At 42.6% G+C, this 71,289-nt stretch overlaps 1 protein-coding gene and 1 non-coding gene across 2 annotated transcripts; one reads left to right on the top strand and one right to left on the bottom strand.

The window, feature by feature from the left end:
- Positions 1-30,686: 30,686 nt before the first annotated feature.
- Positions 30,687-52,984, bottom strand: CMTM6 (CKLF like MARVEL transmembrane domain containing 6). Its single transcript, XM_043886139.1, has 4 exons — positions 52,772-52,984; positions 42,808-42,984; positions 35,670-35,768; positions 30,687-32,984 (listed from the first exon to the last, which is right to left on the bottom strand). Exons 1-4 carry the CDS (start codon positions 52,904-52,906, stop codon positions 32,847-32,849), a joined length of 549 nt encoding a protein of 182 aa, XP_043742074.1. The 5' UTR covers positions 52,907-52,984; the 3' UTR covers positions 30,687-32,846.
- Positions 52,985-59,390: 6,406 nt separating this feature from the next.
- LOC122683395 lies at positions 59,391-59,497 on the top strand. Its single transcript, XR_006337732.1, has one exon. It is a non-coding gene; the product is annotated as a U6 spliceosomal RNA (small nuclear RNA).
- Positions 59,498-71,289: the final 11,792 nt, after the last annotated feature.

Consider the following 71,289-nt stretch of genomic DNA (forward strand, 5'->3'; position numbering starts at 1 on the left):
TACTTAAATAGTACTCCATGATTTTGCAAATGTCCCATAGTAAATATTCAGGGAAGGGTTTAAGTAGAATTTCACCTTTGGGTACTGATGGTGAAGCTGGAGCTTCTTCCTTGAGTCTTAGGGAGGTGGTTGAGCTCCTTTTCTGGTGTAAACGACCAGGTAACAGATACACTACAAAGACTCTTCATAGAAGAAGATGATTTTCAATAATGCTATTTACTAGCATTAGCACTAGAATTAAAAAGTATAAAGTAAAAAAAAAAAGTATAAGACTCTTCATAGAAGATGATTTTCAATAATGCTATTTACTAGCATTAGCACTAGAATTAAAAAGTATAAAGTAAAAAAAAAAAGTATAAGACTCTTCATAGAAGAAGATGATTTTCAATAATGCTATTTACTAGCATTAGCACTAGAATTAAAAAGTATAAAGTAAAAAAAAAAGTATAAAGTAGATGCTAAGTGTCTGTTAGTGATGAAAGGGTGTTTGACTGGCTGTCCTCAAGTCACATTGTTAATTGATCTGCTACTAGGACTCAGAATAAAACTTGGCTGAGAGGTTGGAATGCCATGCTTCATGATTGTGAAGTGTTAAAATAAATGCTAGGATTAAACTTGAAAATATTAGAGTTATGCACCCCTTAATTTATTAGTAATTGATGGTAGAATTGCATATGTGAGTAAGAACTATCATCTGGCTTTATATGAGGTGGTATGTTGATGGGGCTGGCTGGAGTCTAGTTGTCTGCATCTCCTAGAGGTCAGGTGAAAATAATACAAATATTATCAAGATTAGAATTAATAGGCACCTAGGATATCTTTGATCATGTAGTAGGTATGGAATGAAATTTTATTGATGTCAGATGAGGCCCCCTGTAGGATTGTTTAAAGCCTGTTTCATGAAGGAATAGTAGGTGAATGGCTGCTAGTGCTGTGATGGTGAATGGGATGAAATAGAAGGCAAAGAATCATGTGAGACTTGCTTTGTCTACTGAAAATTCATCTCCTGCTCTTTCAGTAGGTTTGTGCCAGTGTATGGATTGCGGAAAGGAGATTAGTGATGACTGCTGCCCCTCGAATGATACAGTGTCTATCCTCAGGGTAGAACATAGCCTAGGAAGCTGTGGCTATTACTGTGAATAGTAGGATAATTCCAATATTTCATGTTTCTAGAATGGAATCAAATCTCTGGTGTAAGTCTCATGCTGCATGAATGAATAGGCAGAGAAAGAATGTAGAGACTCCATTTGCACATAGATATCAGATGATTGATCTGTATTTTATGTCCCAGCAGACGTGTTACTGATGAGAAAGCAGTTATTGAGTCTGATGGATAATGTGTTGCTAGAATAAGCCTGTCAAGATTTGTTGAACTAAAAATGCACAGAAATGGGCCACAGTTTCATCAAAATGAAATGGTTTATGTGGCCAGGAGATCAATGAATGTGTTGTTAATGATTATTAGTGGGTGTGACTTTGGATGCAAGTCATTAGTGTTCTTATACTTGAAATGCAACAATGGTTTTTTTATGTCATTGGTTATGGTTGGATTCCATGTATGAACTTTGATGACATACATGCTGTTTATGTTCAGTAGTATTTTTGTCATGAGATCTGAAGGTTTTTCTTCAAAACCTTCACCTGTTCATGGTGGGCTTGGGTTGTTTGTGAGTGGTGTTGGTTGTGGTCTAGTGTTGAATTTGTCTGGGTCCTTTTTAGGTTAAATAGTATTTTGATTTCTTTGGTTGGAGTGTTAGTGGTACTTGGTGACACAGCAGCTATGACTGCTGAGCAGTTTTGTGAGGGTTGAGTCTCTAATAAAACTGTTTCAGGCATATCTCTTTCAGGATGAATGATGGGGATTTCAACTTTTTAAAATTTTTTTCAAAGATTGGGAAATAGAGTTTGTGTTTAAATTTAGTGGATTAGGGGATTGAATCATTGATACAGGTGATTCTGGGTTTGATGGTGAGGAGGCTCTAGAAATGGTTGGTGTGCAGTAGTGGTACTTGATTAGTAGCTATTACTGGCTGATCACTGCTTGGTAGCTATTACTTGGTGTTGGAGTCATGATGAAGATTACTTGTGGTAACTAAATAGATGCTCAAAAGGAGGGTAATGAGGAATGAAAGGAAATAGAGTTTGATTAGGCCTTTTTGGTCCGATAATAGTGTGGAAGTTTTATTTGAATCAGCAAGGTAGATGTCAGTAAAACACGTTCTATACACACATACATACACACAATGGACTATTACTCAACCATTGGAAAGAATGAATGAAATAATACCATTTGCAGCTTTGGGTGATCAGAGGTAAAGGCCGTGGAGAAGTATTTTTACTCTGAAGGCTATTGCGCATGCTAGTCCTATGAAAATGTTAGATCAGGAGTCAGATGTTATTTGTGTTCAATATTGAATTAAATAACTTTAAAAAATTATTGAAGTATAGTTGATTTATGATGCTGTATTACCTTCTGCTCTACAGCAAAGTGATTTGGTTATCCACATACATATGTCCACTCTGTTTTAGATTATTTTCTTATGTAAGCATTGTAGAATATTGAGTGGAGTTCCCCATGTTACACAGTAGGTTCTCATTGGATATATATTTTATACATAGTAGTGTGTATGTATCAGTCGCAATCTCTCAATTTATCCCTCCTGCCCTTATTCCCCAGCCAAACCCTAGCTTTGTTTTCCATATCAGTAACTCTGCTTCTGTCTTGTAAATAAGTTCACTTGTATTGCCTTTTCAAAATTTCCACGTAGAAGTGATAATCGTATGATATTTGTCTTTATCTGACTTGCATCACTCAGTATGACAATCTCTAGGTCCGTCCATGCTGCTACTGATGGCATTATTTTGTTCTTTTTTATGTCTGAGAAATATTTCATTGTTACATACATTCTTTTCTTTATATTCTTTTCCATTGTGGTTTATCACAGGCCATTGAATAAGGTTCTCTGTGCTATACAATAGGACCTTGTTGATGAGCCTGTAGTGTTGTGGATATACCCTAGTGCTGCTGAGAGTGGGAGGCATCCTGCTAGTGTGTAGAATAAAAAGTAAACTTCTGCCTGGAGTTGTTCTGTTTGATTACTCCACTGGGGAATGATAGGAACAGTTGGAAATAGTGTTACTTCAAGTAAAATGTAAACTAGGATTTGTTCCATGGCAAGCAGTGTTACAATCAGAAATGTTTGTAATACTACTAGGATGGTGATGTTTGGGGGGAGATTAGGGGTTCTTTGAACAGGTGGGATTGGCTGGCTAGAGGTGTGAGTGGCAACATTAGTAATGGTGCTGATAGGGAGTCAAAGAAGAAAAACCTGTGAAAAGTTGGCTATTCATTAAGCTGGCTGAAAAGAAATGGGCTTATTCAGCTAATCAGTAAGCTTTGGGCTATAGGATTAACTCTGATTATATTGTTCTTTGATAATCTTGTTAATGGTATTAATATGATTGTAGGGATAATGGTAAGATGTTGTACTTAATTGGTGCCATACAAGTTTCATATTCTTGCTAATAGGGAGAGTTCAAGTGCAGCTTTGCAAAGTGCTGGTAGTAGCAGGACAGTGGAATCTGCCGGCTAGAGTGAAATGTATGTTTAGAATTATTAGGGTTGCCATCAAGAACAGTGGTATTGTTATTCCTTCTTGGCATAATAGTGAGGCTATTAGGTAAGACTGGTATTTTATGAGACGGCATGTATGCTGATCCTTTCTGGTCAAATCCACACTCAGAGACTTGTTTTTTCCCGTGTAAATATTTAATGGAGGGAGCCAGAGTGAGATACATACAAATAATGAGACTAGTGCTCTGTTTGTGATTAATGTCAGTATAAGATTTATTGTTCCTTTTTGGATTATGCCAGAACTGATTGGAAGTTAGTTGTACAATTTAATACTAAAAGAAGATCTTCATCAATGAATAGATTCCTAAGGGAATAGTCATACCCCCATCCACAGAATGTCAGTATCAGGCAGCAAAGCCCAAGTGGTGGTTGGATGTGAAGTGGAATTTTAATTTGACTAAGAAGCAGATGATTAGGAAAGTAAAACCAGTCATTGCATGTCGACCATGGAATCCTGTAGCCATGAAGAACATTGACCCATACACCCCATCTGAAATTGTAAGAGGGTTTTGTACTATTCTGAGGCATGTAGAACTGTGAAGTCAACTCCCAAGGCAATTCTCATAAAGAGGGTTTGGCCCGTATATATTTGAATGACTGTGGTGGGCGCAGGTGATGGGTACCCTGAAATCTAATAGGACCAGATGTTGAGGCATGGTCCCTCTAGTGGGTTTAGAGGGCAGATGTCTGGTGTGGTCAGCATCCGTCTAGTTCAGGTGTGGAGGTGAGGCTTGAGTGATGGAAGGCTCAGAAAAAGCCAGTAAGAAAGAGCACTTCTGAAAGCATGAAAAGAGTTAGTCCAGATTGAAGTCCTGTTTGAACAGTTGTGTAGAATGGCCTTGGCAGGGGCTTTCTCGGAGGATGTCTCATCATCGTCCACATGCTGTCAGAGCATTGGTGGACTTCGTCATAATTCTAGCATTGAATTGGAATCTCATGAGAGGCCAGGAGGTGTTAGGGCTGGAAGGGCTCCTGGGACGGATCAGGGACTAGGATTTACTCTGTGACGTGCAGGGCTTGGTGGGTCATTGTCTGTTGTCATGTGAGTAGAGACTTACAGAAAGTCCCCTACATAGGAACCTTCAAGTCGTGAAGTTTCAGAGGTGTGAGCGTGTGTTCGCTTGTCCAGTCATGGAAGTTGGCTCACACCTCACATGCATTGTCACATATGGGCATCCTCTCCAAGTGGCCATGCTTCCATGGACCTCACCGCACCGCGCTCTATGGTGTTCAGCAGTACAGCGTCTTTATTTCAAGCCCAGGAGGTCCCCAAGCAAGAGGGTAGATAGAAGTGACCCAGCAAGGAACCAAAACCCGTGCCATCATCATCAGACGTGAGTGAAGCTGCAGCCTGCCCTCCCTCTCCTGTTGCCGACGACCCTTCAGCTCCACCATCTCCCACCTCCTCTCCCTCCTCCGGTCAGTAACTCTTCCTGCCCGTTCACTAGATGCCAGACTCTATATGCCAGCCAGTGGTTGTATTGTACCGTAAGGTTAAAAATGTTTTATTTTTTTTTATTTGTTTTTTTATGTATTATTTGTGTGAAAAGTACTATAACCTATTACAGCACAGGACTATATAACCAATTGTGTTCGTTGGGGACCTAGGCTAACTTCGTTAGACTTAAGAACAAATTGGAAGAAAGAACACACTCTTGAAACAGAACTTATTACTATGAGGGGACTTACTGTAGTAGGGTGTCTGTGTAAGCTTGATTTAAGGCACCATCAAATTCGAGGAGGGTGAGTGTGATGAGAATCATGACTGTGATAAAGGCTGCCCTGGTCCTAACATGTATTAGTAGCAGCGCTGGAGCTGCCCCTCGGATTCAGTGAATTAATGAGTGCCCTGCTCTAATATTGGCGGTTAATCATATGGCTGAGGCTGTGGGTTGACTAAATAGGCTCACAGTTGTGATGAGGACTAGCACAGGGAAAAGATGAACTGGGGTCCCTTGTGGTACAAAATGAACCAGGGATGCTTTTGTTTTGTGGGGAAAACCAGGCATTACAGTTCCTGCTCATGGAGGGATTGCTAGACTTAAATGTCTTGAGAGTTACGTAGTGGGTGTATATGAGGGTGGTAGGATCCTAATAAACTTGTTGACCCATTAAATAGAGTGAGTGATCGAAGTTTTTGTGTTCAGATCTGTCCTCTGTGATGTGAACCTCTTTTTTGATGGGAGTTGTTCTCCTCACTGTTGAGTAGAAATGCTGCAGTGGTAGATGCATGGGGTAGGTGTGGGGAATACAATGCTTGAGACTAGAACAATGAAGATAACAAGAGAAGGTCCTGTTATTATTTGGGTGATGAGAGAGGTCAGTAAGTTTTGGTTCTTCTTGTTACTAAAGAAGTGGATTGTTTTTGTGTTTGAGTGAGTTTTAATTCTGGATTTAAGTGATAAACACGTTTTAACTTTTTTCTTTGGACCATAATAATGGGACTGGAATGATTGAGGAAATAATAATGAATCATGTTGATGTCTCTAGTTGTGGCATGTCAGTAAGGGGAGATTTAAACTCCTGTTTTTAAATAAAAAAGGTTCATGCCATTTAGCTTCTTAATGGATTTATGATATTGACACAGCTCCTTTCTCAATATTCTAGTGGAACTAATTTGAGGACGACAGGTGTGAAGGTATGATTTTTTCCACAGATTCCTGAGCACTGTCCCTGGTATAGACCTGGTTGTACTGACATGGGGGTTGTTTGGTTTAAGTGTTCTGGAAGAGCATCTCTGTTTTTAGACCCAATGAAGGGCTGGCTCATGAGTGTAGAGCATCTTCAGAGGAGGTTAATATTTGGATTGTCACTTCTATGGGTGGAACTCCTCGGTTGTCTCCTTCCAACAATCACAGTCCTCCTGGCTTTAGGTCTGATGTGGAGATCACAGAGGGTTCAGAGATTGGGGGACAGCTTTGGTGGGTCCTCCAGTTATCAGCGGGACTAAGCAGTTTCTGCAGCCTGCAGTTACAGCAGGTATAACTGTAAAGAAAAGGATTACAAATGCATGGGCTCTTACAACCTACACTGTAGATTTGGTCATCTCAGAGCCATGCTCTGGGTTCACCTAATGCAAAATGAACAAGTAGGCTTGAGACAGAGCCTATTGTTCCGGGCCAAGCTGCTGTTCTATTGCTAAATTGTGTCTGACTCTTTGCAACCCCATGGACAAGCACAAGATAATAAATATAAGGCACCAATATCTTGATGGGTTGAGAAGAGTCATAATTTGTGTATCTGAACTCTGGTCTCATTGGTGCCCTAGGGTGTTTAGGGTCAGAGAAGGATGATAGATTCATTTCTTCTGTCATGTAAATAATTGGTAAGGATGACATGGCAATTAAAATTAAGATGATGGCTGGTAAAATTGTTCTTTTTTTTTTTTTTTTTTTTTACTACTTGTGCATCTCTTCTGTTTGTATGTGTTAGTTTAGTTGTTAGTCTGAGTTAATAGGTTAGTTAGTATAAGTGAAATGATATAAAGAGCCAAAGAAGTCATGGAAAATGTGATGATTCACATGTGATCATGGAAGTGTAGGAGCTCTTCTGTGGTGGGTGATGTTGCGTCTTTAAAGCCAAGTTAAAAAGGATTGTTGTTGTTCAGTTGCTAAGTCGTGTCTGACTCTTTGCGACCTCATGAACGGCAGCACGCCAGGCTTCCCTGTCCTTCATTATCTCCTGGAGTTTGCTCAAACTCATGTTCATTGAGTTGGTGATGCCATCCAACCATCTCATCCTGTCGTGCCCTTCTCCTCCTGCCCTCAATCTTTGCCAGCATCAGGGTCTTTTCTAATGAGTCAACTCTTCACATCAGGTGGCCAAAGTATTGGAGCTTCAGCTTCAGCATTAGTCCTTCCAGTGAATATTCAGGGTTGGTTTCCTTTAGGATTGATTGGTTTAATCTCCTTGCTGTCCAAGGGAAAGGATATGCCATGGAAATAGAAAGGGTTTCCACCTATGATTTAACCTGCATAAGGTTACATAATTTTTACTATATCTCACTTGTCAAGAGAGATATAATGCTTGTGGTATTGGCTTGAAACCAGTAGAAGAGAGTTTGATTCCTTCCTTTCTTACTTATTTTATGCTAAGTCATTTCAGTCGTGTCCAACTTTTTGTGACTGCCAGGCTCCTCTGTCCATGGGATTCTCCAGGCAAGAATACTGGAGTGGGTCGCCATGCGATCTTCCTGACTCAGAGATCAAACCTGCGTCTCTTATGTCTCCTGCATTGGCAGGCTGGTTCTTTAACACTAGCACCACCTGCGAAATCCCTTACTTATTTTAGACTGACTTAAGGGGGTTCATCAAATGTGTGATGTGGTGGAGGGCATCCATGTCATCACTCTAAGTTTGAAGAGTTATTCTACTGTTGAGACCTCTCATCGTGTTGTAAATGCCTCTCAGATTATGAAAACTATTGATATGAGTGTTGTAAGTGAAATGAAGGAGCCTCTTGATGACATGGTATTTCATGTTGTGTGAGCATCAGGGTAGTGGAAATACCATGGTGAAATTCCAGATAAACCAAAGAAATGTTGTGAGGAAAAGGTTATATCTACTTTTTATTTTTTAAATTGAAGTATAGTATTTTTAATTCATTTTTAGTTGAAGGATAATTGCTTTACAATACTGTGCTGGTTTCTGCCATATATCAACATGAATCAGCCATAGGTATACATATGTCCCCTCCGTCTTGAACCTCCCTACCACCTCATCCCACCCCTCTAGGTTGTCACGGAGTCCTGGATGAGTTCCGAGTCATATAGCAAATTCCCACTGGCTATTTTGCATATGGTAGTGTATATATTTCCATGCTACTGTCTCCATTTGTCCCACCGTCTCCTTCCCTGCCGTGTCCATAAGTCTATTCTCTATGTCTGCATCTCCATTGCTGCCCTGCAAATAGGCACTTTCTTCCTAGATTCCATATATATGTGTTAATGTACGGTATTTGTTTCTCTCTTCCTGACTTACTTCACTCTGTTTAATACTCTAGGTTCATCCACCTCATTAGCACTGACTCATATGTATTCCTTTTTATGGCTGAGTAATATTCCATCACATATATGTACCACACTTTCTTTATCCATTCATCTGTCAGTAGACATCTAGGTTGCTTCCATGTCCTAGCTATTGTAAATATTGCTGCAGTGAAAACTGGGTTATATGTGTCTTTTTCAATCATGGTTTTCTCAGGAAATATGCCCAGTGGTAGGATTGCTGTGTCATATGGTAGTTTTATTCCTAGTTTTTTAAGGAATCTCCATACTGTCTTCAATAGTGGCTGCATCAGTTTACATTCCCACCAGTAGTACAAGAGGGTCCCCTTTTCTCCACACCCTCTCCAGCATTTGTTTTTTGTAGATTTTTTTTGATGGTGACCATTCTGACTGGTATGAGATCAGAATACCAGACTATCTCATTATAGTTTTGATTTGCATTTTTCTAATAATGAGCAATATTGAGCATCTTTTCATGTATTTATTAGCCATCTATTTATCTTTTTTGGAGAAATGTCTGTTTAGGCCTTTTGCCCACTTTTGATTGGATTGTTTCTTTTTCTGATATCAAGTTGCATGAGCTGCTTATATAGTTTGGAAATTAATCTATTGTCAGTTGTTCCATTTGCTATTATTTTCTCCAATTCTGAGGGTTGTCTTTTTACCTTGTTTATAGTTTCCTTTGCTGTACAAAAGCTTTTAAGTTTAACTAGGTCCCACTTGTTTATTTTTGTTTTTATTTCCATTATTCCAGGAGGTGGATCATAGGGGATCTTACTTTGATTTATGTCAGTGTTCTGCCTGTGTTTTCCTGTAAGAGTTTTGTAGTTTCTGGTCTTACATTTAGGTCTTTAATCCATTTTGAGTTTATATTTATGTATGGTGTTAGGAAGTGTTCTAATTTCATTCTTTTACATGTAGCTGTCCAGTTTTCCCAGCACTACTTATTGAAGAAGCTGTCTTTACTCCATTGTACATTCTTACCTCCATTGTCAAATATAAGGTGCCCATAAGTGCGTGAGTTTATCTCTGGGCTTTCTGTCTTGTTCCATTGGTCTATATTTCTGTTTTCATGCCAGTACTATACTGTCTTGATGACTGTAGCTTTGTAGTATATTCTGAAGTCAGGAACGTTGGTTTCTCCAGCTCCATCCTTCTTTCTAAAACATTGCTTTGGCTGATCAGGGTGTTTTGTATTTCCATAACAAATTGTAAAGCTGTGACCAACCTAAACAGCATATTAAAAAGCAGAGACATTACTTTGCCACAAAGGTTCAGTTCAGTCACTCAGTCATGTCCAACTCGTTGCGATTCAATGGACTGCAGTATGCCAGACTTCCCTGTCCATCACCAACTCCCGGAGCTTGCTCAATCTCATGTCCATTGAGTTGGTGATGCCATCCAACCATCTCTAACTTTGTCATCCCCTTCTTCTCCTGCCTTCAATCTTTCCCAGCATCAGGGTCTTTTCCAATGAGTCAGTGCTTCGCATCAGGTGGTCAAACACTGGAGTTTCAGCTTCAGCATCAGTCCTTCCAATGAATATTCAAGACTGAATTCCTTTAGGATTGACTGATTTGAGCTCCTTGCAGTCCAAGGGACTCTCAAGAGTCTTCTCCAACACCACAGTTCAGAAGCATCAATTCTTACGGGGCTCAGCTTTCTTTATAGTCCAACTCACATCCATACATGCTGCTGCTAAGTCGCTTCAGTCACATCCAACTCTGTGCGTCCCCATAGATGGCAGCCCACCAGGCTCCCCCGTCCCTGGGGTTCTCCAGGCAAGAATACTGGAGTGGGTTAGCATTTCCTTCTCCAATGCATGAAGTGAAAAGTGAAAGTGAAGTCACTCAGTCATGTCCGACTCTTCGCGACCCCATGGACTATAGCCCACCAGGCTCCTCCGTCCATGGGATTTGCCAGGCAAGAATACTGGAGTGGGTTGCCATTGCCTGCTCCACATCCATACATGACTATTGGAAAAACCAAATTGTTGACTAGATGGACCTTTGTTCGCAAAGTAATGTCTCTGCTTTTTAATATGCTGTCTAGGTTGGTCATGACTTTTCTTCCAAGGAGCAAGCACCTTTTAATTTCATGGTTGCAGTCACCATCTGCAGTGATTTTGGAGTCCCCAAAAATAAAGTCAGCCACTGTCTCCCTGTCTATTTCCCATGAAGTAATGGGACCAGATCTTACTTTTCTGAATGTTGAGTTTTAAGCCAACTTTTTCACTCTCCTCTTTCACTTTCATCAAGAGGCTCTTTAGTTCTTCTTCACTTTCTGCCATAAGGGTGGTATCATCTGCATATCTGAGGTTATTGATATTTCTCCCAGCAATCTTGATTCCAGCTTGTGCTTCATCCAGCCCAGCGTTTCTCATGATGTACTCTGCATATAAGTTAAATAAGCAGGGTGACAATATACAGCCTTGACGTGCTCCTTTCCTGATTTGGAACCAGTCTGTTGTTCCTTGTCCAGTTCTAACTGTTGCTTCCTTACCTGCATACAGATTTCTCAAGAGGCAGGTCAGGTGGTCTGGTATTCTCATCTCTTTAAGAATTTTCCAGAGTTTGTTGTGAGCTACACAGTCAAAGACTTTGGCATAGTCAGTAAAGCAGAAATAGATGTTTTTCTGGAACTCTCTTGCTTTTTCAATGATTCAGCGGATGTTGGCAACTTGATCTCTGGTTCCTCTGCATTTTATAAATCCAGCTTGAACATCTGGAAGTTCATGATTCACATACTGTTGAAGCCTGGCCTGGAGAATTTTGAGCATTACTTTGCTAGCATGTGAGATGAGTGCAATTGTGAGGTAGTTTGAGCATTCTTTGGCATTGCCTTTCTTTGGGATTGGAATGAAAACTGATCTTCTCCAGTCCTGTGGCCACTGCTGAGTTTTCCAAATTTGCTGGCATATTGAGTGCAGCACTTTCACAGCATCATCTTTTAGAATTTGAAATAGCACAACTGGAATTCCATCACCTCCACTAGCTTTGTTCGTAGTGATGCTTCCTTAGACCCACTTGACTTCACAGTCCAGGATGTCTGGCTCTACGTGAGTAATCACACCATCATGATTATCTGGGTCGTGAAGATCTTTTTTGTGTAGTTCTTCTGTGTATTCTTGCCACCTCTTCTTAATATCTTTTGCTTCTGTTAGGTTCATACCATTTCTGTCCTTTATTGTGCCCATCTTTGCATGAAATGTTCCCTTGGTATCTCTAATTTTCTTGAGGAGATCCCTAGTCTTTCCCATTCTGTTGTTTTCCTCTGTTTCTTTGCATTGGTCACTGAGGAAGGCTTTCTTATCTCTCCTTGCTATTCTTTGGAACTCTGCATTCAAATGGGCATATCTTTCCTTCTCCCCTTTGCCTTTCGCCTCTTTTCTTTTCACAGCTATTTGTAAGATAGAAGGTCTATCTAAGCAAAGCTATGATTTTTCCAGTAGTCATGTTTGGATGTGAGAATTGGACCATAAGGGAAACTGAATGCTGAAGAATTGATGCTTTTGAACTGTGCTGTTGAAGAAGACTCTTGAGAGTCTCTTGGACTGCAAGGAGATCCAATCAGTCCATCCTAAAGGAGATCAGTCCTGAATGTTCTTTGGAAGGACTGATGCTGAAGCTGAAACTCCCAATACTTTGGCCGCCTGATGTGAAGAAGCTGACTCATTGGAAAAGACCCTGATGCTGGGAAAGATTGAAGGCAGGAGGAGAAGGGGACAACAGAGGATGAGATGGTTGGATGGCATCACTGACTCGATGGACATGAGTTTGAGCAAGCTCCAGGAGTTGGTGATGGACAGGGAAACCTGGGGTACTGCAGTCCATGGGGTTGCAAAGAGTCGGCCATGACTGAGTGACTGAACTGAACAAATTGTGAAAAGTTTTGCTCTAGTTCTGTGAAGAATGCCGTTGGTAATTTGATAGGGATCACATTAAATCTGTAGATTGCATTTGGTGGTATAGTCATTTTCACAGTATTGATTCTTCCAACCCCAAAACATGGAATATCTCTCCATCTGTTTATGTCTTTGATTTCTTTCATCAGTGTCATAGTTTTCTGTAAACAGCTCTTTTGTTTCCTTAGGTAGGTTTATTCCTAGGTGTGTTATTTTTTTTGTTGCAGTGGTAAATGGGATTGATTGCTTATTTTCTCTTTCTGATTTTTTGTTGTTAGTATATAGGTATGCAAGTGATTTCTGTGTGTTGATTTTGTATCCTGCAACTTTACCCAATTCACTGATTGCTTTAGGAGTTTTCTGCTAGTATCTTTAGGGTTTTCTATGTATAGTATCACATCTGCAAACAGTGAGAGTTTTACTTCTTATTTTCCAATCTGGATTTATTTTATTTTTTTCTTCTCTGATTGCTATAGCTAGGACTTCCAAAACTGTGTTGAACAGTAGTGGCAAGAGTGGGCACCCTTCTCTTGTTTCTGATCTTAGAGGGAATGCTTTCAGTTTTTCACCATTGAGAATCATGTTTGCTGTGGGTTCATTATATATGGCCTTTATTATGTTGGGGTAGGTTGCTTCTGTGTCCATTTTTTGTAGAGTTTTTAATCATAAATGGGTGCTAAATTTTTTCAGGTTTTTCTGCATCTATTGAGATTAGCATATGGTTTTTAATCTTTCATTTTGTTAATATGGTATATCACATTGATTGATTTGCATATACTGAAGATAAACTTGGGATAAATCCTGGGATAAACTCAGCTTGGTCAAGCTATATGATCTTTTTAATGTGTTGTTGATTTCTGTTTGCTAGAATTTCATTGAAGATTTTTCCATCTATATTCATCAGTGATATTGGCCTATACTTTTCTTTTTTTGTGATGTTTTTGTCTCATTTTGGTATCAGGGCAATGTTTGCCTCATGGAATGAGTTTGAAAGTGTTTCTTCCCTTGAAATTTTTTGTAAGAGTTTCAGAAGGATAGGCATTAGCTCTTAAATTGAAGTCTACTTATTTTTAATAGAAATAAATGACAAATAATAAAAAGAATTTATAATGTTCTGTTTGTCTTATTTCTGATGAATGTTACTGTTTGTCAGGTAACATGAACTAGTAAAAGGGATGCAAGTGTGTTCTAAATTGACTCAACTATTATGGTGTGGTAGGTACTTGTATGTATCATGATGTGGGGAGAAGGAAGCAAGAGTGGGGTCTAAAAAAACAAAATAACTACCTCATCGGGTTGCTGGGCTTCCCAGGTGGCACTAGTGGTAAAGAACCTGCCTGTCAATGCAGGAGACCTAAGAGGTGCGGGTTCGATCCCTGGGTTGGGAAGATCCCCTAGAGGAGCGCATGGCAACCCATTCCAGGATTCTTACCTAGAGAATCCCATAGACAGAGGAGCCTAGTGGGCTACAGTCCATAGGGGTTGCAAAGAGTTGGACACAACTGAAGCGACATCACACACACACATATAGGACTGCTGTAAGAATTCAGTGAAATATTGTACAGAAACGTCTATTAACAGTATGCTAGACAGCAGGCAGGCACTCAATACAGTTTACTTATACATTTTCTTATTCATATCCCATGCCAAGATTTGAAGTCTGTTTGATTTCAACAAATGAAAGCAGTGAAAAAAGGATTATAAATATGTCAAAACTGTGTCCTGAATTTGATTGTGATCAAACATAATTATCTGCTCCTGTCACTTCTTTTTGCACTTTCTGGCTAACTCTAGGCAAAAACAGTGGGCTGAATATTTATATTGATTCACTGTGATCAGATAGATAGGACCTTCTAAGGGATAGAATTTTAAGATGAAAAGAGCCAAAGAAGAGGTCAGCGAACTGGGACAGTTATAATGTTACAATCCACAAAGCGCTTTATGCATCCCACTGCTCCTTCACCTCCTTTGATGCTTACACGGATGAGCCAAGCATGGATGATACCAGCCTCATTAATGGGCACGATGGAAACTGAGGCCCAGAGAGGTGAAGTGACTTGCCGACAGTCACATTCTGAGCAAAGCCAGGTCTTACACCCAGGCAGTTTTTATTCCTGTTATTCTGCCAAGATCAGTGGCCTATTCAAGAGTTGAAAATGCAGAGGGAAAATCTTTTTAGAGACAGGACAGCCTATTTTTCCCACAATAGAATGTAAGTACTCCAAACGATCAGTGTATGTGTTATACATATTATATATTTTGGTTTAATATTATTCAGTTAAGCAGTGAATAAAGTGGAGAAGAAAATGGCACCCCACTCCAGTACTCTTGCCTGGAAGATCCCATGGACGGAGGAGCCTGGTAGACTATAGTTGATGGAGTGGCAAAGAGTTGGACACGACTGAGCGGCTTCACTTTCACTTTTCACTTTCACACATTGGAGAAGAAAATGGCAGCCCTACTCCAGTGTTCTTGCCTGGAGAATCCCAGGGATGGGGGAGCCTGGTGGGCTGCCGTCTATGGGGTCGCACAGAGTCGGACACGACTGAAGCGACTTAGCAACAGCAACAGTGAATAAAAATCTTAAGTCTGAAAGTAGTCCAACATCATTTTGGTAAATCTATTGGAGGGTGAGGAGTTATGCTTTGGTGTTAGCCTTTGTTCATTGTGAGTGAGGATTTGTTGAAGAAAATTGTGTTGATTTAATAAACCATGTATCAGCCTCTTAGTGGCACAATCAGCCTACTAAACTTTGGGCTGTTTGCTGTTTATTCAGCAAAGAACAATCAATAAAGCTTACTTGGAGGGCACTTGGGGACAACAGAGGCAAGCACGTGAAGGGCCATGTGCATGTGACTTTCATGGAAAATACTCTTTGGTGATGGTGATTATGAAGCTATGCTGAAAGGAGAAATCGAGGGTAGGGGAAGATCAAGGGCAGTTGGCGTGCAAGCTTACCCAGCAAAAACACGCAGTGTTAAACCAATTACAAGGATTATAGTGTCTTAATTTTTAGGAAGGATTGATTGTTGAAGAAGCCAAATTCCAGTCTGCGAAAACACCAACTTAAATTTGAAAGAGACTTGACCAAGAACTATTGAGGTATCTTTTCCATGTCTCTGAGAAAATCCGGAAGCATCAAGAGTGCACACCCCACACCTCATTCCAATCTATCAACATCCTGGCCCCAGAACGCAGGCTTTTTAAGTCGATGAGAGAGGTCTGGGACCTACAGTTGGGCTCCATCATGTTCTTTTCACTCCTTTTTTCCACCCCACCAGTTAAAAAAAACAGCTGGGTGTGCCCTCCCAGTAGTGGACACCTACTCAGTGGTGGTCCAACTCTTTGCAGCCGTATAGACTGTAACCCGCCAGGATCCTCTGTCCATGGGATTCTCCAGGGGGGAATACTGGAGTGGGTTGCCCTGCCCCGGTCCAGGGGAGCTTCTCAACACAGGACTCGAACCTGCATCTTCTGCCCTGGCAGGCGGGTTCTTGCCAGTGCGGCCCCGATCTAGGTTGAGGTATAGTTGATTGACAATGTTGTGCAGTCTGTGATGTGCAGCAGGGTGACTCAGTGATACACATGGAGACATTCTTTATTAAAAAGATATTCTCTCCTATTATGGTTTATCCCAGGATATTGAGTATAGTTCCCTGTGCTATACAGTATGACCTTGTTGTTAATCCATCCTAGTTTGCATCTACTAATCCCAAACTCCCAATCCATCCCTCCCCTAGCCTCCTTGGCAACCACCAATCTGTTCTCTATGTGATTCCTGTTTCATAGATAGGTTCATTGTGCCATATTTTAGGTTCCACACAGAAATGATAGCCTGTGATATTTGTCTTTTCCTTTCTGACTTACTTCACTTAGTTTGATGATCTCTAATTGTACCCATGTTGCGCAAATGTCATTATTTCATTCCTTTTTGTGGCTGAGTAATATTCCATTGTATATATGTACCACATCTTCTTTATCCATTCATCTGTTGACAGACATTTAGATTGTTTCCATGTCTTGGCTTTTGTGAATTTTGCTGCTATGAACATAGGGGTGCATTTCCTTTTTGAATTAAAAGAGTTTTCTCTGGGTACATGCCCAGGAGTGGGATTGCTGGATCATATGGTAACTCTAGCTTTATGAGGAACCTCCATGCTGTTCTCCACAGTGGCTGCACCAGCGTACGTTCCCACCAGCAGTGTAGGAGAGTTCCCTTTCCTTCACACCTCCTCTGAAAGAAGGTTATCTTGACAAATACAGATGGAGTTTTGCTCCTGCTGAACTGAGTGTATAACCTGAGACAAGCAGGAATCAGTTCACAAAGCCTCCTGTCCTGGTGAAGGGTACTCTTGCTGATAATACACAGTGGAAAACTGCAGCTGCCTGGTGTGGGTCAAGAAGGACAATAACTAGGGATGAGTTGGTTCTAATAATTCGTGTTGTTAAACTGCTGTCAGAAGGAAAATCCCTAGGTCTCATAATATAGCAGAGGTTCATTTGATGTTTGTTACCTCTGTTGTTGTTTGTTGTTCTGTCAGTAAATGGCGTGTCTGCCTCTTTGTGACCCCATGGGCTACAGCATGCCAAACTTCCCTGTCCTTCACTGTCTCCCAGAGTTTGTTCAAACTCATGTCCATTGAGTCAGTGAGGCCATCCAACCATCTCATCCTCTGTCATCCCCTTCTCCTGCACTCAATCTTTCCCAGCATCAGGGTCTTTCCCAATGAGTTGGCTCTTCGCAGCAGGTGGCCAAAGTATTGGAGCTTCAGCATCAGTCCTTCCAATGAATATTCAAGACTGAATTCCTTTAGGATTGACTGATTTGATCTCCTTGCAGTCCAAGGGACTCTCAAGAGTCTTCTCCAACACCACAGTTCAAAAGCATCAATTCTTTGGTGCTCAGTGTTCTTTATAGTCCAACTCTCACATCCACACAGGATACTAGAAAAACCATAGCTTTGACTAGACGGACCTTTGTCAAAAAGTGATGTCTCTGCTTTTTAATACACTGTCTTCATTTGTCATAGCTTTTCTTCCAAGGAACAAGCGTCTTAATTTCGTGGCTGCAGTCACTGTCCATAGTGATTTTGGAGCCCAAGAAAATGAAGTCTGTCATTGTTTCCACTTTTCCCCATCTATTTGCCATGAAGTGACAGGATCAGATGCCATAATCTTAGTTTTGTGAATGTTGAGTTTTAAGCCAGCTTTTTCACTCATCTCTTTCACCTTCATCAAGAGGCTCTTTAGTTCCTCTTCACTTTCTGCCAATAGGGTGGTGTCACATGCATATCTGAGGTTGGTGTTTCTCCCAGTAATCTTGATTTCTGCTTGTGATTCATCCAGCCTGGCATATCGCATGATGTACTCTACATATGTTAAATAAGCAAAGTGACAATATACAGCCTTGATATATTTTTTCCCCAATTTTGAACCATTGTTCAAAATTGTTCCATTGTTCCATGTCTGGTTCTAACTGTTGCTTCTTGACCTGCATACAGATTTCTCAGGAGGCTGGTAAGGTGGTCTGGTATTCCCATCTCTTTAAGAATTTAAAGAATTTGTTCTGATCCACACAGTCAGAGACTTTAGCATAGTCAATGAAGCTGACTTTTTTGGATTTATCTTGTTTTTTCTATGATTCAGCATATGTTTGCAATTTGTTCTCTGGTTCCTCTGCCTTTTCTAAATCCAACTTGAACATCTGGAAATTCACGGTTTACATAGTGTTGAAGCCTGACTTGAGAATTTTGAGCATTACTTTGTTAATGTGAGAGAAGTGCAATTGTGTGGTAGTTTGAACATTCTTTGGCATTGCCTTTCTTTGGGATTGGAATGAGAACTGACCTTTTCCAATCCTGTGGCCACTGCTGAATTTTCCAAATTTGCTGGCATATTGAGTGCAGCACTTTCACAGCATCATCTTTTAGGAATTCCATCACCTCCACTAACTTTGTAGTAATGCTTCCCGAGGCCCACTTGACTTTGCAGTCCAGGGTGTCTGGCTCTAGGTGAGTGACCACACTATCGTGGTTATCCAAATCATTAAGACCTTTTTTTTTTTTTTAAACAGTTCTTCTGTGTATTATTGCCATGTCTTAATCTCTTCTGCTTCTGTTAGGTCTATACCATTTCTGTCCTTTATTATGCCCATCTTTGCATGAAATGTTCCCTTGGTATCTCTAATTTTCTTGAAGAAATCTCTAGTCTTCCCCATTCTGTTGTCTTCCTATATTTCTTTGCATTGTTCATATAGTGTTACCTCTATTAAGAGTTACTAATCAGTGAAATACTTTTACTCCTATAGGAATAGAGATAATTACAGCAGCTGATGGGAAGTATACTCGTGTATCAACATCTTTACCTACTGTAAATATATGATGGGTTCACAGGATAAATCCTGAAAGTTGATGAATATCATGGCCCACCTATCCTAAAGGTTCTTTTTATTTATTTGTTTATTTTTTCAGAGTAAGAAGTTACAATGTGCGAGATTATTCCACATCCAGGTAAAATCAGGATATAAACTTGAGGGTGACCAAAGAATCAGAGTAAGTGTTGGCATAGAATTGGATCTCCTTCTCCTGCAGGGTCAAAAAACGTTGTGTTTCCATTTTGGCCTGTGAAGAACAGAGTCATTTTGGCTGGTGATACTGGTAGGAATGATAATAGTAATACAACTGTTATCAACACAGCTCATACAAATAATGGTGTTTGGTATTGAGATGGAGCAGTTGGCTTTATATTAATGATGGCACTAAGGAAATTAATAGCTCCTGGGATTGAAGAAACACCTACTAACTGTAGGGAACAAAAGTGTAAGGTCGTCGGAAGCTCCTCCATGAGCTGTTTCCTGGGGATGGCTGTTACATAGTTCCGCCTGTCACAGCGCCAGTTTGCACCACGGATGCAAGTGAGTAAGAAAGAGGGTGCGAGGAATCTGAAGCTTCCGTTGTTAATACAGGTGAAGCTGTACTGGGTGCTCCGGTTAACAGTGAGACTAGTCAGCTTCCAAACCCTCCAGTTATGACAGGTATAACTGTGAAGAAAAAGATTGACGAAGGCATGGGCTGCCTCTGCTGCTTTGTGGATTTGGGCATCTCAGGGCCGTGCTCCGGGGTGACCTAATTCAGCATGAATTAGTTGGCTTCAGGGAGAACCTGCTGTTCCAGCCCAAGCACCAGTTAATAAACAGAAGGGGACTTCCCTGGGAGTCAAGTGGATAAGACTCTGCCTGCCAGTGCATGGGACATGGGTTCAATCCCTGGTCTAGGAACAAGAATTAAATACACTATTTGCTGAGGGCTTTGCTCTTGGTCGTGGTAAGATTGGCATGAGGGGTAGAATTTATGTGAGGATTACAGTTAACATTGGGAGGAAAGTCACTTGCTTTGTGTGCTCCAATTATTGTTTATGGAGGGGAACATGCTTCATGACGTAGCGTGTGGAAGTTGTATGGGCTTCTCTGCTGGCTCAGACAGTAAAGAATCTGCCTGCAATACAGGAGACCCTGGTTCGATCCCTGGGTGGGGAAGATCCCCTGGAGAAGGAAATGGCAACCCACTCCAGTATTCTTCCCTGGAGAATCCCATGGTCAGAGGAGCCTGGCGAGCTGTAGTCCATGGGGTCGCAAAGAACTGGACGTGACTGAGTGACTAACACATGCAATGATGTAGTAATTATCAGTGTAGGTAAAATACTCTTGTCATTTCTTGACTTAATGCTTTTACTTTTTGGCCATGGTGCATGCAGGATCTTAGTTCCCTAAGAAGGGATCAGACGCCTGCCCCCTGCAGTGGAAGTACAGAGTCTTAACCACAGGATAGCCATAGAAGTTGCTTGAATAATTATTCATTTGGGTGTAAATCCTGATAGTGGTGGGAGGCCTCCTATTGATAATAGTGAGAATAAGTGAAATGGGTATTTTGTTTCATGTATATGATCATGCCAACATAGTATTGCTTGAACTGTGAATGAATAACATAAATGTTGTGAGTGTTATATAAATGGGTGGGTTTAGGATTGTTCTAGTTGTTACTTGGCCTGTAGGGGCAGTAGATGAATAAGCTATGATTTTTTTGCTTGATTTAGTCTGCCTTGTCCCCCAGTTATAATGGGGAGTATGGATATGCTGCTGCTGCTGCTGCTAAGTCGCTTCAGTCGTGTCCGACTCTGTGCGACCCCATAGACGGCAGCCCACCAGGCTCCCCTGTCCCTGGGATTCTCCAGGCAAGAACACTGGAGTGGGTTGCCATTTCCTTCTCCAATGAGTGTGGATATAGGTAGTACTAAATTTAGGTTAATGGAGAGTGAAATTTGGTATAACCCCGACAGGTGGGTGCAATTTTTTGTCACATTATTAGGATTAAGCCTGCTGTTAGTGAAATGCCTTCTGTGATGTCAGGTACTCAAATGTGGAATGGGGAGACTCCTCCTCTGATGACTAGGCCACTGTTATGACTGATGACGTGTTGGATGATGTGATGGTTCATTGCCTGGTGTATAGGAGATTGATGATGATGGCGAGGGACTTCACAGGTGGTCCAGTGCTCGAGACTCCATGCTTCCACTGCAGGGGGCTCAGGTTCAGTCCCCATCGGGAAACTAAGATCCTGCACATCCTGAGATGCAGCCAAAAATTAAAAAAAAAAAAATTTAAATAATGATGGCTTAAATTGTGAGTAATACTGATGCAGTGGCTTGTGTTAAGAAGTATGTAGTGGCTTCTTCTATAGCTCATGGGTTAAAGTTATTGTTAGGATGGGGAGGATACCTAGTATGCTTATGTTAAATCTGAGGCAAATAAGTAATCAGTGTGAGCTAGTTGTTACAGTTAAGGTGCCTGAAATAATAGCTGACACAAAGAAAATGGGGTTTCTTAGTACAGGAAGGCTGTTAACCATCATTTTCAGGGTCTGTTTGGGCCTAATCGCTTATTTAGCTGACCTTACTATGCAATGTAGTGTAATGTGCCAATACCAAGAGTTTTGGATTCTTAAGTGAAAAGGATACGAGAGTGTTAGTTGCTCAGTTGTGTCCAATTCTTTGCGACCCCATGGACTGTAGCTCCCAGGCTCCTCTGTCCATGGGAATTCTCCAGGCAAGAATACTGGAGTGGGTTGCCATGCCCTTCTCCAGGAGGTCTTCTCCACCCAGGGATCAAACCCGGGTCTCCTGCGTCGCAGGCAGACGCTTTACCATCTGAGCCACCAGGGAAGCCCCAAGGGTCAGTCCAGTTCCTGTAATTCTAGAAATAAGATGTAAGCTTCTGTCACTCTATCAAAGTTGTTTATGTTTGTGGGGGTATGTTTGACAGCGTCTTGTAAGCAGTGAGGTGTGTCACATAGACGAGGCTAGTGGCCCCATCTGAAATTCTTTCAGAGTAGAGGTATGAGTGATCATACTGGAATTGTGGGTAGGAGGCTCACATTCATATGAAGAAAATTGTTAGAGATTTGGGGTTTTTTTTGTTTTTATTTTGCCATGCCTCAAGGCAAGTGGGATCTTAATTCCCCAACTGGGGATTGAACATAAGTCCCCTGCAGTGGAAGCGTGGAGTCTTAACCCTACACAACCAGGGAAGTCCCTAGTAAGAGTGTTTTGATAATGAAGTTAGTTATATGTAGTTCTGGTATGTGGAGACCATGGAATGCTCCTAGGAATAGGATTGTAGTGGCCACAAGACTGGAAAAGGTCAGTTTTCATTCTAATCCCTAAGAAAGGCAATCCAAAGGAATGCTCAAACTGCTGCACAATTGCACTCATCTCACAAGCTAGTAAAGTAATGCTCAAAATTCTCCAAGCCGGGCTTCAGCAATACGTGAACTGTGAACTTCCAGATGTTCAAGCTGGTTTTAGAAAAGGCAGAGGAACCAGAGATCAAACTGCCAAGATCTGCTGGATCATCGAAAAAGCAAGAGAGTTCCAGAAAAACATCTATTTCTGCTTTATTGACTACGCCAAAGCCTTCGACTGTGTGGATCACAATAAACTGTGGAAAGTCCTGGAAGAGATGGGAATACCAGACCAGCTGACCTGCCTCTTGAGAAACCTGTATGCAGGTCAGGAAGAAACAGTTAGAACTGGACATGGAACAACAGACTGGTTCCAAATAGGGAAAGGAGTACGTCAAGGCTGTATATTGTCACCCTGCTTATTTAACTTATATGCAGAGTACATCATGAGAAACGCTGGGCTGGAAGAAGCACAAGCTGGAATCAAGATTGCTGGGAGACATATCAATAACCTCAGATATGCAGATGACACCACCCTTATGGCAGAAAGTGAAGAGGAACTAAAAAGCCTCTTGATGAAAGTGAAAGAGGAGAGTGAAAAAGTTGGCTTAAAGCTCAACATTCAGAAAACTAAGATCATGGCATCTGGTCCCATCACCTCATGGGAAATAGATGGGGAGACAGTGGAAACAGTGTCAGACTTTATTTTGGGGGGCTCCAAAATCACTGCAGATGGTGACTGCAGCCATGAAATTAAAAGACACTCCTTGGAAGGAAAGTTATGACCAACCTAGATAGCATATTAAAAAGCAGAGACATTACTTTGCCAACAAAGGTCCGTCTGGTCAAGGCTGTGGTTTTTCCAGTGGTCATGTATGGATGTGAGAGTTGGACTGTGAAGAAAGCTGAGCACCGAAGAATTGATGCTTTTGAACTGTGGTGTTGGAGAAGACTCTTGAGAGTCCCTTGGACTGCAAGGAGATCCAACCAGTCCATCCTAAAGGAGATCAGTCCTGACTGTTCATTGGAATGACCAATGCTGAAGCTGAAACTCCAATACTTTGGTCACCTCATGTGAAGAGCTGACTCATTTGAAAAGACCCTGATGCTGGGAGGGATTTGGGGCAGGGGGAGAAGGGGACGACAGAGGATGAGATGGTTGGATGGCATCACCAACTCGATGGGCATGAGTTTGAGTAAACTCCGGGAGTTGGTGATGGACAGGGAGGCCTGGCATGCTGCGATTCATGGGGTCGCAAAGAGTTAGATACGACTGAGCGACTGAACTGAACTGAACTGAAAGATATGATGATAATAGTGGTGTATTCTTCTGGGAAAAATATGGCGAATGGGCCTGCTGCATATTCCATGTTGAAGCCAGATATGAGTTCTATTTCTCCTTCTGTGAGATCCAAAGGGGCACAGTTAGATTCTGGTAGGGTAGAAGTAAACTATGTGATCCAGTAGGGAATGGGATGAGAAGATTATTCATAAACATTCTTGTGTTGTGATAAGGGTTGGAAGGGCAAAGGATTCATTTATTCAGTTCAGCTGTGGTTTTTCCAGTGGTCATGTATGTATGTGAAAGTTGGACGGTAAAGAAAGCTGAGCACCAAAGAATAGATGCTTTTGAACTGTGCTGTTGTAGAAGACTCTCGAGAGTCCCTTGGACTGCAAGGGGATCAAATTAGTGCATCCTAAAGAAAATCAACCCTGAGTATTCACTAGAAGGACTGACACTGAAGCCAAAGCTCCAATCCTTTGGCCACCCGATGCAAAGAGTTGACTCATTTGAAAAGACCCTGATGCTGGGAAAGACTGAGGGCAGGAGGAGAAGGGGAAGACAGAGGATGAGATGGTTGGATGGCATCACTGACTCGATGGACATGAGTTTGAGCAAGCTTTAGCAGTTGGTGATGGACAGGGAAGCCTGGCGTGCTGCAATCCACGGGGTTGAAAAGAGTCAGACATGACTGAGCGACTGAACTGACTCAAGGAATGCCATGGCTAGAGAAATTGGATTAAATATTAAAAAACATTTTTTAAGGGAGAGGAGTGCAACCTCTGATTATAAAAGTTTAAGTTTTTTGAAATTATGGGGCTCTGTCACCCTAACAAACCCTTTTCTTGGGCAGAGTAATTATGAATTACACTAAAATTATATCATTAATTATTTTAAGGCAGTTTTGTAAGTAGGCCTTATTTCTCGTGTCCTTTCATACTGGGAGAAATCCAGTGTAGATGGAAATCAGTTGGATGGCTCTATTCTGAACTCAGATCACTTAGATCATCTGTTCAATGATTAAAGTCCTAATAGTGGTTACACCACTGGGGTGTCCTGACCTGACTCTGTGGTTGTAAATCCTCATGTCGCTAGGAACTCTAGAATAAGGCTGTGCTGTTAGCCAAAGGGCGACCAGTTCTGTTGATTGAGTTTTTGGATCAAAAGAGGTTTCATTCTTCTGACCACTAGGTCTAGATTTTAATCACTTGGAGGCTTTTTATTCTTCGAGGTCACCCCACCCAAAATTGTTGACCCATATGAAATTGTTAGCCATTAGTGGTTTTATTTTTGCAGTTAATTAAAACTCCATAGGGTCTTATTTTGTCATTCCTGCCTCTTCGCAGGAAGGTCAGTTTCTCTGATTGAAGGTAAGAGACAGTAAAACCTTCACATGCCCATTCATACAAGTCCTCATTTAGAGAACAAATCATGATGCTGTCTTCACGCGGTCAGGATGCCGCACCTGTTTCCTGATGTCAGGGGGCAGGCAGTGCCTCTAATGCTTATTATGCCAGAGGTAGTGTTTTTGGTAAACAGGCACAGCTTATGTTTGCCAAGTTCCTTTTATTTTTTAAAATCTTCCCATAGGTGCCTACCTGTTTTGGTTTAACAATATATTTGATAAATAGTTGACTATTGGTTTAGTTTTACTTACTATTATCAGTATAGTGTTAGTCATCGATGTAAGCTTATGCTTATATTTCTTATTACTCATAAAAATTTCTTCTTACTCATATTAACATTAGTGCTTCTATAAATTAATGGGTTAGTTCAGGGTTAAACTAGGAGTTGATTAATTTGTTGTTGGTATTAAGATAATGTTGAATGCTTTCCTAACTGATGGCTAGATAAGGTTGTAGACTGTTTCTAAAAAGCTGTACTTCTTTAGATGAACATTTAAGTTTTAGTTTTCTGAGTAATTTTAAAAGTTGAACTAAAGTTCTTTTCTGGACAGCCAGCTTTCACAGGCTTGTTTGGCTTATCATGTCTACTTATAAATCTATTTTGCCACGTAGATGAATCAATCTGTTCTGGGAAACTGATTAGCTCATCTGGTTTTGGCACATTTAACTTAAATTCTCTTTTTATTATTATTTTTTCTTTCTTTCTTTATTTTTTCCAGTGGGTTTTGTCATACATTGATATGAATCAGCCATAGATTTACACGTATTCCCCATCCCGATCCCCCCTCCCACCTCCCTCTCCACCCGATTCCTCTGGGTCTTCCCAGTGCACCAGGCCGGAGCACTTGTCTCATGCTTAAATTCTCTTTTTAAATATTTACTAGTTAAATTATGCAAAAGTAAAAGGGACAAGCTCTGATTTTTATTACTTTTAATATTTCTTTCATCACTCCCTTATGGTACATTTTTTGTTGTTGTTCAGTCGCTCGGTGATGTCTGACTATTTTGCAACTCCATGGACTGTAGCCCACAGTCTCCTCTGTCCGTGGGCTTCTCCAGGCATGAATACTGGAGTGGGTTGCCATTCTCTTCTCCAGCAGATCTTCCCGACCCAGGGGTGGAACCCGGGTCTCTTGCATTGCAGACAGATTTTACTGCTGAGCCACTGAGGAAGCCTAATGCCAAAAAAATTTTTTGAATTTCTATCTCCTGCACTTCATTTTTTAAATGAATTTTTATTGGAGTATAGTTGTTTTGTAGTGTTGTTAGTTTCTGCTATTCAGCACCGTGAATCAGCTGCACGTCTACATGTAGCCCCTCTTGTTTGGACATCCTTCCCGTTGAGGTCCTCACAGAGCGCGGAGTTTGCTGAGCTATGCAGTAGGTTGTCATCAGTTATATACACTGTTGACAGTATGTATAAAAGAGATATATCAGCCTCCATCTCCCAGTTCATCCCACCACCCTCAGCCGGGGGTCCATACATTTGTTCTCTGTGTCTTTCTGTTTTGCAAATAAGGTCATCCGTACCATTTTTTCTAGATTCCACATATATGCATTAATATATTTTTCTGATTTAGTTCACTCTGTTTACCAGTCCCTAGACCGCGTCTCCATCAATAACCCAATTTTGTTCCTTTTCTGCCTAATGCCCATTGTCTACATGTACCAGATCTGCTTTATCCGTTCGTGTCGATGGACATTTTCGTTGTTTCCACGTCCTGATGTTGTAAATAGTGCTGCAGCGAATGTTGGGGTGCCTCTGCCTTTCTGAATTATGGTTTTTTCTGGGTGTATGCCCAGGAGTGGGATTGCTCGGTCGTTATCTCCTGTGCTTTAGATATTGGGTGAATGTTTAGTATAACTTGTAGTAGTTGAATGTGTGGGTGGTTTGGACTGGATTTAGTTCAGGGTATTTGTGACTCATGCATTCTCCTGGGTGTGAGCTAGGTGCTCCGTCTAAGCTATACCTTGATTTCTCCAAGCACCTTTTCTGGTCTGCTGGGCTTCCCTCATGGCTCAGCTGGTAAAGAATCCACTGCAACGTGGCAGACCTGGGCTCGATCCCTGGGTTGGCAAGATCCCCTAGGGAAGGGAAATACTACCGACCCCAAAGTCTGGCCTGGAGAATACTGTGGACTGTATAGTCCATCAGTCACAAAGAGTTGGACACGACTGAGCAACTTTCACTACCTTGTTACGACTTGTTTCCTCTCAGTTAAGTGGTTTACAGGTTAATGTAATACTTGAAGAGGGTGATGGGCAGTGTGTGTGTGTTTTATGGCCTGATTCAATTAAACACTCAATTCTGAATTTACTGCTAAATCGTTTGGTTTTCAGTTTCATGAAAACTTTTTTGTCATGGGAAATAAGTTCTTGAAATAGAAAATGTAGCCCATGTCTCCTCATCCCATAACTTACACATCTGACCCAGTGTTTTTATGTTTTCTGAGTATGCTTACTGCAGTTCATTTTTAGGGTTTTGCTGAAGATGGCAGTGTATGGACTGGGTTAGCAAGCGCTGATGAGGTTTGCCTGTGTTTATTGATCATTGAACAGACTCCTTTACGTGTATAAAGCTCTGCTAAGTCCTAAGTGTAAAGCTATTGCTAGTAGTATTCTGGTGAATAATTTTGTTATTGTGACTGTTTGGGTTTAGGCTTGGGGTATCTAATACTGGTTTGGGTTTCAGCTGTTGTGTACTCAGGAAACATTAAAGTCACTTTCAGTTTATTTCTGCTATGGCTTTTTAAGGCTTAGAACTTGTTTGTTGCGGTGCTTATTCTGTAACACTTTACACTGGTGTTTTCTATTAATTTGGATTACTTGTATGATGATGGTGGCTGACAGGAAATTTACCCACCCTAGATAAACTTACTCAGACTTCATTTATGGCTTAATTTTGATTACCGCTGTTTCCCTTGGGGGTGTGAGTAAGCCAGGCATTGTGAGCTACTATTTTCATGTGCTTGATACTGGTTCCTTTTAATCTTTATGATGCTTGCATGAACAATTTTATTAAAAACAAAAGAGGCTGGGAGCAAACCCATGTTAATGGAATTCAATGCCTGCCTTTTAAGTATTTTAGCTACATTAACAGGTGAGTTTGTATATTTTGTGTAATAACGTAGCTTATGTATGGTTGATCTATATAATTTATGTTGAATTGAGTGCTGATTTTTTAACTTATTTTGGTAAAAAGATACACTCCTTATATAGACAGACACCTCCCTAGATCTAAGTAATTCATTGATACGTTTAGGGTTATTTTCTAGGTCTGTTTTCCTTTGAGCATGAAAATGTTTGTTAAACAGATCCACTAACAAACTCTGTGTATTTGTATTTTTTGCCTTGTTTTGGGGGTTTGGCATGATGTCACAGGCACACGGAGCACGGCATTTAGTGAGGGTGGTAAGGGCAGTTTGTTTCGCGGGTTACTTACTGTTTAATGCATACATACGTGTACACGTCCACAGGGAATGTAAACTAAAATGAGGCTGTTTCAGTGCCAGACTGGCTGCAATAAATCATCTGAGATTAAATGCAAGACAAGAGGGAGGAACCCAGCATACACATTGCCAATGAGAATATAATCCAACTGGTTCCACCACCTTGCAGACCCATTTGGAAATATTTAGCTATGTTGAAATTGCATATGCCCCCTGACCCAACAATTTTGTTTCTAAATACACACCCAACACATGTGCACAAGATGTTCAAGTATGTTTATTTGGTACCACACTGGTTGAAATGATCAAGAATTTAAAACTTTTGTATCAACAGAGAAATGATAAGTAAATGTGGCATATACATTCAGTGAAATACCAAGTGGCAAAAAATAAACCAGCTAGAGTTACATATATGAGATAAATTTCAAAATACTATTGACTGGAAAAAAGCAAACTGCACATGTTACACACTGTGGATACATCTGTACATATAGTACAGACAAGAAAAACAGAAAGGATGTCCAGCAAATTCAGAATAGTGTTTACCTTTGGAAAAGGAAAGAGTAAGATTAGAGGTGGTGGTACTTAAGAGGATAACTTCATTTTCTCTTTAAACAGGGACCCTTAAAGCAAATGATAGCAAAATGTTATGACCTACCAAAGCTGGGTGATATCTACCACAGGCATTATCCTGTACTTCCAGTGCTTGACAGATTTCAAAAATTAAAAATAAAAGTAGCCAGGGGCTTCCCTGGCAGTCCAGTGGTTAAAGTGATCGTGTTTCCACTGCAGGGGTCCAGGTTCCCTCTCTGGCTGGGGAACTAAGGTCCCGCATGCCGCGTGGTGCAGCCAAACGCAGTAACCAAATGGCGTGGTATCAGGGAGAGAATACCCACCGTTTGTTAAACCAATTTCCTGTGGTACACATTGTTTGTAGAATTGTAATTTAGTATGAGTTTGTATGATTATAATTTTCTATTTTAAACTGTTGTCGGTTAGACAGGCCTCCCCCAATTTCTTAAACAGGAGGACAGACACTGCTGATCCCTAACCCATGTCCGTTCTCTTGCTAACAGAACCAGTTTTGTTTAGCTTTCAGAAGGCTATATGCTTCACAGGCTATTCATAACCTAAGGGGAGGGATCTTGGTGACTTTAAGCCAATCACAGCAATTCTGTTCTCCATGTTAATAACTGATTTGGAAACAGGCATTTAAGGGCTCCTAGTAAGACACGTAGGTGAAATCTACCAAGGGGCTTGGGTGAAAAGCCTTGGAGAGACACGGACGTTGTTGTACAAGCAGATGATGCCTGGATATGTCAGCACTGTGTTACACCACAGAGGGTCAGCCAGGAGGACAAAAAGAGGACAGGCAGGAAGACGGACAGAGCCTGGCTCCCTGGTTACAATCCTGAGCCACTGAAGTTACCACCTGTGGAACTGAGCCCCCAGACTTCTTGTGAAATAAGTTTTCCTTAGTGCTGTGTGTTAGAGCTTCCCTGGTGGCCCAGCTGGTAAAGAGTCTGCCTGCAATGTGGGAGACCTGGGTTCGGTCCCTGCGTTGGGAAGGTCCCCTGGGGAAGGGAAAGGCTACACACTCCAGTATTCTGGCCTGGAGAATTCCACGGACTGTATAATCCATGGGATCGCCAAGAGTCAGACACTCTTTCTGAGCAACTTTCACTTTCTAAGTGTTTTAAGACCCACCTAGTTAGATGTTCTGCTCCTTGTAGTTGATTGTATATTGATAAAATCATGCTCTTTATCAAAACACAGATGTCTGAAGAATGTACAAATTCCAGCGAGTTCATGACAACTGTAAAGATCTTGTTATTCTCATACGTCTGGAGGCAGGAATTTCGCTAACTACACAAATAGCTTTAGCTTCACCAGAACCGCCCTAGTTTGGCTTCCCTTTCCCAGTCACCGAGCAGCCCGAACGAGAAGGAGCCTGTTTTGGGGACTGTTACCCATACTAGGAAATGTGACTGAGTCCAAATTTGCTGCTTTGGAAGTATTTGAAGGCCTTTAGTTCACAACATTCCTTTGTAACTCTTCACACATGGTTCCCTAAAGATGTCTGAATGTGTATTCTAACTTTCCAACAAGAGGGAGAGCCCATGGGCTGACGTTTTTCCTGCCCATGCCCCACGCCCTGGCAGATCCAAAGTCCAGTGTTCTCACCCACGTTGTAAAGCCAACTCCTAGAAGTCTGGGGAACACTTTCATTTAAACACTATGCTTCTGTAGTAAACAAACAACTACAAAGGTATGAACAATAAAGTGGATTTATTTTAAAAGACTACAAAATTTGACACAGAGACACACATAAGGCCCACAGGAATTATTAAATATAAAAATGATTGGCTATAAACAATGTAAAAATACATTCCCCAGCCCCCATACAGAACATAATTTAAGTATAGCAATTATAAAATCTTTGTACTGTATGTCCATTTCCCTTTTAAAAGAACCGTTCTCAAAGGTCTACTTATGTAACAGTGGCTTTGGTTTCACGTTCTCCTTGAAATTTTTATTGACCACAAAGATCTTTTTACTCCTAACTCCTACCATAGCAGATGGAGGCTAATTAGTCGTGGGTCCTGTTTAAAAGAAAAAAATGGTGAAGAAAGGTTCTAGGATGCCCTGAAATACCAGTGAAGGTCGTATATTTGGGTGGCCAGCCAGGAGCTCCCCTCTGCACCAATGAAACAAGTGAAGTGAAACGTGGGGACAAGGAGCGCTTCCACTGAGCACCGGCCTGTTGAGGCCATTCCCTCAGCCTCCCGAGTGGGGACCCTGAGCGGGCCCAGGTGGTCTGCTGGGCGGAGACAATACTTCCAAGGACAGCGGAGCCTGCCTACCACAAGCTGGTTATCTAAGCCCAGGTTAGACCTAAGCCATCTCTCCTCCCTTACTTCGCACACCCTGTGAACACACACACACACACACACACCCTTGGCTGGTTCCATGACCTCCCGAGCAGGCAGTGGTGACTTCGCCACCGGCAACCAAACTGACACCAGCAGATAAGGTTCTGCATCAGGACGGCAGCAGAGGTTGTGTTTGGGCATCTGTATCTGAAACCCATCCATGACACAGTGGCAGGTGAGAAATGAGAGGAGGATGGGGCCATTAACCTGTCTCATTGGAAACGCAAGTCCACTCTGGAGTCTTGAGTGAAAACTCTTAACAGGAGGACAAGAAAGGTCTAGCCTGTGAAGCACTTGGTTAGAAAGCTCCTGTTATAAAAAGACCTCCTTTAAGAACGGTCTCATTCAAAGTGCCCTGGCTGGCTCTAAGACAGCTAAACTGGGCACTCCCTTTCTTAAGGTCTCCTCTGAAGAGAAACTAGGGCAATGTCTGTGTGGGAACAAGAACCCTAAAGATCTTCTGTGAATCTATGCAATTCGACAGACCCGGGCATCTGGAGAGGCTGCCCTCCAGGCAGCCAGAGCCCCAGGCCCACCGCTGCAGGTACTGAAGCAGTACCTGGACCATCCTGCTAAGGAGACAGCGGGGAAGCTCTCAAATAGAAAATCAGAGGTTGAGGTTTTAAAATAAGATGGGCTCCAAAGAAAACACTGAACAGAAGCTGAATTTCAGGAGAAATAATCGTGTGGCAAAAAGGAATGAACCATTTTCTGTCTCGTAGTATGAACTCATCTCTTCGGACACGAGTGGTGAAGGCCTGCTTTTACAGTTGCTTTCAACTGCACTGTGCAACATGGATCTGATCTTTGGTCCTTAGTTAAGGTAGCAGTTTCTTCCATTTTTCTATGTGTACTTTTACATGGGGTTGCTGACGTTGTTTTTATAACATGTAAAATATCAGCATCTCCCATACATTTTCTATTAGGCTATAAAAGATCTCAGAGTTAGTAATTATATCCTAAAATGTTCCAGTATAATTTTTAAGGCAGAGTGAGATATGGCAAAAGCCTGGGTTTTACATGTGTAAGGAAAAAACCTAGACCAACATTTAAAATAATGATCTCTTAAATATACATTAAACTGTAACTAGTCATCAAAAAGCAAAGTCACAGCTAAGCAAATTAAAAGTGAAACCATTTATAAATGGATGAACTTCATCACGCTGTTTATACAGCTATAAAGCATAATTTGAAAGCTAACCCTAGTAACAATGATGGAATAATTTATCATCAGCTGAGCTATGTGATTTAAAGGAACAGCTGCTTACCTCCAAACAAAAACAAAACTTCATCTGACACAAGTTTCAACTGTTATAAAAAAAAATTTTTGTTAAAGCCCTCTGGCCTTATTTATGGTGACTGATACACAGTCCAATCAATACTGATCAAACTGCCGTCCTGCCTTGCTCTCCAAAAATCAGCGGTTTAACAAGGACCCAGGGTCTACGGAAGCTGCTGCACCCCGCGCGGCAACCTTGCACACCCATCCCCTCGAGTCTCTAAGCGTTCAAAGGTTCGGTGAGGCACTCTCTCCTCACGGCGGCCTCCCCTTTTCTCGGCTGGGGCTCCTTACATTTTTCACGGAGCATAAAGGAGAAGTCAGTCAGGTATGCAAAACTTGCTAGAAATCCAAACACCTGAAGAGGGAAAGGGGACAAAGATTACATGAGGAATTATGGAGTATACACTCATTTCCTGCTTGACTCTGGACCCATTTTATACAGCAAGACAACTCGATTTACTTTTATACACATCATTCTTAATATCATGTGTGTGTGCTCGGTCGTGTCCAACTCTTCGCGACCCCATGGTCTGTAGCCCACCAGGCTCCTCGGTCCATGGATTTCCCAGGCAAGGACACTGGAGCAGATTGCCATTTCCTTCTCCAGGGGATCTTCCTGACCCAGGGATCGAACCCACGTCTCTCGAGTCTCCTGCATTAGCAGGCACGTTCTTTACCACTAGTGCCACCTGGGAAGCCCCATTCTTAAGTTTAAAAAAAAAAAAAAAAATTCAAGGTCAGGTCATCAAAAAATGCAAAGTTAAAAAAAATTTTCAGAATAATGCCCATTAGTCAAAGTCTCCCAAAATATCAACATCCTGTCGTGTGTGTGCGCGCAGTGCCGATCTATGAAGCTAAGGTTAATAATGAAAACCAAGTCCTACTACATGATGTGAAACAAGATGGTCAGCAAGGGTTAGACTGCCCCACAGATGAAAAGAGCAGGTGACCGCGCCTAGGCAACAAGGAAAAGTTATTCACAGCAAAACACTCTACAGTGAAGACACTTTCCAATTACCTAAGGACTATTTTCCAGTTCACCGTCACACTGTAATGACACAGCAACGGGGCGCCACTACCTACTTCCTCTTCCTTAAGTCACTTCCTCATCGCGCGCGTCTAATATCTGATCAAACATTCTGAGAATTCTGTCGAGAGACAGAAGAACAGTTCAAATTTAGCTTCATCACTGACAAGCCCCTTAAGACCGGGGGCCGAAAGAGTGCTCTGCGGAAAGGGAAAATCGCTGGAGCGCTAGGGCTCCAGCCCCACACCGTGACAGCTGGTGGTCGTCTGCCGCAGGCCCCCGCCCCAGCACCAGCCCTCCATCCTGCCGCATTTCACAGGAAAGCAAACGGAGCTTCCTCGTTCACCGGAGTGTGCCCAGCACATCCAGCCAAGGTGGAACGATCAATTCCACCCCTCAAAACCCAAGTCCCTTTTCCCCTCTGGAGTCTTTATTTGGCTTGATGGCGGCATCTGTCCCCTTATTTGGCTGGCAAACATATTCCATACTTTAAAGGCCAGACCAGATGTCACCTTGTCTGTGACGACTACCTCAGAGAGCTCTGGTCTATACAGGATCCCCTCTGCATATCACCCAATGATCTAGCTTTTTTGCTCACATCAGAATTTTTTTTTTAAATAGACTCCCTCACTCATTTAAATCTATATAATTTTCATACTTAAATAGCTGTAAAAGGTAATTTTAAGCATATTATAAATACTGAGCTTTTAAACCACCACTCTTAAAACATATTCAATGAAACTGAACACGGTAACATTCTAACACACCACCTATTAGAACACACAACTAAGCTTTTACATATCTGGGAATTTGAGGACATGCTCCTTCCCACCCTCCATAAACTGAACATTTCCTCAACTTTATTTCACTTTTCACTTCCTCCACAGGATTTTTACAGTAATACACTTCTATACTAGAAATTACTGCTTCACCTTATCATATTCTTCTGCAACAAAAATGACTATAAACTGAAGTTAACCATAAGACTTTCTCTTTAGTTGGTACATGTATAATCCATGGCTAAATACTTTATTGCTAAAATGCACCAAGGTTCAGCATTAATTTTATTTCCATTTTGTTTTTACATGTTTAAGTACTAAGATGTTGTGTTCATGTAAGTAGGTAGATGATATTACAGCCAACCAATTCTCTGAATGCCTTTTGAGTTGTTCTAAGCAGTTTGAATGATCTATATGCTGATGTTTCCATTAATTACAACTGCAGTTTTGTTATAAACAAAGCATTGATTGGAAATCGGCTGACTAGTGAGAAGACTTGTTAACTAATTGTTAATTATTCATATTCACAGCACTGGCCCGATTAAATCCACGATCTTTGATCTGCAATTCTGAAATTCAAAAAGCTACAAAAACTCAAAAGTTTCATGATTTACTTGGCTCAAAATTGACACAAGATAAAACTATTTGGTCCTTACCCATCTCTTTTACTGTAAATATTCAGAATAATATTAATATGCAGAAATATTAACGTTGGATAACAAGGTGCTGCTCAGACTGCCCAAAGGTGTGTCATACAGTGTATGTACAGTTACTGCCTTTCTAAAATCCGGAATATTCTGAATTCCAAAAAACATTGGCCCCTCAACGATTTCAGATAAAAAAACGTTTACTTATCTCTCTCTTCTATTAGACCGAGCTTTGGGGTCATACCTCTGCTATCCCCTACACTTAAAACAGCACCTGATATATAAGTATGCTTTTGTTGAACTGACAAGGGGAGAAATTTTAAGATAATCAGTGAATCCTACCACTTCCATTAGCAATAATGTTCATAGGCAGAGTAAGTGGATTTTTGTTAACAGAACTCAAATTCGAAAGACAGGTTCTAGGTTTTTAAGGCTATCATATTTATTTGCTTTTAGGTCCTCTATTGAAAATAACACTAAAAAATAAGTTAGACAAACTACTCTCCCTTATTGTATAATCTGTTAAGTACTTTCCAAATGCTGTCTTTTTAAGCAAACAAAAACAAGTAACGGTAAAGGGTACTTACAATTGCAGCAATTTCGGTTATGGTATTGTCATGTGTCAAAGCGAAAATGATGGATGCCACCAAGAGTACCAGTCCTGTGCCCAGAGTAATAAAGAAGTCCTACACATTCATGAAACACAGAGGGATACAGACAACAGGGTTAGGCTGGTTGAAAACAAGTGTGTTCTACTTTTTAACTTTTAAACACAGTGACTTCTTTTTTCTTTACTCAGACTTACCAAGCTTATTGAAAAGTTAGTTGAAATATGTATTTCATAAATACCCTGTAAAGGAACACCCTATAAATATGCACAGGCTATATTCAGAATACAGCAGAATAGTAATCTTTTAATAAAAATAGTTCTCCATTATCACCTGTATGTGGAGTCTCAGAACTAAAATCAACGTGTGTAACTTTGAAACAGACCCACAGATGCAGAGAAACTAGTGGTGACAGGGGGGAAAGGGGAGGGGCCAGGTGGTGGGGGGACCAACTATCTTGTATAAAATAAGCAACAAGATGTAAGTACTGTACAGCACAGGAAAATTAGCCGCTATTTTGTAACTGACTTTAAATGGAGTATAATCTATAAAAATATTGAATTGCTGGGTTTTACATCTGAAAGTAATATAAAATCAATTATATACTATTACAAGTAAATAAGATGAAACACACATGCATGTATGTTTATCTTTTTCTTTAGGACATAAAGATCAAAGCCATAAGATGAAATACCATATTACTTCCAGCAAAAAAAAAAAAAAAAAGGCATTTTTCTTTCCTTTTCAGGTAACCCATGCTAGGATGGCCTCTCTCAGAGTACTTTGTTGCTTTTAAAGTACTTTGGACAAGAGACTCAAAAGGACTGCCCATCATTAACTCAATAAAGTTAGGCCAATAGTTTTTTAGATACTTAAGCTTTGTTGTATAGCCTGTTGTTTTCAACTGTGCCCACCAGGTCATCCAGCACAAGCCTGCATTAATAGCATGAGATTATCTACCATGTAGGAGCACCCACAGCTCATCAGAATGCAGCTTGCAGCACTGGACTGGCTTCCTGGTTTCCAAGAGCTCTCTCGGGCATCACCTCATGAGGTGCTCTCTCAGAGGCCGACTGCAAATGGTGCTTGACACACAGATTTGATTCAGAGGAGAAACTGGAAACATGAGTCACTCCAAAGGGTTTTAAGTCTGGTATTTCTTGAATTTTCTCAAACACATTCTCCACTAAACCTACTATCAATAAAACTACCCAAAACAGAATTCACTATTTTGTTAGTTCAACATTTATAAAAAAAACACTTGATTTTTCTCTCTGCTTCTAAAAGAGGTGTTTTTCTGCAGTTTTTCTCTTTTTCTATTCCTTTGAATTATTATTTCAAACCTGTTACTTATAGAACTATTAATATTTGGAGTACACACGAAGTATTTAAACAAGACATTCATTTTGAGACAGGATGTAGTATTCAATAACATGGGTTCTAGAGCTAGAATACCTGATTTCACATACCAGTAATATTCCTTCCTGGCGGCATGACTGAATTAGTTACCTATTGAGTGTGTGCTTTTGTTTCTTCATCTGCAAAATGAGTAGTAACAATATTGTATTCATAGGTGATTCTATAGATAAGAGTTCTTTCATCCAAGAAAACGCTCAGACCAGTGTCAGATACATAATAAATGTTTCATAAACACTGGCTATTGTTATTCTTGATGTAATGGGACAGAAAAGATTCTCTCTTCAAAAAGATTACTGTTCCACCCTAGACACCACAACCACTATACACTCAAAACATTTTCTCAAAAAGAAAACCTTACACAAAACAATTTTGTTAGAAAGCAGACAGTAAGAGTAACTTTTAAATCAAAGAAACATGACTTCCTTACAATGTTGGTTGAAAAGTAGAATATCTATATGATTACAAATATGTTTAAAACTTTCTATAAGACCCAAAAGAAATATTGTAAGATATTTTACAAAAACTATTTTAAGATGAAGTGACTAATTTTTTTTATCAGTATTTTAAAATCAGTGTTTACTCATAACTTTTTAAAGGTTGGGAGTTTGATGTCATAAGTGTTCTACCTTTTGCTTATTTTGACCATAAGAGTAGAAAATTTATATTGTTTCTCGTCCAAAAGATCGATGTTCTTAAGCACAACCAACCATTTCTGGGGCTTCCCTGGTGGTCCAGTGGGTAGGAGTCCACCCTGCAACTCAAGGGCACGCTCCCTGGTCTGGGAAGAGCGCCTGGAGTCTGCGCTCCCGCAGAAGTCACCGCACTGAGACCTGAGCGCTGCAATCAGAGAGCGGCCCGCCTGTCGCAACCAGAGGAGGCCGGCAGGCAGCAACGAAGACCCAGTGCCGCCAGGAAGTAAACAGTATTTTAAAAGAACTAAACGCTTCTGAAATACTTTCATGGAAAGTAATGCTGTCTGGCTGTTGGACGAGAAACGCATGAATGTGGTCATCAGAGTCTTCATGGATTTGATTCAGACTCTACCTGACTTTCAAAGTTATTTTTTAATTGTTTTGTATCAACTTTTTTTTGTTGCTTCATTTTTCAACCTTAAAAGAATCATTATATATATGTACTTATTTATTGACGTATGGCTGATTTTATCCTTTTGTGTTCACTTCAGGTGTAATACAAAGTGATTTAATTATGTTTTTTCAGATTATATTCCATTAGAGTTTATTATAAGGTACTGAGTGTGGTTCCCAGTGCTACGCAGTAAATCCTTACTGCTCCTCTGTTTTATGGATAGTTTCTTAACCCCGCATCCCTAATGTGCCCCTCCTCTCCTCCTCACCTCTGTGGCAACCACAAGCTCGCTTTCTCTGTTTTGTAAATATATATTCTTTTGTATTTTTAAGAATCCACATGTAAGTGATATCATATGGTATTTGTCTTTCTCTGACATAGTATAATATTCTCTAGGTCCAGTAACATGTTACTGCAAATGGCAATATTTCATGCTAGAAAGAATTATTTTAACAGACAGTAGCCAATCAAAATGGTGGGATAGAAGGACATGGAACTTGCTTCCTCCCACAAATACATGACAAATGGAACGATTCTCACAGCACACCTATTGAACACCAGCAGAAGGCCTCAAACCCCTGAAAGGACAAGAATGATCTCCAAGTGACAGGCAGGATGAAAGGGGGAAAAAAGCAGCAGAATGGGACCTGTACCCCTGGGAGGAGCTGGAAAAAGGAAAGGTTCTCAGAGTGTGGGAAGCCACCTCCCTGGCCAGGAGATGAGCCAGCACAGACAGGGAGCTGCAGAGGAGCCAAACCCGCACACGCGGTCCAGGCCGCCACCCTGCGCGCCTCGGCCCGGGTAAACTCGTCCAGGCGGAGGCTGGGTGCTGGCCTCCGGAGTCTAGAGGGCAGGCCCGCGGACAGGACCGCTGTTGGCTGCACAGAGACGGCCCGAAGGGGCCGGTGTGTGCTCCAGCCACAACCTCAGGGGCTCCTGCCTTGGCAGGTGCCGGGGAACAAATACCAGCAGGCTGTCCATGCACAGAGGCGGAGCTGAAACCCCAGCTGGACCCAGGGGCCATGCGGCTTAGGAGCAGGACCGCGGTCTCTCCCCACAGCTCCGGGAGCCGCCAGCGTCCATCTCTGCTGGCAGCTGTGTCAACTCCGCACCCACAGAACATCGTGCGGACCACGGGTCCTCCCGCGGCTGACAGATGCAGCCTGAGCAGTGGGGGCTTCCTGGACACGTGCACACAGGGCCAGGGCCTGAGCCCCTCCAGAGCCCCACAGCAGGTCCCGGGGCCCCACTCCTGTGGTCCTGGAGCCTGACTTCAGTGGAGCTGGGCTGGTGGCCAGGCCACAAGGACCCCAGGGCCAACTGGTGGCCGTCCCAAGGCTGAGATGGGGTGAGGGCAGAGCTGACCACAGCACGTCTGAGCTTCCTAACAGGTGCCAGGTGAGCAGACTCACCTGAGAACCGCTCTGAGGAAGGCTCAGTGGGGATGCTCCCATCCCCCCCACCTTGCAGCACAACTCAGAAGCACATCCGAGAACTTCTACTCAACAGCTAGGGCACACACCTGGCCCCCGACAGGCCAGTGACCACCCGAGCAAGGAGGCCCCGCCCGAAGCCCACTGCACGTGCCGGTCACGCCAGTCACACCTCCCAGCAAGGGCAGGACGGCGAGCAGATGCTGAGCAAAGCCGGGGCAGGCGTCCGCGCTGAAAGCAGCCCCCGCCCCCAGCAGCAGTCAACAGGGCCACACAAGGGCGCTTCCACGTAAAAACAGCCCTCCAAAACCACAGCAGATAACTGCTTCTCCTAAATGCATACAGCAAGGGAAATACAAGTAAAATGAGGAAGCAGAGGAACCACTCTCAATTAGAAGATCAAGAGAAATCCCCTGAAAGAAGAAACAACAAAACAGACTTCTTCAGTCTAATACATGGCAAGTTCAAAAAGGAGATAATGAAAACAGTGAAGAAATTGAGGACTACTGATAGAAATGCAGATTACTATGAAAAGGAACTAGAAACTAAAAAGGGAACCAAGAAAAATTTAGTGAATTCATTTCTTGAGATTAAAGTTGACCTAAAAGTAGTGAATAATAGAATGAAAAATGCAGAACAATTAAGTGACCTAGAAGATAGAATAATGGAAATCACTCAATCAGAACAGCAGACATAAAGCCAAATTAAAAAAAAAAAAAAAGGAAAGCAATATGAGACCCCTATGGGATAATATAAAGCATGCCAATCTGTGAACAATTGGAATTCAAAAAAGGGAAGAAAGAGAAAAAGGGACTGAAAATGCATTTGAATAAATTATGGCTGAAAACGTCCCAAATCTAAAGAAGGAAACAGATATCCAGGTACAGGAAGCAGAGAAAAGTCCCAACCAAGGTAAACCCAAACAGACCTACACCAAGACATACTTCTCTACAGCAACTCTGCAGGCCAGAAAGGAATGGCAAGATACATTCAAAGTCCTGAAAGGGAAAAATCCGCAACCCGAGATACTCTATTGAAACAAAGAATCTCCCAAACAACTAAAAACTAGAACAATACAGCAATACTAAACCCATCCTAAGGAAAATATTGAAGAGTCGTCTCTAAACATAAACGAATTTTAAGAATCTACAGGAAAGAAAATCGTGATCTGAAAGTAAATCACTTAGGTAAGCTAGTATACAGATTAAAAAATCAAACATTTCTGTGAAGTGGGAGGTTGGGATTGATACATGTACACTACTGATCCTGTGTATGAAACAGATAGCCAGTGAGAACCTATGTGTAGTATGCAGTGCTCTCTGGTGACCGAAGCTGGAAGAAAGCCCACACACAAGGGGCTGAATGTATACATGTAGCTGACGCACTGTGCTCCACAGTAGGAACGCTGTAAGGCGGCTGTGCCCCAATGGAAACTGGAACAAGCACAGCGTGGCTCTGGCAGAAAAACAGACGCACACAGATCACCGAGACGGAGCAGGGAGGCCAGAGGTGAGCCCTGACGCGGGTGGTAGGGACACATGGGTGTAGCCTTGACGTGCAGCAGCATGGAGGCTCCTCAAAGACTAGAGAGTTGCCACAAGACCCTGCAATCCCACTCCTAGGCACAAACCCAGACAAAGCTGCCATTTGAAAGGACACATGCACCCCAGAGTACACAGCGTCACTATTGTTGCCGAGACATGGAGACAACCTAAAATGTCCATCAACAGATGAACAGGCAAAGAAGATGTGGTGTGTGTGTATATGTTTATATACACACAATGAAATGTGACCCCATAAAGAGAATGAAATTATACAATTTGCCGCAAAATAAATGGATTAATCTTCCTAAGTCAAGTCAGTCAGAAAGAGAAGGACAAATACCATATCACTTATAGGTGGAATCTAAAATATGGCCACAAATGAACCTACCTATGCAAGAGACTCCAGACACAGAGAACAGATGGGTAGCTGCCCCGTGGGAGGAGGGTGGGGGAGGGATGGATTGGGAGTGTGGGTTAGCAGAGGCAAACTGGTATATATAGGATGGATGAACAAGGTCCCACTGTATAGCACAGGGAAATAGATCCAGTATCCTGTGATAAACCATAGTGGGAAAGGATATGAAAAAGAACTGTGCGTGTATGTGTGTAACTGAATCATTCTGCTGTAGAGCAGAAATTAACACTGTAAGTCAACTACACTTCAATAAAAGTTTTAAAATGCAAAAAAAAAAGGTAACAGATTCTTATGGTACAAAAGGGTATACAGAAAAAAGTAAATCTTAGGTATATTATCAACATAGGACCCAAAGCTTGCTTCTCATTAAAACAATAATAAAATCTTAACTGGTTTGTATTTATCCTATTATCTTATTTTTAATAGTTAAAACTTACTCTGTTTTTTTATCTTTCTCCTCAAAACTGTGAATTTCATAAATCAACCCTGCTAGTTACAATTCCTTATAAACCACTCTTGAGAACCTGAATGCTACCGAAGTAAACTGTTTGATTTTTTCTTTCTTAAATGCAGTAACTCTGTAAATTAGCTCATCTGTCATCTCACAAATCCATACTAAAAGAAAAACTGAGGGTCAGACTAAGTCTTTAGAAAGTTATACATCTCTTAATTTTGTGAATATAAAATTGCCCCCTCTACTTTTATTAAAAGGGTTACTTCTAAATAATGAATTTAACAAGTACCTTCTAAATTCACTCAGAGACAACTTTCTTTCATAATAAAACCAAAACAAAATAGGTAGAATTACATGCTGTTTTGCTTAAAGGCTCCGAACCCTGTCACATTAGTTCATCACTCCATCTTATGTTCAGCACAGTGCCTGACCTAAAACAGGCACAGTGCAGAACTGCAAAAACCCACACTCTGAAATGTGAGAAATCAAAAATGACAAAATTCCTAGTTTTTAAAAAATACCTAATGTGAATCAGATTAAACCACCAATACCTGTAAATTACTGGCAGTGTCTGTCACTAATTTCGCCCTCCCCAACCGTCCCATTTGGCACAGAAAAGCAGGCTGCTTGGAGGCAGACCTGAAACAATGGAGGGTGTCTCTTCCTGATAGGGTTGTGAAAGCACTATTACCGTGAATAATACAACTGCACAAGGTCCAAAAACATCTACCTCCTTGTCACAGGGATTATGTTTTCTCGTGCTTACCGATGACTTGACTTTCGCGGGATCGACTCGGTCGTACACCGGCGTGCAGTACACGATCAGTATAAGCAGGCTCAGCAGGAAGGCGCTGCAGCTGACGAACTCAAAGAAGTAGAGTCCCCCACACAAGGTGCACTGCGAGACCACCTCCTCACAGATGAAGGCCAGGAGAGACAGCACCTACGGGAGAAGCAACACCGGCTTAACTTGTCAGGGAGACCCACAGAATTCAGAGAATGCCATCTGTTCACCCAAACATTTGCTGAGTGGAGACCTGGCGAACAAGATTAGTCAATGAACCCGATCTATCCACACAGAACTCAGTCCAGATGCCCTGAAGGGAATCCAAGTACACAGAAAATAGTTACTATGAAAAAGTAGTTACTATATGCTGAGTGCCAGAACAGGAGACATTCAGGACCGGTCCTAAGAGCACACGGCACAGGCACTCAACCCGGGTTCAGGAAGGGCTTCCTACAGGAACGCTGAGACCAGGAGGGCTGCAGTCAGCCTGGGGCTGGGGCGGTAAGGGACTGGGGCACGGGCTCAGGCAGAGGAGCGGTGCACAGGAGACCTGGAGATGACGGAGCCCGGCACCGGCCCGCCCCAGCCACACACGGCGCCCACGACCCCCGAACCGCGACAGGGGCTGGGCCCTGTCCAGGTGGAGGGGAGGGGATGCCGCAGAGAGGGCGACGTGACAGTGGGGGGCACGCAGGGGACTCTCCAAGTGCCTCCGGGGGCGTCCCTGGCAGTCCAGGGCTAAGAACCTGCTCGCCGACGCAGAGGCACAGGTTCGACCCCTGGTCCGGGAAGACTCCACATGCTGCGGAGTAGCTAAAAGCCCATGAGCCACAACTACTGCTGCGGCCAGGGCCCGCGCTCTGCAACAAGAGGAGCCGCCGCAACGAGCAGTGATGCCCCGCAGCCAGAGCAGCTCCCGCTCGCTCTAACGAGCGCGCAGCACACCCAGCGAGGAAGACCCGCGCAGTCAAAAGTTAAGTGTGTGAATAAACAGACGCCTGCTTTTCCTGGTGTAAGGACTCTGAATTTTAAGGGTTTTTAACTCAAAGGGCGACATGATCAGGCTTATGTTTTAGTGGTTCTTTCTAGCTACAAGACAGCAAAGGGATGGGGAAAAGGGCAGAACAGGGGGTAGCCATCCAGTCGAGAAGCTGGTGCCAGAAATGAAGGGAAAGATGAACAGGGTAGCTGTAATGGACGAAAGTCAAACCCCTGATGATGGAGAAGCCCTGAGCTGACAGGATGAATACAGACAGAAGAGGAAACAAGATAACACGCATGTGCTTAAACACTTTAACACAGAAAGGCACGTTTATTCATTCACCAGTCTCTGCAAGTGGGCCTGTTCTTTGCGAGTGCGCCTGGCTGGAATTCCCCTCCGTGTCTGCTTCATTAATCACCTCCATCATTTATGACTGCCACTTCTAAACTGATGTTGTTTCAAGCGGAACAAGATCTGGGACACTCGAGAAGCAGCATGCTGACTCTTTCTAGAATCAGACTAGTTTTACTGGCCTTTCACAGTTGCCGCACTCTTAATTCCACAGCAAGTATTTATTAACTTATTTTTTGGTCTTTCTGAAGCATCCCATTTATTTTCATAGAAAAAATTCCTTTTCACATTCAATCTCAGTCTTGCAGTATTTAACTGGCCAATGCATTTGCGGTGAATGGCTGTCTGGCTAATTCGACAACTCAATTAAATGTAGGTGGGTTTTAACAGAGCTCCCACTGTTGTGTGATGAGGTACTCACACACTGATGCCTCACTGCAGAAAGAAGAGTCGGTCTGCTTTTTAAGAGGCAAGAGTGCTGGGAAGAGGAACAATTCATTTTAAACATGCTGTAAATGAGTGGTCTATGGAGGAGTTAGGTGCTGCCTAAGGCAAAAGGATATATGGGTCTGGAGCTCAGAGGACGCATCTGAGGTGGAGCCAACACGTGGGAGATCACCCAGAGCTGGGAACGCTGGCCCATGGCAGAACTGTGATGAACCCCAAGACTGGGGGGCTCGACAGAGGGGGCTGCCGGTGCTGATTCAGTTGCTCAGTCGTGTCCGACTCTTGGGACCCCGGGGACTGCAGCCTGCCAGGCTCCTCCATCCATGGGATTCTCCAGGCAAGAGTACTGGGGTGGGTTGCCATTTCCTTCATCAGGAGATCTTCCTGATCGAGGGATCGAACCTGCTTCTCCACTGCAGGCAGATTCTTTACAGCCTGAGTCAGCAGGGAAGCCCCAAAGAGGAGATACGAGCATAGGACAGTTAGGAGCAGCATCCAGAGGGTAGCAGATCAAGAAAAAGGGTTTCTATGCAGAGCAAGTTATCAGAAGTGCTGACTGTGGACTTCCCCGGTGGTCTAGTGGTTGAGACTCCGTGCTTCCAATGCAGGGGGCATGGGTTTGATCCCCGAGGTCAGGGCACTGAGATCCCAGGCCTGCCGTGTGGCGCAGCCAAACACAGAACCAGCACCAAGAGTGCTGAATGCTCCTCAGAGGCCAGGTAAGAGCGATACCGGAACGCTGCGAGAGCCTGAGTGACAGGGCCGCCTCAGCGAGCTCTGTGAGGGCAGCTCACGCTCCAGCGCCGTCCTCGGGCAGTGAGGGCTGAGGCCGGGCAACAGACGGCCCAGTCACCAAGTGCAGCTCCACGTGGCCGGGTGGAGGGCAGTGGTGGATGAGCTCAAAGGGAAGGGCATTTCAAGACAGAGAACTGAGCACGTTTAAATGCTTAGAAGCCTGTGAGATATCTCAATAGGAAGAAGAGAGGATCTCTAAAAGCAGGACTCAGGGCTCAAGGTGTGGGGCTAATGCTGCTCTACAAACAGAAAGGAAGAGGGAGCAGAGATTCACTTGGGCAGTCTGTGGGTTTTGTGGAAGCTGAGGGAATTTCCTTCTGAGCACTGAAACCTGATGGCTGATGAAATGACTGATGACCCAAGTCAAAGCCTACTGGGAAACGTCATCCTACTCAATTCAGGCCAGCAGGTGCAACGAGATACATGAATGGCAATAACACTGCTACCAGAATCAACAGTGCAATTTCAGAATAGCTTTATCCTACAAAACATTTTCATCAAAGCAGAGGTCCTTGATACAGCCTTTCTGGAAAACCGTTTAGCAATTTCTTTAAAAACTAAGCAGGCAACTGCCATATGACCCAGGAACTGCATTCCTACAATCTGCTCATTTCTTGGTCCAGAAAATGTACATTCCTGCAAAAACTGATACGTTAATGTTCTCAACATTTTATTCATCAGAGTCCCAAACTCTGAACACTCCAGGTGTCCTTCAATGGTTAAGCAAACTGTGGTATCCATACCATGGAATACTACTCTTAGCAATAAAAAGAAACTTGATATATGCAACAATCTGATGAATCCCCAAAGAATTCTATAAAGTGAAAACAATCCAATCTCAAAAGGTTACATACAGCATGATTGCATTCACAGAATAACACAACTTTTCAAGATGGAGAACTAATCCATGGTGGCCAGGACATGAGGGAGCTACATGGTAATGGGACAGTGCTGGGTCTTGGCTGTGGTTATGATTAAGGAAGCTACACTCGATACAACAGCACAGAGGTACATGAACACACACATGTGTGAACGCAAAGGACCTCCCTTCACGTGTTTCTTTGCAAGTTCCTGTGATACTATGATTATTTTAAACAAGTTTAAAAACAAATCTAAATTAGCACTGAAGCCTCTAAGGGATTTCCCCCCTCCTACTGGCCATACAAAATTCACATGTGCCCACAACAGAAAAGAAAGCACGTAAGGATGAAAATAGATCCTATTTTGCTGTGATTTCCTGTAAGTTAATGAGGCATAAAACAGTCCAGAAGATCCCAAACAACTTCCTCATATCAGACAGATGTTAGGTGAGGCGTTCCCAGTCATGGCACCACAGACAAAGCAACACACCTAGACAAGTCCCAGAAAGTTACTGTGTAAGGAACTTCCTCTCCTGTAATTACAAGGGCTTTTAATGTCTAGAGTGTAGTAAGTGCCAAATGTCTAAAACTCCGTTTCTTTTGTTCTCTGCTATGTTAAATCTTACCTGAATGTTAGGAGTTTCTCTACAAGAAATCTTCAGGATATATCTAAGTTGTATGAAATTAACTGTGAGAAGATATGAGCCTAGCACTCATTGAGATCGGAGAACAGCAGCTCTTGAACCATCCTTGTTACAAGAAGGAGATTATCGGGAACACTCATCAGTGTCCCTAAGACAATAAAATCCTATCTACAGTAGATACAGACCACTTATCTACTCTCCCCAAGAAAAGTGCAGGAACCAGCTGGGCCAGAACCTATCAGAGACAAGTCATTATAAGCCCTCTTCCAAACTCCTCAAAGGAGGCGTTCTTACCGACTTTAAACCTTAGGGCTCTATCAGGAGGCGGGTTCAGCATGGACATCCGAGAGAAGGAAGGGGTACTATGTCAAGCTTGGCTATTTACTAGTTCCTATTCCCAGTTAAAGGCCAAGAAATTAGCACTATAAGTTATATTCGGTATGAAAACTCCTGACTCCCCACCTCTGTTAATACTGAGCTTCCTTTAAAATCTCCCACAGCTCTCTCTGCTTCCTGGTGGCTTAGTAGTCAAGAATCTGCCTGCAATGAAGGAGATGTTGGTTCGATCCCTGGGTTGGGAAGATCCCCTGGAGGAGGGCATGGCAACCCACCGCAGTATTGTTGCCTGGAGAATCCCACGGACAGAGGAGTCTGACGGGGTACAAGCCATGAGGTCACAGAGTCAGACACGACGGAGCGACTCAACTGCAAGGGCAACAGCCGCTCTGTACGGTCTCCCACACAAGACAAGGGGACACTTCACAGGCTATACAAGTGTCGCATCGGTACACACGAAACTAACCAGTCAGTTACATCTCAAGTTCAAATTTATTTTTAAAGTGTGTTGAGCATTATGTATCCACCATTGTCATATGTGTAGGAACATGTAGTAACAGAGCAATAAGACCTATGTATGGACTCCCTTGTAGCTCAGGTGGTAAACAGTCTGCTTGCAATGTGGGGCTGGTAAACAGTCCGCCTGCAATGCGGGAGACATGGGTTAGAAGATCCCCTAGAGAAGGGAAAGGCTACCCACTCCAGTATTCTGGCCTGGAGAATTCCATGAACTGTATTTAGTCCACAGGGTTGCAAAGAGTTGGACATGACTGAGCAACTTTCACTTTTAAAACCTATGTATAAGGAAAAAAAATAAGAAAACAATAATTTTATATCTCATACTTGAGCATTTGGTATAAATTCAGGAAAATGTTCAGATCCACCTGGATTAATAGTAGCCACAGAAGGATGTGTGAAAAGACAGACCCAGGATCAGGACAGGCAGAGGGCACTCTGGGTGTGGCACAAAGGGAACAGAATCAGACCAGTGAGGATTTGCAGGGCAGCCAAGAGGGTAACAAGGCAACTGACCCAACTGGATGGGGAGGGATGAGGTAAATGATTACGGAGCCGAGTGTGGTTATGTGATGATCCTGCCAGAGAGGATGGACTTTCAGATGCAGGAACTGCCTGTCTGGTTTTGTTGGTTAGCAGACAGGAGGGGTGGAGGGCTGGGAGAGCCTGAAGAACGTCACAGCCCGAGCGGAGGAGGGACCAGGGCAACTGACAGCAGAAGAGCAAGGCCGGGAAGTTGAACATGTCTCAGGGAAACGCCTTAAAAAGCAAGTACACACACTCCAAACTGTTAATCCAGCAGTGAGGCAGCAGAGTGTGTTGATGAGGCCTGAAGTGTGACTTGTTTTAATCTCATATATATAATGTATATATTTATGTTTTTATTTGTTTGTAAGTAGACACTTTTTTGTATTAAAGAAGAAAAAGTGAAAGTAAGGGAAGAACTTCAAGAAATGTGTGGTCACCAGCATTAAATACCTAAGTGGTTGAAGACAGGAAAAGCGACAAGGTCACTGAACGAGGTAAGGATATGATGGTGAGCGCAGCCCCTAAGTTCAGAGGCTCCGTGATTACTTTCTGGTAGACAGTCTTGCTCCCAACAGCATGACAGCATCACACTGAATGCTGCTTACTGATTATTAGGCTAAGCACCTAACAGGGTACACATGCCCAGCATGGCTGCTTCTAATGATATAAAAGTGTATCAAACGTAACTAAGGGCATTACTGATCTGCTAAGAGTGGGCAGGGCCCTTGGAGAACAGGGCCTCCCACCCTTCTGTTCACAGCTGAGGGCTCAAACCCCTGACAGACTTAACTCACAAGTTAGCCACATACCCGACTCCCACTCTGTACTCTTTTCCCCCTAAAGCACTGTTTATTAAGCTCATCTTTCGACTGGATGTGTTTGTGTAGGATCTGTCTGTCATCTGGGTTTTTGAAGTTACAACTAGAGGTCTGTGCATTTCCCTTTTTCCTGTTAAGTCATACATTAAAACCACCATGCTAGAGTCAACACATCTGGGAAGTCTTAGTGACTAAAGATGCACTTACCGTTCTGGTGACTTCAACATTCAGAGAATGACTCCTCTGTCTCTCCATTTCAGTTTCACTACCCTTTCTGAAACTTCAGTCTTCCCTAAAATTAACAGTTACCACGCTAAACACTAATTCTCCATCACTGAACAGTCTACCGCCAAAAAATTTCTCATAAAAGAACTTTTTAATGTTTGCATTAATTGTAAGGCTCCATTTACACAATTCTTTTATTCTGTGAATTACTAAACTCACTTTAAAAACCTTGTAGTGATATGTAAGGTTCACGTAAACAAATGTGTCGGCCTGTAGTCAGGCTAAGCCTCCCGTGCGTTCAGCAAACATTTACTCACAAAGATTCAGATTTGCTGACATTATGGATCTTCTTCAAGGTAAAAACAAAGCGCTTCAATTTAGTATGTATCAATTTTCACATTTAAGTCATGAAAAGAGCACCAAGATAAACGGCTTCAAAGTGATTTGTTTCTTGGCACTTACAAAATAACACTATTCACAATCTAATACATTTAAATCACTGGTGAATTCTAAACCAAACTGCTTGCCTGAAGTCATTATAATCATAGTACTATGCAGCCTTCAGGACATTCAGCTGGTCCTATAAACACAATGCTTGTTTGTGACAGAGACTATATCATACGTAGTTAGATCACTACACCAGTTTACTAGCAAGGAATTTGGCTGCCAAAAAGGTCAGTTCTCCTCGTAAAGCCAAGAACAAACAAACAAACAAAAACCTGCCTCAAAAAATAACAGTAACAACAAAAACCTCACAAAGTACCTGCGTAAGGACCAACCTTAGGGATAGGATAAACTACTAAAGTGACTGCATGGACCGCGAACTGCAATGCCGCCTTACGGTACCTTCTCCGCCGAGTCTCCCGTTTCCTCTTCAGCTCTGCAAGGGTGGACGGACAAGCCTTTGACAAAACTGAGGTCACACGTGAACGGCAGATACAGCCCTCTAACTCCCAGAGTATGTAACTCAAGAGCCAGTCATGCCGTTTTCTCTCTAGCCGCCCCTTCCGTTTGCAGGTGCCGCTCTCCACCCCGGGTGTTCGGATCTGTTCTGGCACACACAACCTGCAGAGCCCCAGACTGTAAAAACCTTAAGGCTGGAAAGAACCTCAGAGGAGACCCAATCCCACCTCCCAGGACTCTATGAATTTCCTAAGTACACAGTGTCTGGTTTGTTAAATTTCAGAATAAGGCATTTCTCTTTTGGGGTTTTTGAGAATCTGGTATGATTTATGGGTCTAGAATAATGAACACAGAAATGCACTGTATTTTGAGTAAAATGATCTCGGGCTTGCAGGTCCCTTGTTAAAGTACCTCGTCTTTTTTGATTATGGGTTTCTCCACTTCAGTTATTCCTTCTTGTAGCTCGCCAACTCTTTTTGATTAAAAAATAATTTATCTAAAGAAAACAACCTAAAGGCAGAGTTTGAGTTGAGGCAAATTCAACTCACCCCTGGCTGGCTGAATTTTCATTTACTCCATATAAAACTTTCTTGGGACTTTCTGGAGAAATCTATTGTTGTGAAGATGTAAGACATTAAAACCAACAAAGCAGAAACAAAAAGACAACCATTAGAATGAAAGGCAATACTGAAGAAATATTTTTCTAAATCTATGTTAAAGAAAACGTAATATCATAAAATCCCCTGTAAACAAGGGGATTCTCTGGCAGTCCAGGGATTAGAACTCTGAGCTTTCACTGCCGAGGACAAGGGTTCAATCCCTAGACAGGAAACTAAGATCCTGAAAGCCGCAAGGTGAGGCCAAAACAAAGTGAAAAGGATGGGACAGGTTCACCATAAACAAACAAATGGATTTCAAGAAGAGACATTAATTTTCATTCTTTTGCTCTTTCTCCTTATGGATGATGGAGAACATGCAGGAATAGTCTAACAATCCCCACAAGGCAAACTCATTCTCCCCCTTCTCTCCAAGCAAAAAGTCTACCATCCAAACTTATGGCTGCATTCTATTCAGAAGATATGGAACTAGTTTATTAAACTATAAATAAGGCAATCAGAAACTTTACTTTAGATTTGCCAGTTCTCATTGGAAAGAAAAAAGAAAGGCAACTGTAGAGATTTAAAGGGGAACAGACCAATACTGACGATGTCTTTTGAACAGCGAGAGTGCTTCGAATGAATATTACCTCTTTCCTGTTCCAAATAATTCTTCTACTTATATAGAACCATTTTAACTCTAAGGCAGAGAAACACAGCTGACATCCAAAAGTCATGCAAGAGCTGAGAACAGGAAGAGCAGAAGGAAGCCCTTCTTGGGTAGGAGGATCCGCTTATGCAGAAGAACAAAGGCAGGAGGGGGCTGAGGACACTGTAGGAATAGAAAGGCTGCCAGCAAGCAGTTAAAGGGAGACACAGGCCGACCCTCCTGGGCCATACTGTCACTTGCTTCCAAGTGACTTCCCAGCTATTCCCAGAAGTGATGCGGGGGGGGGGGGGGGGGGGGCTAAAAAGCTATGTTATTATTATTTTTTTTTTTGCAATTTTTATTTTCAATGAAAGTAGGTCATCTGAGTTCTAAGAACGTACGTTCTGGTTATCTGACTTCTAAGAACTTAAGATCTTCCAAAAAAAACCAACTGGCTGTTTTCACTGGGGATGATTCAAAAACCAAACCAACCCAGAAACATTCTAAACAGTCTGATTTTTCCTTTTGCAGGAAATGTTACTCATCGTTCATTAAAACAGAACAAAGGAGCTCAATGTGCATTTGATCTGAATGAAAATTTAAATTTCAAAGATGGTTTGGTATTTTCACTAGTAGATTTAAGGTCCTTAACCAACGCCTAAAGCAAATTGAAACTCAGTGTCCCTGAAAGAGAATGCCCTCGGCCTGCTTCCCTTCACACAAAAAGCTGTCCTTCTGACTTTGTATTTGGTACACACACTGCTCACTTAGAAGGAATTCTTTTCCAGTTAGTACTAAAACTTCTTAACGACAACTTACTAGACACATCTCTCTCTACGCCTCGCGTAGTATCGGAACACTCTGTCCAACAAATGTAACTGCCCCCTTGGGTTCACACCAGGAAAACCGCAAGAACCAGAGAAAGATAAAAAAGCATTTTGTGGCCCAAATACGGACACTTTGGGAGATAATGCAGGGTAACAGCAGGGAGAAGAGCCAAAGGTCACTACACAGGAGCAGGAAACGGTTAGGCTGCTGGCTTGGGTCTCCGACGCATTTCCTGCGCCCGCCCAAAACGCTGGGTGGTCCCAGAACACCCGGGCGGGCGGGCGGGGGTCGGGGGCCGGCCCTCGAGGGACCCGGGAGGAGGGAGCGCCGGCGGACTCCCCCGTGGGGAACGGCCCCTCCCCGGGCGGAGAGGGAAGGAACTGGGGATGTGGAAACGGCCGCCTCTTAGCAGCAGGCAGAGCGCCGCTCGCTGCCTCCTCTCGCCCAACCCGGCCGCGGACTCACCAGCTCCAGCAGTTTGAGTCGCCGGAACCCCGTGAGCCGGCTCAGGGTGAAGTAGGCGGCGAGGCCGCTCCGGGGGCCTCTGCCAGGGCCCGGGTGCGCCTCGGTGGTGGCTCTGTAGACCTCCCCGTTCTCCATCGCCCAGAGCCCGGGAACGCAAGGCCGCGGCTGGTGCCCCCGACTCCACTGACTCGGCGGGGTAGGCCGTCACTTCCTGGGCCTCCGCCCCACTTCCGGCAGACTCCGCCCAGGCCCCGCCCCGCCCCGCCCCCTGCCGCGAGGCCTTACCTCTCTTCTCGTAAAAATCTCGGGAGAGACTGGGGAACATAAACAGCAAGTGCAAACGTCCTGGGGACCGCAAACGTCCCGGCTCCCTCTGAAATGGCTGCTGTGGCCAGGTTGAGCAAGGGAGAAAAAGAGGAGGTGAGGCTGGAGAGGCAGGCAGAAGCCAGACAATGTACGGGCCTTGCAGAGCAAGGGAAAAAAAGAATTTCATTTTCAATGTTACAGGTTATCTCAAAGGACTTTCAGGATTGCTCCCTCCTGCTTCTCTGAATTCCTTTCAGGCTTACGTGTCAAAACTGATGCCATAGTACCATATATTAACTTTGTGTGAACTTAACCTCATCAAGGAAGGTAATCATAATTTAGCAACCAAAGCTGATCAATTCACATGCCAGGCACACGTACTTTCTCCACAACAATATAACGTAGGTACTGTCATTACATTAATTTTACAGATGAGAAAACTGAAGTTGGAATCCAGCCCTCCCAGGTACAAAAGCCTCCCTTCTTGAACCATGTCCCCCATTTCTTGTTTTTAGAAAAAGGCTTTAAATCTCCTAGGCCTTCCCTGAGTTCCAAAGAGCAGATTCAAGCAATTACTAATTAAGGAAGTGAGAAATGCAGAAACAAAAGCAGTCAAGACAACAGTTCAGGGATTAAACAGTCCTAGTTCTTCCTCAGGCAATACCTGCCCCTAACAATCTGACCACGGATCTTGGAGCTGTTCTGCAGGAAGAACTAAGACCCCTGCGCAGGTGGAGGGTGGTGACTACAGGCTGACCACCAGCACACAGACCCCAGACTGGCTGGAACCAGACAGCTGAAGAAGATGATTCCTGAAATGCCTTACCTCACCACCAGCCAACCAGAAAAAAGTTAGGCCCTCTGCATTCTCACCCCAAAACCCACTCATGTTCTTGCCTGGAGAATCCCAGGGATGGAGGAGCCTGGTAGGCTGCCGTCTATGGGGTCGCACACGACTGCCGCGACTTAACAGCAGCATTCTCATCCCAAATGCTGCCTTTAAAACCTTCTGATGAAAACCATTGGGAGTTCAGGTCTTGTGAGCACAAGCTGTCCACTCTCCCTGCTGGTCCTGCGAGAGACGCTCTCCTTTCCGTCACTGCAAGGTCAGTGTCAAGTCCAGCTGTGCTGGACTGTAAGCAAGAGGACCCGAGTTCAGGTCAGAAACCAGGCCAAGAGGCTGAGTATGACATCCAAGGTCAAACACCCACGGGCAAGTGGAAGGTAGGCCCAGGCCACCTGACTCAGCCTTGCTGCTGGCCACGAAGCCAGAAGCCCCAGCCTGCACCCCTTGAGGGCCTGGAAACTCACATGAAAGGGAGGGGATACTGCTTCCACATCGATCTTCTGTTCTCCACAGCCCCAAACCTCCCTTTCTCCCATTCAAATGGAACAAAAAAAGTAGATCCTATGCTGGGGGTGAGGGGGGTGGGGTGGATAATCTACAGTCAGTCCAAACTATCCTACCGTCTTTGATTAAACACATTCTTAACCTCTTGCCAAAGCCAAGCAGCCACCAATCCTAGCCAATAAAGCCTCTGTGTTTTCACAGGACTATAAGGATTCATTGCCTTGTTATTCTTCAAGTCACTGTCATCCCAAACTAGACACTACCTGTGTCTGAAATTTACTTGGAAATTCATCCCCCACAAGGAGAGAGAGATGGGTTAATGAACAGAGAGATGGATGAAAGGAGAGACTTGTGATAAAGCAACTGTGGGAACATGTTAATGGGGTAGCACACGGGTGTTCACTGTACAATTACTTCAACTTCTGTGTTTGGATATTTTCAAAATAAAGTATTAAGGGAGGGAAATGGCAACCCATTCCAGTATTCTTGCCTGGAGAATCCCATGGACAGAGGAGCCTGCTGGGCTACAGTCCACAGGGTCGCAAAGAGCCGGACACGACTGAGCAACTTCACTTTCACTTCCCTGGTGGTGCAGTGGTTAAGAATCCCCCTGCTGAAGCAGGGAATACCAACTTGATCCCCAGTCCGAGAAGATCCCACATGCCGAGGAGCAACTAAGACTGTACACCACAAGCCTGGGTTCTAGAGCCTGTGCTCCGCAACAGCAGAAAGCACCCCGGAAATCAGTGCCCAGCAGTCAAAGAACATCCCACGCTGGCAGAGGCTGGGGAAAGCCTGAGCACAGAAATGAAGACCCAGCACGGCCAAAAAAAACCCAAACAAGTGAGGATGTGCATAGGTTACATACAAATACTACATATTTTTAAATGAAAGACTAGAGCCGCTGAGGATTCTGGTATCCAAAGGGGGATGAATGAAGTGAACTCAAAGTCACTCAGTCATGCATGACTTTGCAACCCCATGGACTGTTCCATCCATGGAATTCTCCAGGCCAGAATACCGGAGTGGGTAGCTGTTTCCTTCTCCAGGGGATCATCCCAACCCAGGGATGGAACCCAGGTCTCCCACACTGCAGGCGGATTCTTTACCGTCTGCGCCACCAGGGAGGCTCCCAAAGTGGGGTCCTAGAACCAATTCTCCCAGACACCAGAGGATGACTATACTAGGGAGTCCTTTCGATGGGGGGAGCCACACAGAAAACTTTCCCTTCATTAATGAATAAACAACCCTGAATAAATGCTGGGAGTGGCTACACTGAAATGAGAAATCTTATTTATGGAGAAAAGATACACCAAATAAAAGGAAGATTAAGTTTTGAAGATTATTCAGTTTTCTCCTTTAATAGCAGTATTTTTTTTTAATGAAGGAAAGAAAACATTCAAAAAGAGACAGTTTGTGGAAACACAATTTGAGATTTTCACTATTCAAAAAGTAAATTGGTGCTACTTTTTCAATTAAAATTTTGTTTTCAGCAGGTCCTACTGAAACATCTTCAGGGCTCTCTTAACTATGTTAGGACTGTCAGGCTGGAATGTGGATACAAATCTGGATCACAGACCCTGACCGTCCTACAGAGACGTCCACAAAGGACCATGTCACAAAACAGAGTGTGGATGCCATAAAAGAGAGAGGACACAAATTATAAAAAAGAAAAAAAAGAGAGATAATACAAATTAAATGTTTTGAGAATTCAGAGTCGAAGAAAATTACTTTCAGCTGAAAGGATCGGCGTGGCGGAGCTTCAAGCTGGGGGTTAAACAATAGTGGACTTCGGACGTGCAGAAAGAGGACAGGGGTTACTGCAGGCAGAGTGGCAACAGGAAGAGAAGCCAAGAAGTGCCCGTGAAACAGAACAGAGGAGGAAGGCCACAGTGGGAAAGGAGGGAAACTGACCGGCCAGTTTTGGACGGCCTAAGGAGGCAGGCTGAGGAGGGACTTGCATTGTGGTCTAGTGGTTAGGACCCCCTGCTTCCACTGTGTGGGGCACAGGTTCGATCCCTGGCCCAGGAACTAAGATCTCACATGCTTCGTGGCACAGCCAAAAAAAGAAAGAAAGAAATCAGGCTAAGGAACTAGAGCTTTCCTTTACTGCTGGACAATGAGGAACCACACAAGAGGAAAGTGAATGACCAGAGCTCTTCCTTGGGGGTGTTTTTCTAGCAGCCTTGTGTAGACTGGGTGGTAACAGGCAGGCAGGGACTGCTGCAGATGTTCTGGAAATAAGAAAGGGAGGCTCGAACTTGGCCAGTGGTCACAGAACCAGAGCAGAAGGGGTGGCCTGAAGAGACTCGTGGGAGGGAAAACCAGTGCGATTTGGAGGTTGATTCGCTTGAAGAAAAAGGGAGGACCTGGAACAGAGGCTAAACTTTCAAGTCATGTAACAGACTAGAGAGACAGGGAGCACAGGAGGAACTGCCTCTTGTCAGCATCAAAGCACGCACTTCAAAACGTTAAAAGCGTGACAGTCCTACAAGCAGAGTCAGCATGCTTCAAAGATTTATTTAACTTACTGGCAATCAAAAGAATGCAAAAACACTTCGGAGGATGATATGAACAATCGTGGGATGTGTATATATGTGTGTGAGTGTCTGTGTATGAAAAAAATGGGAATACAATTACTAGGCTAGTTCCAAAACTAGCTGATACTCTACAGGACATAAACTGGTGGCCTCTGTGATTAACTAAAGCAGAGAGAAACCATTTTCATCTCCATCGGGAAAAAGTGAAGTAAGTCAGACAAAGACAGCTATCACATGCCATCGCTTACAGGTGGAATCTAAAAACTGAGACACATGAACTAATCCACAGAACAGAAACAGACTCTCAGACTTAGGAAAACAAATTTATGGTTGTCAAAGGGGAAAGGCAGGGGGAGGCAGAGGGACAAACTAGGAGGTTGGGCTTGACACAGACACATACATATATATAACATAGATCACCATCAAGGACCTGCTAGACAGCACAAGGAACTCTACTCAATATTCTTTAATAACCTACACATATGGGGAAAGAATGTAAAAAAAGCAATGGCTATATGTATAACTGAATCACGTCAGGGTACACCTACAACAAACCTAACATTGTAAACCAACTATACTCCAATATAGAACAGAAAAATTTTTAATGCCTCTATATTCCCCTCAGGCCCTGGTGGCCCAGGCTGGTGTCACACCCCTGGAGCCTTGGGTCCCAACGATGGACTGTCCTGTGGCTGAGGGAGCCGGGCAGGATGTACCAGCAAACGAGCCCCACTTGGACATGGAGTGCACAGTCCTCTCTGGTGGGACCACAATCTCCAGACTCAGGAGGGCCCTCCTACAGCGATACCAAGCCAAGGACACCTTCAAATGGTGGATGCTCTGGACCGGAGGAGCTCTGAAGAGTCACCCTGTCTCCACGTGGCCTGGTGCTGAGTTCCCACCTCCAGCCTCCTTCCTTAGAGTGGCCCCACCTGTGGCCAACAGCGCCCTAAGTGTGGCAGTTTTGCAGGGGTTGCAGTTTGTCTAGGGAAGGGTGAAAGGGGAAGAGGTAATGAGCCAAGTCCTTGGGGTTTTGTTCTGGCACATGCCACCCTAATTGACAACCCAGGAAACTCAACTTTTCCTAAGGCTCTGACGGCCCCAACTAACCAGGTGGGCGTGAAGAAATGCTTCTGTCTTGTGGCCATTTCCCATCATTGCTCAGTCACTAAGTTGTGTCCGATTCTTTGCGACTCCATGGACTGCAGCACGCCAGGCTTCCCTGTCTGTCACTATTTCCCAGAGTTTGCTCAAACTCATGTCCATTGAGTCAGTGATGCCATCCCAACCAACTCATCCTCTGTCATCCCCTTCTCCTCCTGCCTTCCACCTTCTCTCCCAGATGAGAATGAGTCAGCTCTTCAAATCAGGTGGCCAAAACTAGTTCTGATTGCACTTCCTATTCACAAGGCCCATGGGGCTGGAAGTGACACCTGCCCTCAAGAAATGTCCTATGGCAGCTCACGGAAAAACAATTCAAAACAGCGCTGACTTTCAGGAAGCCAACTTCAAGAAGTAAACGTCACTCATTGAAAAAAAAAAATTTTAATGGAAAACATGCTCCACACGGCTATTATTGAGACATGCAAATCAGAACTGCTAGGAGGTATCACACTGTGCCAGTCAGAATGGCCATCAGCAAAACGTCTACAGACAATAAATGCAGAGACACCGAGGAGGAAAGGGAGCTCTCCTACCAGGCTGATGAAAATGAAAATTGGCAACATGCACTCTGGAGAACAGTGTGTGGAGGTTCTTTACAAACTAGGAACAAAGCTAGTTTATGATCTAGCCACCCCAGCCCTGGACCTACCATCAGAGAAACACAATCTGAAAAGGCACCCCAACATTCAGTGCAGCCCCGTCTACAACATCCAAGCCACGGACGCCACCAGTGTCCACTGACGGAGGAACCGAAAAAGATGACGTGCTGCGTGTACACAGTGGGATGCTGGCCACAAAAACACAGGTGAAGTGATCCCATCAGCAGCCACGTGAATGGACCTAGACAAGATCACACTCAGGGAAGTAAATCAAACTGAGAAAGACTAGCATCATATGAGATCACTTACACTCGGAATCTAAAAATTGATACAAATGAGTTAATTTATAGAAGAGAAAAAGACTCACAGAGTTAGAAAACAAAAGCATAATTCCCAAAGGGGAAATCAAGGGTGGAAGGGAAGAATTAGGAGCTTAGGGTTAACAGATACACTGTCCTATATATACACAAGAGATAATCAAGACAGACCTACTGTATAGGACACGGAACTCAACTAAACACTCCTGTAATAACCTATATGGGAAAAGAATCCGAAAAACGAGACATCTATACGTGTGCCTAAGTGAATCAAGTTGCAGTGGACCTAAAGCAAACACAGCATTGTAAATCAACTCTACTTCATATAAAATAAAAATTAAGGTGCTCGCTTCGGCAGCACATATACTAAAATTGGAACGATACAGAGAAGATTAGCATGGCCCCTGCGCAAGGATGACACGCAAATTCGTGAAGCGTTCCATATTTTTAAGAGAATAACAGGAACGAAAAAAAATAAAAATAAAAAAAAATAAATAAATAAAAATTAAGAAAGCAGAGCCAACCCTACTCCCCTCAGGCCTCAGGGACCCAGGTGGGAGTCACATCCCTGGGGCCTGAGCAGGCCTGGGTCTGGAGGCTGGACTCTCACGGGACTGACGGAGGATCTGCAAGCAAATGAGCCCCCTTGGACCTGCACTGCCCCCTCCCCTCTTGATGGGAGCACAAACCCCAGATCCAGGCAGGCCCTTCAAAAGCTACAGGAAGCCTACCTCACCCAAAGATCCGTGGATCCTCCTGGGTTAGAAGAGCTTTGTAAAGTCACCTGGGCTCCCCTCCTCGTGCCCTGGGGCTGGGGTCCCACCTCCACCCTCCCCCCTGAGAGTCCCCACACCTAGGGACCACAGCACCCTTAGCGGAGCGGTTTTGCAAGGACTGGGCTTTCTCCGTGGGGTGAAAGGTAACAGGGAAGGCGGAAAGACACACCAGCCCCTGAGCGTTTCTTCTCACGCGTTCAGCTCTCCTGGACAACCCAGGAACCCAGGTAACCAGATCTGTATGTGGGAAAGTGCTGCCGCCTTGTGGCCCTTGTCTGTAACAACACTTCAAAACCTGCAGCTTATGGTCACTTCCTAGTTACAAACCCTGGGAGGCTGGAAATGACACCCACTCTCAGGAAATGTCCTGTGGTAGATCTTGGAAGAATAATGCAAAACGGGGCTGACTTTCAAGAAGCCAATTTCAACAGGCAAATTTCATTGACACAGTTTGAAAAGAAAAAGCAGTGGAAAAGATAACCCATTGGCTATTAATGTGCTGCACTTAGTTGCTCAGTTGTCTGATTCTTTGCGACTCCATGGACTGTAGCCTACCAGGCTCCTCTGTCCGTGGGGATTCTCCAGGCCAGAATACAGCAGTGGGTTGCCATCTCCTCATGGCTGTTAATAGAGAAATGCAAGTGAAAACTACAAGGCGGGGGCTTCCCTGGTGGCTCGGTGGTAAAGAATCCGCCTTCCAATGCAGGAGACATGGGTTCAATTCCTGACCTGGGAGGATCCCACATGCCATGGAACAAGCCCATGAGCCACGACTGCTGAGCCTGTGTGCCTCGACTACTGAAGCCCGTGTGCCCCAGAGCCCGCGCTCTGCAACCAGAGAAGCCACTGCAGTGAGAAGCCCGTGCACCGCAACCAGAGAGCGGCCTCCACTCTCCACACTAGAGAAAAGCCCTCACAGCAACGAAGACCCAGAACAGCCAAAAATAAGCACATTTTTAAAAAAGAGCTACAAAGACGTATCACCTCACACCAGTCCCAAAAGTATCAAAGGTGGAGACAGCATGGAGCAAAGGGAACCCTCCTATGCTGCTGGCAGGGATGTAAACTGGTAACAGTCACTATGGAGAAATCTGCGAAGGTTCCTTAAAATCTAAAAATAAACCTAGCATATGGTCCAGCAATCCCACATCTGCACATATATCCAGGGAAAACTGTAACTTTGAAAGATATATGCACCCAACATTCACTGCAGCATTACTTACAACAGCCAAGACATGGAAGGAACCTAAATGTCCACTGACAGATGAATGGACAAAAAAGTTGTGGTATGTGTGCGCGCGCACGCACACACGCACACACACACACACACAGAGTGGAATATTACTCGGCTATATAGAAGGAACGAGTTTGAGTCAGTTCCAGTGAGTTAGATGAATCTAGAGCCTGTTATACAGAGTGAAGTAAGTTAGAAAGAGAAAAACAAATATCATATATTAATGCATATATATGACATCTAGAAAGATGATACTGATGAAGCTATTTGCAGCAACAGAGATGCCAACAGAGAACAGACTTGTGGACATACTGGAGGAAGGAGAGCGTGGGATGAACTGGGAGAAGAGCGCCGAAACACACACATATATATGTATTACCACATGTTAGAGAGACAGCCGGTGGGAATCTGGACTATGACACACGGAGCTCAGCCCCGTGCCTGCGACAACCCAGAGGGACAGGATGGGGAGGAGGGGGCTCCGGTGGAGGGAATGTACGTATAATTACGACTGGTCTGTGCTGTTGTACAGCTGAGACCATCACAACATTGCAAAGCAATTCTCCTCCAATTAAAAAAAAAAACTAGAGAGGATAAGCAAATCACATCATCAATCTTGTTTCATTTACACCAGCAGAGGGCTGCACTGGCCAAGGAATGCTAGTGCTGCCTTTTTTCTAGGGCTTCTGCATGCCTGTACATGCACTTAATTCCTCGATGGGATTTGGCGGGGGCGGGGGTGACTACAAAACTCAGCCTCCTTGCTTCCATATCAGTTGGTATTTTAGTTCAGCACAGTTGGGTTACTTGGGAGGGAGATGTGATGGAGAAAGGTAGAAATCAGAACCCTTTCTAACACCATATCCCAAAATAAACTCAAAATGGATTAAAAGACCAGAAACTATAAAACTCTGAGAGGAAAACATAGGCAGAACACTCTCTGACATAAATCACAGCAATATCCTCTATGACCCACCTCCCACAGTAATGAAAATAAAAACAAAAATAAACACATGAGACCTAATTAAACCTAAAAGCTTTCGCACAATGAAGCAAACTATAAGCAAGGTGAAGTGACAGCCCTCAGAATGGGAGAAGATAAAAGCAAATGAAACAACTGATAAAGAATTAATCTACAAAATACACAAGCATATTATGTAGCTCAACACCAGAAAAACAAACAATCCTATCAAAATATGGGCAGATGAACTAAACAGACATTTCTCCAAAGATATACAAATGGTTAATAAACACATAAAAAGATGCTCAAAATCGCTCATTACAGAAATGCAAATCAAAACTACAATGAGGTATTCTGATATTCTGACCTCATACCAGTCAGAATGGCCCTCAACAAAAAATCTACAAAAAATAAATGCTGGAGAGGGTGTAGAGGAAAAGGAACCCTCTCACACTGTTGGTGGGAATGCAAAATGATACAACCACTGTGGAGAAGAGTAGGGAGACTCCTTTAAAAACTAGGAATAAAACTACCATACGACCCAGCAATCCCACTGTAGGGCATATACCTTGAGGAAACCAGAAATGAAAAAGACACATGCACCGCAAAGCCCAGTGCAGCACCATTTACAGTCGCTGTAAATAACTGGAAACAACCTAGATGTCCATCGGCAGATGAATGGGTAAGGAAGTTGTGGTACTTATATACAATGGAATATTTCGCAGCTATAAAAAGGAACGCATTTGAGTCAGTTCTCATAAGGTGGATGAACCTAGAGCCTATTATAGACAGTGAAGTAAGTCACAAAGTGAAAGTGAAAGTGAAGTCGCTCGGTTGTGTCCGACTCTTTGCAAGCCCATGGACTGTACCCCACCAGGCTCCTCTGTCCATGGGATTTTCCAGGCAAGAATACTGGAGTGGGTTGCCATTTCCTTCTCCAGGGGAATCTTCCTGACCCAGGGATTGAACCCAGGTCTTCCGCCTTACAGGCAGACGCTTTACCGTCTGAGCCACCAGGGAAGTTATAGACAGTGAAGTAAGTCACAAAGAGGAAGACAAACATCGTACATTAACACATATATATATGGAATCTAGAAAGATGCTACCAACGATCCTGCATACAGGGTGGCAAAGGAGACACAGATGTGAAGAACAGACTTCTGGACTCAGTGGGGCAAGGAGAGGATGGGATGATTTGAGAGAACAGCACTGGAACATATACATTACCATACGTAAAACAGATGACCAGAGTTTAATGTATGAAGCAGGGCACCCAAAGCCAGTGCTCTACGACAGCCTGGAGGGATAGGGTGGGAAGGGAGGTAGGAGGGGGGTTCAGGATGGAGGGGACACATGTGTATCTATGGCCCATTCAATACTGATGCATGGCAAAAACCATCACAATACAGTAAACTAATTATCTGCCAATTAAATAAGTTTTGTTTTTAAGTTTTCTGATTGCTTAGGGAAAAGAGAAGTCCAATTTGGGAATGTGAATTACAGGGCATCTCTGCCATTACAAGGCCACCACAGACTTGCCTCATACTGAGTCATTAAAGAGTACAGAAAACAGTTTTCCACTCGTCATCAATTAAATCCTAGTTTTTGAAAATGGGAAACATTAACAGAGGTTCCCGAAGAGAAAATATTACAGAAAGATACCCACTCTCTGGAGGGAACATCTTGTTTCTTGTTATCCTCCCTGTGTTTCTGTAGTTGAAAGAGACACATACTCTCCTGAGGCTGCTGCATGTCAGTTTATAGTAACCAGCTTAGTTTTGTTTTTAATGATTACATTGAATGGCCATACCTCAGTTTACCTACCCAATTTCTCATGAAGAGGCCTTTAAGCTGTTTCCAATATTTTGCAATTAGAAACAATGTCACAGAGAATAACTGTGTGAATATTATTTTTGTATCCTCAGATATGTATCTTTGGGGTAAGTTCCCAGGTTAAGTGGTTACTGAGTTTGCGTAGTTTTGTTAAATAGTGCAAATTCCCCTCACCAGAGGTTGTACTGTTTTGCACTCCCAGAAATAGTGCACACACTTGTTTCTCCAACATCTCCCACAAAGTGCTTTCTCAAGCTTTGAATTTTTTTCATTCAGATAGGGAGAAATAATATTTAGTGTAATTTTAACTTGCATTTCTCCCTGAGAAAAATTCAGTGTATTTACATATATTCAAGAGCTACTTTTATGTTTTACTTGCCTGTTCATGTTTTTTGCCTATTTACATCCTATAGGGATTTTGGTTCCCCTACCTCTATTTTAAGAATTCTTCAAATATTAGGTATATCAGCTCTTTCTCTGTGGTATAACTTTTTTCTTAACCTTTTTGCCTGCCTTTTGCTTCTGTTTATGGTGTTTTTTGCCATCATGCTTTTTTCCCCAGACTATTTTTAGATAGTTGAGTATACAATTTTTCTTTAATTGCATGTATATTGAGTTAAAGTTAGAAAGCCTGTCCCCATTCGGATACAAAAGAATTTTAAGTTTTTTTTTAGTACTTGTATGGGTTCATATTTTACATTTAGGTCTGATACACCTGGGAGTTGATTCTTGTGACTGATGTCAGGGATGGATCTAATTTTACCTTTACGAACAGCTAGCAGTTGGTCTAATACCATTTTATACATGTGTATGTATAAATACATATTTATATATGTGCATACATGTATACACATATATAAATATATAAAACTATTTTCTTGTAGAAACAAGCACTCAAGGCAGCAGGATTTTCAGAAATGGTCAATCACATCAATACACTTAGAGCAGATGGCTAAAAGTGCTTGAAAAATCATGGGACTAGTATTTAATGAATTTATGCAAATTAAAATTCCTTCCCTGGTGGCTACCAAAATTTAATTTGTGTAACACGTTACAGTTTAGAAAAGTACCCCCACACCCTAAGTCTGGTTTACCCCACTGTAACTCCAATCCCAAGCAGGCTGTCCTCAACACTACGCAGAGGACGGACTAAGGCTACAGAAGAGCAGATGACTTAGAGCCACGCGCTTAGTGAATGGAGCACCCAGTCCGCTGCCTCCTGCCACGGTTCTCCAGAGTCCTGGCACCACAGTTCATTCACATTAAGACAGCGGTGGCTTTACAAAGTCCATTAAGAAGGTGGTGGCGGCTAAGACGCTCAAATATCTTGCAAGGCAGGGATGGATTAAGACTTTACTTGAAGGTTAAAGATCTCAAAATCCTGAGCATCTCCGGCAGCTAAAGAGAAGCAAAACATCTGGGAGTATAACAACAGATGTGGCTATCCAGCAATTCTGCTCCTGGGTATGTATCCAAAAAATCCAAAAACACTCGTTTGGAAAGACACATGCACCCCAGTGTTCAGAGTAGCATTACTTACAACTGCCAGATACGGAAGCAACCTCAGAATTCATCAACAGATGAATGGATAAATAAGATGTGGTACATAAATACAATGGAATATTACTCACAAAAAAGACTGAAATTTTGTCATTTGCAGCAATATGGACGGAGTTGGAGGGCATCAAGCTAAGTGAAATAAGTCGGACAAAGACAAATACTGTATGATATCACATATACGGAATTTAAAAGTTACAATAAACTAGACACAGAGAACAGCTAGGGGTTACAGCGGTGGGCGAGTGGGAGGTACAAACTAGCAGGTATAAGGGTGTACTGTACAACATGGGGAATATAGACAGTATTTCGTAATGACTTGGTGGAAAGTAATCTTTAAAACTGTATAAAAAATTTTTTAAACTAAAAAAAAAGTTGTGGTCATTAGCTACCATCTTAATAGTACACTTCCCACCTGCACAGAATTTTGCAAAAGGGCAGAGAGCACACGTACACCAAACAAGAGCGGGAGACCAACCCGGCTAACTATGGTGAGGTTGTGGCATTAAAGACAGAACAGACTTTAACAAAAACTGCTTGGAAGAGTCGCATCCTACAGGATGTCAGCTCCAATTTCTGAACCAAGACCTGGCTTTAAATTCAACATGGGGCAACATCAAATGACTGATTTGGCTACTGAGTTATCACAGCAGTTCTGAGGGTGATCAGAGGACCCCGAGAGGTCTCGACAACTTCACAGGGATTCTGGGAGGTCAGAACTCTTCTCCTCCGCCTGCTAAGAGGTCATCTGCATTTCTCACTGTGTGAATACTGGTTTGCACTGCAGGTGGAGTAAAACGAGGAGCCCTCTAGCACAAGGCAAGGCAGTGGGAGCAAACTGAATTTGCAGTCATTCTCTTCTTCACCACTCTGTGGGAAAATACAAAGCAAATTCACTTAAGAATTCCCTTGATGAAGTAAAATTTTATTAAGTTGCACCAACCAGTACCAGTTCTTCCACTGTTCTGTGAGGAAATGGAAAGACACATGTACATTTCTGCTGCTTACGAAAGTGTGTTTGTACTATCGAGTGATAAGCTGGTCTAGCCAATTCCTTCCCCTACTTGAAAGAATTACTTACAGACCAACTGGTTCTTCAGGCGTATTTGGGAGACATTTTCTCAATAATGAATGAACTGATCCTATCAGTACAAGGAATATAAACTGATAGTATCTGTTGCATTGATAGAATCTGAACTTTCCAGAAAAAAATTAGAACCTTGGAAAATTTGTATCGGCCACTGAGCCTGACAGTTTCCCACCACTTTAAACTTTTCTAATGAGATTTAATAATAACTAAAATTATGTTATTTGGGGAGGAGACATTTTATAATGGGACATGTTAGAATTTGGAAGAACCTGGAGTTTAGCAAACTGAGATTTTCTAAATCCAATGAATGATGTTACAGAAGTCACACGGGGGTAAAAATCCACTCCAGGTGAAAGAGAGACCAATGGTTTTCTCCACTGTAGTTAGCCTGCAAAATACACTTGCCAAGTCTTAGCATCAAAAGAGAAAAAGCACAATTCTCTGGAAAATCTATTAAAATACTACCTTTTTCCACCTATGTATTTTGAGGCTGCATTTTCTTCCTGGAATTCAGACAGCATTTCAGATCAGACGGAATATAGCAGATGGGAGAACCCAGTTGTCTTCCATTAAGCCAGACAATAAAGAGTTTATAAAAATGTAAGACAACAGCACCCTTCCACACACTTTTTTTAGTTTCACAGAGTTGTTTTCTATAAAGTTATGTTAGCATAAAATGGATATACTATTGTTACTTATAAATGAATATTTTAAATTTTTCAGCTTTTATTTACCATGTAGCAAATATAGATAAGTGACCACATTAAAAATAATTCTTTGGGGTTCTTAATAAATACAAATATAAAGGAATCCTGGGCATTCCCTGCTGATCTAGTGGTTAGGACTCCATGCTTTCACTGCTGAGGGCCCAGATTGGGCAACTAAGATCCCGCAAACTGTGAGCAAAAAGTAAATAAAACAGAAGAGGAATTCTGTGAGCAAAAATATTGAAAATCACTGTATCTAAAATTTTAGAAAAATAAATTTTACCCCAAGACAAGACAGAAAAGAATTGTCACCAACTAATTCTAAAAAGTTTTGGTAATACAATGACATCAAGGTACAGCTCTGCCCCTGCATGTGTGGTGGTGTGTCTGGGTGTGTATTATTCTCCCTCCAAATATATATAATCGTATTTTGAGAAATTGGAGGCATCATTATTTTATTGTTTCTTAAAAATATAACTATCTCCATATATGCTCTATCTGAAAAATCTTTAAAAATATCTCTGAATTTCATGTACCTCTTCACATTAATCATTTCATGTATTTTTTATTTTATGTATACATTATAGTTCTTCCTATAATTCTCTGAAGTGATCATGATCACAGGATAAATCTTACACATATAGCGAGAATTCCCTATCACTGTCTACAATCCTATTTCAGCATGGGGAACCATTATTTGATAAAGACATTAATACAGGTGCTACATGAAGGAGGAATTCCCATATTTTGGCATTTTTCCAATTTAAGAAGCAAGTACTTTCTGTAAAGCAAAAGCCCACATAGAAAACGGTAAAGAATATTACCATTTGGGCCACTGTTATATTCCATAATGGGCCTTATAAATTGATATCTGATAGCTTTAAAGAAGCAAAAATAACAAGTTCTACATCAATCTTGGGCTTCCCTGGTGGCTCAGTACTAAAGAATCTGTGCCTGTCAACGCAGGAAACATGGGTTCAGTCCTTGAGTTGGGAAGATCCTCTGGAAAAGGAAGTGGCAAGCCATTCCAGTATTCTTACCTGGGAAATCCCAGGGACAGAGAAGCCTGATGGGTTGCATGAGGTTGCATGAGGTTGCATGAGTTGCATGGGGTTGCAAGAGTTGGACTCAACTTAGTGACTAACCACCACCACCAATCTTACATAAACTCTTTACAATGAACACAAAGAGGGAATACTTCAAAACTTGATTCATGATGTCAAACATAAGCTTGATATCAAAGACTGACAAGTCCATGAAAAGTATAGGTCAATTTTTCTCAGAAGCATGATGTAAAATCCTAACAAAATATGAACAAACCAAATTCAGTTTTATCAAGATCAAGTTAAACCTATTTCAGAGATACAAAAGTGGCTTAATATTTCTAAGAGATAATGTAACTGATAATCATTAACAGAAAAATTATCTCTAATATATTAAAAAATTTTTATAAAATTTAACACCTATCTATAATAAAACTTACATAACTAGGAAAGAAGAGAACTTTCTGATAGAGGATCTCCAAAAGCATGCAACAAATAAACTCAATAGTGAAATACTTAAAGCTTTCACTCAGGAAACAAGATAAAGATACTTCTACTCCTTGGTTCCAGAGAATCCTACATTGGAGTATAGGTGTCACAAAGCAAGATAACATTAGAAAAGAAGAAATAAAACTCATTATTTACAGATGACATAATTGTACTAGAAAAATATAAAGTACAGAGGGTGCACCTTTCCATAACCCAATTTGTAGAGCAGAGGACTGTAGACCAGATGCATGTATAATAAACTACAGATGAACTATTACATTAATAAATGGATTTTAGTAAGGTTGCTGGATAAGATCAATAAAAAAAAAAAAGTGTATTTCTACATACCAGCAACAAAGTAACATTTTAAAAGGATGCCATCTAAAATACCATCAAAGAGAGAATTCTCTGGCAGTCCAGTGGTTAGAACCCCTCCCTTTCACTGCTGAGGACCCAGGAGTCTGGGAACTAAGATCCCACAAGCTGCACAACACAGCCAAAATAAATAAATAAGTAATAAAATAGCTTTAAAAAATTAGCTGAAAAAACATCTACCAAAAGAAAATGCAATCTGAAATACAAATACACTTGAAACTATAAATACTGCAAGGAGACAATGAAGATCTATATAAATACAAAGATTTTCCTCTGCATAGTTTTGGAGGATATAAAAATTATAATTATCCCCAAAAGGATCTATAAATTCAATGCAATCTCAATCAAAATGCCACTTTTCTTTGGTGTGGCAATGGACCAGTTGACTCTAAAGTTTATATGGAAATGTAAAATGTCAAGAATAGCTAAAATAATCTTATGGAAATACATTAGAGGAGGGCTTAGGCTGCCAGACAAAGGCTTCTTTTTTAACTACAGAAATTGACAAGACAGTACTGGTACAGGACACACACCCCGGCATTATGGATAAGACGGAAAGCCCAGAAACAGACGCATGAACCAACAGACAGTCCAATTATGACCAAGGTGACTGCGGTTCAGAAGGATGATACCCTCCCCCCAACTGATGGAAGAAAAGCTATGATAAACCTAGACAGCGCATTAAACAGTAGAGACGTCACCTTTTGACAAAGGTCCGTCTAGTCAAAGCTATGGTTTTTCCAGTAGTCATGTATGGATATGAGAGTTGGACTATAAAGAAAGCTGAGCACCAAAGAATTGATGGTTTTGAACTGTGTGTTGGAGAAGACTCTTGAGAGTCCCTTGGACTGCAAGGAGATCCAACCAGTCCGTCCTAAAGGAGATCAGTCCTGAATATTCACTGGAAGGACTGATGCTGAAACTCCACTACTTTCACCACCTGATGCAAAGAACTGACTCATTGAAAGACCGATGCCAGGCAAGACTGAAGGTGGGAGAAGGGGACGATAGAAGATGAGATGGTTGGATGGTATTATCGACTCAATGGACATGAGTTTGAGCAAGCTCTGGGAGTTGGTGATGGACAGGGAAGCCTGGCGTGCTGCAGTCCACGGGGTCGCAAAGAGTCGGACACGACTGAGCAACTGAACTGAACGATAACGAATTAACTGAACACGTTAAAAAAAAACCCTTATCCCCTACTTCACACCACGTACAGAAATCAATCTCAGGTGAATTGATGAATTGTAGAAAAGTAAAACAATAAAGCTTCTGGGGGGAAAAAAAACTTAAGACTATCTTCACAACCTTTAAAAGTGAAGTCGCTCAGTTGTGTCCGACTCTTTGCGACCCCATAGACCGTAACCTACCAGGCTCCTCTGTCCATGGGATTTCCCAGGCAAGAGTACTGGAGTGTGTTGCCATTTCCTTCTCCAGGGTATCTTCCCGACCCAGGGATCGAACCCAGGTCTCTGGCATTGCAGGCAGATGCTTTACCGTCAGAGCAACCTCTGAGGACAAGCAAAAACACTTCAGAACAGGTTAAAAAAAGAGTGAAAGGGCCAAACCACAGAAGGAGAAAAGATATCTGCAATGCATATCTGACAAAGACTAGTATTCTGAATATGTTAAGAATGAGTCAGAAAGACGCCACATATTTCCCTGTTTTTCTGAGGAGGGGAAAAAAGAAAAGATTCTTAAGATTCTCAAACAGGTACATTACAGTTATAAGGATAACCAAATGGCCAATAAACATGAAATGTGCTTAATTTCATTATTTATCAAGGAAATAAAATTAAAATCACAATAAGATCCTACTGTATCAATAAAACTCCAGCCAGAATGACAGACAATAGCAAGTGTATACAAAGATAGACAGCAACTGGAACTCTTGTATATTGCTGGAAGCAATGCAAATTCCTTTTAGAAAACTGATACATAATTCACGTATCATAATTCACCCTTCTGAAGTGACAAGTCTTTAGTCTATTCACAAGACTGAGGACTATGTCATTTCAGAACTACTTCTATAACCCTCAAAAGAAACCTATACCTATTAGCAGTCAATCCTCACTGCCCCCTCCTCTTGCAACCACTAATATGTCTCAGAGAATTGGTCTATTCTGGACATTTCATATAAATGGAATCACACATTTTGACTTTTTGTGACTGGCTT

The sequence above is a fragment of the Cervus elaphus genome, chromosome 24 (assembly GCF_910594005.1).
Source record: "Cervus elaphus chromosome 24, mCerEla1.1, whole genome shotgun sequence".
NCBI lineage: Eukaryota > Metazoa > Chordata > Mammalia > Artiodactyla > Cervidae > Cervus > Cervus elaphus.

What these genes read in the sequence shown, in the direction of transcription:
- CMTM6 (XM_043886139.1), bottom strand. Translation starts at nt 52,906, where the DNA reads ATGGAGAACGGGGAGGTCTACAGAGCCACCACCGAGGCGCACCCGGGC. An exon ending in CCGCGAAAGTCAAGTCATCG is followed by an intron (nt 35,769 to 42,807) that starts GTAAGCACGAGA and finishes ATGAATGTGTAG; the next exon opens with GACTTCTTTATTACTCTGGG. An exon ending in TAACCGAAATTGCTGCAATT is followed by an intron (nt 32,985 to 35,669) that starts GTAAGTACCCTT and finishes TTCCCTCTTCAG; the next exon opens with GTGTTTGGATTTCTAGCAAG.